At 42.3% G+C, this 72,089-nt stretch overlaps 2 protein-coding genes across 5 annotated transcripts in view; both read right to left on the bottom strand.

Annotated features, from left to right (window-relative positions):
• Positions 1-10,294: 10,294 nt before the first annotated feature.
• HHLA1 (HHLA1 neighbor of OC90) lies at positions 10,295-46,849 on the bottom strand. Its single transcript, XM_032758504.1, has 16 exons — positions 46,771-46,849; positions 45,692-45,751; positions 41,635-41,694; positions 40,196-40,276; positions 36,999-37,082; positions 36,815-36,898; positions 30,844-30,927; positions 29,167-29,223; positions 28,975-29,061; positions 26,684-26,932; positions 24,012-24,257; positions 22,755-22,823; positions 22,335-22,409; positions 17,630-17,783; positions 12,216-12,298; positions 10,295-10,338 (listed from the first exon to the last, which is right to left on the bottom strand). The coding sequence occupies exons 1-16, from the start codon at positions 46,847-46,849 to the stop codon at positions 10,295-10,297; spliced, it is 1,596 nt and encodes a 531-aa protein (XP_032614395.1).
• A 16,310-nt stretch (positions 46,850-63,159) lies between these two features.
• The window catches only part of KCNQ3 (potassium voltage-gated channel subfamily Q member 3), a 349,042-nt gene continuing 340,112 nt past the window's right edge, over positions 63,160-72,089 (bottom strand). For all 4 annotated transcript variants that reach the window (XM_032760454.1, XM_058444224.1, XM_058444223.1 and 1 more), the window contains one exon: positions 63,160-72,089. This exon is cut by the window's right edge and continues 231 nt beyond it. In XM_032760454.1, coding sequence (XP_032616345.1) covers positions 71,586-72,089 — 504 coding nt within the window. In that variant the 3' untranslated portion in view covers positions 63,160-71,585.

Raw genomic sequence — 72,089 nt, forward strand, 5'->3', positions numbered from 1 at the left:
GGAGAGACCTCACCATGCACAGAGACCCTCCCCATGGTCAACACTCACAAAGCATTGTCTTGTATCTGACTCAGATTGCCACTGGGGAAGCCATGAGAAGGGACCTTGCGGGGCTCCAACTACAGGAAGCATAACTGACCGAGGCCCTACGCCTATGCTTGGAAGTCCAAGGCAGGGTTTGCATAGAGGCCTCGTCCCCCTCATGCCTGCTCCCAGCCAATGTCCCAGGGCAGGTAGGTATACCACAGTGGGCAAGGCTCCTGGGGCACACGGGACTCCTCTGGCTCCTCTTGGATGACCTTGCCAGCTTACATCCAACTGAAGTCTAGGGCACATTCACTTCCCTTCTGCCCGTCTCCTTCACATGCAGAACTTTCTGAAGCTCTCTGCCTTTCACAGTTGCCACTCCATGTTTTTCCTCACAGGTGTTTCCTCTACTGAAATCTGCACACTTGATCTAGTTTGGGCTTCTGTTTCTCAGAAGACCCAGATTCAGACACCACTCCCACATCTTGGAGTCAGAAGCCTCAGTGACAGACCTTCCCTGCTACAGTGTCTGGGCCAAGAATTGGCGAATTTGTTGGGCAAGCAGTCTTATCTCAGTGGTGGTCACACACTAACTCCTGAAAAACTTGGGGCTGCAGGTCGAGCATGTTCAATTCACACATAAGTGGATACGATTGCATGTAAACTTTCTATGACTGCAATTTTTTGAAAGGTAGGTGTTAACATTTGAAAATAAAATCTCTTGGGAGGTACCAAAATGTTTGTAAACATTTATAATCGTAGAGCATATGATTGTCATTTTTGTCACCACGAGGTAGTTGCAAACTAATAAAAGAGGGAAGAAATAAAGCAAGACGACAGAGAGGAATATGTTTAACCATCTCAATTTTATAGAAAAATAAGGACATTTAAAAGACACGTAGGAAAGATGGTGGGGATGGGCATGTTGAAGGGACAGTATTCATATGAAGTAATTATATGCTAAGCTGGAACTATGGTGTAAAGTATCATTACTCACCGGCACAGGGGATCATCAGCACACTTGTGAGGAGAAACGCAATCATAGCAGGAGAACAAAGGATGGGGCTTAGGCAGCAACTGGAACAGACTCCTGGGAGAGAAGCCAGCAGAATAGGATGGATGCGTTTTCAGAATTCTCATGAAAGAACCCGTGGGACCCCCATGTCCTTTCTTGGTCCCACAAGGCATGTGGTAAAAGGAGAAAACCCTGAAAGGGTGTAGGTTCCAGTTTTGCCACTAACTGACAGTGTGCCTCTAAGAAGATTATGTCCCCTCCTTGAGACTCAGTTTACCCATCTGTAAATTGGAAATGTAGCCATGAGCTCTCTGAAGACACAGCCGTGGTCTTCTGTATTTACTGATTGATTCCATGGTCATTTATTCCAGGTCTGCCTCGTGTCAGGCATCAAAGGATTGAGGATCCAGGAGTGCAAAGTGAGGAAAACACACTCCTTACGTCCGAGTTGCTCATAGACTAATGCGGAAGGGAGGCAAGGTAACAAGTGCTGTAGTTTGACTTTTGCTGATTGAATTTTAAATAGCCTGTACTTTATGTTATACCCAGCATTCCCAATGCACACTTTGGCATGTAGGTTTTGAACCTTTCAACCACCACTTGACATATAAATAAATCCGAAAACCACATGGTGGCGCTGCATGCTAGGAAACAAAGCTTTTCCTGCCGCATCTCCCTCTTCCTTCCCTTCCTTGGCTTTTGAGAGTTTTGAATACTTTGTTGCGGTCCTGAGAGTTCCATAGATACGCCTCAGAGGATGCTTTGGGGGCAAAGGGGCCAAGTGGGCAGAGTCCAGCAACCCTATTTATTGCTTTTAACTTGTAGCTGCCGTCTGGTGAGATCAGCAAATATTTAACTTCAATAAGCCCTTAACGGACTCTAGCCAGTCCATTATATATTTAATAGTGTGGCAGGGTTGGAGGGGCAGGGAAAAGACCAGAGTGATTTTAAAATAATTTTTGCCCCCTTAGAATATAACTCCATAAATAATGTAAATACGATTGGTTGACTTGTGCATATTCTGCTTTTAGAACATGTTTTTGGGGCCGGGCGCGGTGGCTCAAGCCTGTAATCCCAGCACTTTGGGAGGCCGAGGTGGGCGGATCACGAGGTCAGGAGATCGAGACCACGGTGAAACCCCGTCTCTACTAAAAATACAAAAAAAAATAGCCGGGCGTGGTGGTGGCGGGCGCCTGTAGTCCCAGCTACTCGGAGAGGCTGAGGCAGGAGAATGGCGTGAACCCGGGAGGCGGAGCTTGCAGTGAGCCGAGATCGCGCCACTGCACTCCAGCCTGGGCGACAGAGCAAGACTCCGTCTCAAAAAAAAAAAAAAGAACATGCTTTTGGGACAAAGTATGAATGATAATACATCTTGATCCATACCACCCTAGTGGCACACACAGGGCTACTGGATAGGGTTGTACATGTTGTGCACTGCACAAAAGCGCTTGGTCAGGGGGATCAACTAGATGCTGAAAAAGCCAGTGCTTAACTCTGAAGCTTGTCCTCTGCAGTGTTGCATCAACCCGAAGGAAGGAGCACTTTGTAAAATTTGTTCTCCCAGAGACCACGCCTGCCCCGTATTCTGGTGGTCCTGCATATGTACCCAGGGCCGTAGCGGGTCACTCTGCCTGTGAGCAAGGCTTGGTATTAGGGAAGGTGTCCCAGAGGAGAAGACATTGTAGGTTGTACAATCACTACTCTATGGACCTATCCCAGGGTCTAGCACAAGCTCTGGTGGCTGCAAAATAAATGTTTGTTGAATGAATTTTTTAAAAAAGAGTAGAGTGTGAGTTCTTTGAGATTCTCACTCAGCTCAAGAATTCTCTAGTAATCTGGTTACCATCTCATTGGTACAACGCTCTGCTTAGAGCCTTTTTTAGCCACACAAATTCCTAAAGCTGGTTAATTTTCAAGGTTAGACAGTCTCCCTCACTGTTTGGTGGAAATTCAGTTCTGAATGATTCCTTCTCAGGCCATGAAACAAGACTGAAAATTAAGGGGGAGACAAGAGAGGTCTCCAAATGGAAAGTGGTATGCCCTGGAAACTCTTGTGGGTTAGCAGAAGGCACTTCAGAGGAGCCCAGAGACCTCACCGAAATGATACCCACACAAATGGGGCCAACATGAACTTGGACAATGTAGTCACTTTCTGCCACTCAGTATGTCAGGTATTTTATTGTGACCATCACACCGTGACAGGTTGCCAGCATGTCTGAACTTGGAGTGGCACTGGGATCTTCCAGTCCGAGCTCCTGTTTTACAGATGAGATCATTGAGGCTTAGAACCTGGCAAATCATGGCAAGAATGCCCGACTTCCCAGGTCTCCTGACTCCAAGTCCAGTGTCATCATAATAACAGTACCTATCTGTGAGGTTGTTGTGAAGACTGAAATGAGTTCATCTTTGTGAGGCACTTACAACAGTGCCTGACATAGAGAAGTTGCTCAAAAGCATTAAGAATTACAATGATGGCATCTGGCTTGAGGTTAAAGACTCAATAAGTAGCAGCTGTTACAGTGAAGGCCTTTGTGCTGTTCCCTAATCCCCTGTAAGAGTGGAAGGCCCTGTCTGCTGAATGAAGAAGAGTGATCAGTTTCACATAGTGGATCTCTGTTTTTATTTTGTGACATGTGTTTCAGGGGTGCATTCCCCTGGGTCATTCTGCAGCTCAGATGAGATGGCCTGAGGGTCATGTTCCATTACCTCCTTGAAATATGTTGCTTGAATGCAAATGAGCCAAAATGACTTTATTAGAGACATAATTTTGACTCTGCTCTAATTTATTTTTGCAATAAGTTATAAGGAGCTATGATTGGGTGTTCTTAGATAATGGGCAGAGTTTCAGTAGGGGAAGATGAAAAAGTCCTGGAAGTGGACAGTGGCATGTTTGCACATCAATGTGAATGCACTTAATGCCCTCAACTGTACACTTAAAAGTGGCTAACATGGTCAATATTATCTTATGTATATTTTATGACAACTTTTTAAAAAGTAAGTAATAAACTTCATGACCTTATTCCTTTAAACACAAAATTTCATGGATTGGGTCATTCTTTGTGTCAGGTGTTTCACTGAGTATGCCCCACTTGCTGTCTGGTGACAACCCTCCAAGACTTTGGCTATCAAGACGCCTCACTTTCTAGACCAGGAAACTGGGCTCAGAGGGTGAGTCACTTGCCAGGGTGGCCCTTGCCCAGAAGGGGGCGCTCTGGCAATGACCAGACCCAGGTGGGCCAGCTGACTTGTTCTGGCTCCAACACCCTAAACTGCTAGGCCGGTCCTTTGAGACCAACTAAGCATCCCAGTGATGATTCACTGCATAACTGTCACAATTATCGGTAGTACTTGCTTGGGAGGACCCTTAGGGTGGCCAGCTTCTTGCTAGGGTGTGGTGAAACACAGCAGGTGACAGCTCCCTCGCTGAGCGCCAAGAAGGAAAGTCAGTGCCAGCCAGAAGGTGCCAGTTAGAAGCACATGGTCAGCCCTGGGCAACAGTGAGGATGACCCGAATCCAGGGTACGTGCACATTAGGGTATGTGGGTGGGATGGCACAGGGCTGCCTCTGAAATCCAGTATCCTCCTGTTGGCCAAGTCAGGCGCCCTTGGCTGTGGGGCTGTGTTTACCTGGAGGAAAGACCTCCTTCTCCTAATTTGCCCAAGGAACCCCCTGGGGCTGTTGTGTCCTCATGGGTCAGCGCTGTCCTTGTGGGCCTGAGAAGGCTCCCGAAGCCTCGCATTGGTCTGCATGCCAGGTTTGGAGTCCCGGCTCCCCAAGCTGTCTCCCAATGGCTGGTCTCATGGCCGCATAGCCAGTGTCTGAGCCCAAGGCCTTGCTGGTCGGACAGATCTGGGCTGGGGTCAGGGAGTTCAGGCTCTGCCTTTTGCTTGTCGAGTGCCCTGAGCCAGGCACTGAAGATGCCTAGAACTCATTTTCCTGGGCAGCGAAATGCATATAATGGTGTTTTTTCATCAGGGAATCATGAGGGTTAAATGTGATGAATCTTATAAAGGTAGAAAGCCATCTCCGGCACTTGCTAAGTGCTCAGTGAGGACTTCCCATAATTAATGCTGATTGTGTTTCCACACCAGGTGCCCTGGTTGGGGTCATTGCCCCACACAGGCTTGGAGGATCCTCACTAATGTGAAGTGGTGGATTTTTCCCCCAGGTAAATTCGCCAGGTGCTGTCTGTCTGGCATTGCATCTTTTCACAGATAGACTCAGAGCAATTTGGGTTTTTAGCTATATCCTGGAGCAACATCCAGGTCTCAGACAGCCCTGAGAGCATCCCCTACCACCTTATCCTCATTAATTTATCTCCTCATTTCCCCACCATTCTTCTCTCCCTTCCTCCCTCTTTCCCTCTCTCCCTCCCTCCCTTCTACCCTCTCTTTGTCCTTCCTTTTCTTCCTTCATCAATTTCTCCCACTTTTCTTCCCTCCCCTCCTTCCTCCTACCCTTTCTGCCTCCTTCCATCTCCCACCCATTTTCCTCCCTCCCTCCCTCTTTTCCTCCATCCCTCCCTCTCCCCCTCCTTCTCTTTCCCCCTCCCTCCTTCTCTTCTCCCATTCATTTCCCTCCTTTACTTGCTGTCTTCCTCCCTCCCTCCCTCCCTCCCCTGCTCTCTGTCTCCCCAACAATCAGGAATAACAGGTGCCTACCGTGAAGGCTCCACTGGAGTGCAGCTGGATGAATGATGCTAGGGTTTGAACAGGTGCAGACTGAGTCCTTTATACCCCAAGGAAAGACCCTTAGCCATGTGACGCCTCTCTCCACTCCTCACATCAAGAAGGAAGCCTTTCATGAATGTTGGCAGGTGGGCTGCCTCTGAAGGGAGGAGGCATCATAATACTATAGCTTGGAACAGGTGAAAGCTCCATATTAAGAGGCCCCATCTTGAGCCTCAGAGGAGACCCAGGCTCTAATTAGAGAACAATGGGTTCCCTGTTCTACCCCACCTCACCTCAAAGGCTAGGAGGCCCATGGATTATGTCTCAGGGTCTTCATGGGAGCTCTCAGGGGATGAAAGACTGATGAAAGTCATGTGGGCTCTCCTGCAAGATAAAGGGCTGGCTTTGTCTGGTCTAGTTCATTCTTTAGCAAGAGGATTTCTAGCGTGATTCTTCTTATATGTTCTTGGCCTCAGACCTCGAAATTTGATGCCTCCTTCCTTTAGGGCTTTTCTGCCCAAGCTGTGGGGCAGGGTGAGGTGGGGCTTTATAATCAGACACCCCAGGTTCCTCTGCCAGCCCTGCTACTGAGTAGCAGTGTGACCTTGAGTTTGTCACTGCTCAGCTTTAGCTTCCACATCTGTTAAATGGGCTTAATCCTACTAGGATTGAGAGGCTGAAGAAAGCCATGTACAGTGTGTGATATAGGGGCTCATTAAGTCCTAGTTCTTTTTGTCACTTCTTCATATCCCCTTGTGAAGGGTTTTCTTTCCTGATTTTGAAAGGAGAACTGGCATTTATTGAGTATGTGTAATGTACCACAAGTGTTTTATAGGATTTCGCCCTCATCGTCCCTGCAGCAGCCCTTCCATTGCTGCTTTCATAATCCTAGGAGGAAGGATGAATTAGCTCCACTTTACAGATGAGAAAAAATGGTGTCATTGAGGTTGAGGCATTGTAGAAGCTCACGTGTGATGGAAGCATTCTGGAATGCAGGTTAGCCTGGCTGTGAACCCTCTGAGTTGCTCAGTCTATGGCCACCTCCTGCAGAAGCAGGACTCCTCAAACGATTAAATCAGAACACAATTGAGCCCCTATGGAAGAACCCATTGAAGGGCTTCTTCAAATAAGTAATTACTCTCATGCATTGAGGCTTGTGTTTATAGATCATTAACTACAGACAATGCATCTCATGTGATTTGAGGAATGAAGATGCATTGTCTGTAATATTTTCTCATTAGCGCCAAAGACCCACCATCTCTAAAATGACTAAGCCCATGGGCATCTATGGCTCAGTGTAGCAAAATCCATCTTTTCAGCATCTCAAGAGCATAGCTGAGATTGTTATTATGCCTGAGCAATACAAAGGCATAACAATCTGTATAGGTACCTTGTTCGAGACATTTCATGGGGTTTTGAGAAGGATCATTTTTTCCCCATAGCTTACAATAGAGTATCTTAATCTTAGCACTGTTGACATTTGGGCCAAATTATTCTTTTATTGTAGGAGTTGTCCCGAGCATTGCAATATCACAGGTCTCTACTCAACTGATGCCAGTAGCATTCCCTACCTTGTTGTGACAACCAAAAATGTCTCCAAACTGCCAAGTGTCCCCTGGGGGCCAAATCACCCCTGATTGAAAACCACTGGCCTTCAATATCCCTGGAACCTTGGCCTTTTACCATTATGTTGGTGGAATAAGGTGAGAGTGAAGTTTTCACAAGAACCCAGACATAAGAGGAAAAAGTGTGTTCTAAATGAGAGTTTCAACGTTTAGATTTCATTATGATAGCACCTAAATGTCTCGTTCACACAAACCCACAGCACTAGTGCACCTGTGCAGAAATAGGGAGCCACACACACACAAACATTTACAGCCATGCACTGGGGCCAAGAAACAAACACAGTCTTTCTCCTCTCTCTCCCTCCTCCTCCCGCGTTGCCTCTCCTCTTTCCCTTCCCCTCCTTCCTTTCCCTCTCCCTCATCTTCTCCCTCTCCCTTCCTCCTTCTCTCTGTCTCTCTCTTTCTTTCTCTTGACAACTTAGCTGGTCTTCTGGGCATGAATGAAATAGACAGAAATGCGCCTGCACCTTTGCTACCTGGAAGAATGCAGTTTAATGATGTTATGCATGTAACTGCACAGTCTCCTTCATCAGAGCAGATACAGTCACTGTCCCATCTCTTTCACCTTATCTGCTAACCACTGGTGGCCACATATGCACTAATTACTAGTAGTTCCAGATCAGTAGCACCCCCTGAGGCTTTGTTACTGCCCTAGCTATCCCCTAAATCAGGACACATTCAGCTCAGAAGGGGTCAAACCTCTTATGAACTCCAGGAGACCAGTTGGACTCCAGGCAGTCGTCAGCCACTCCTGGGCCCTGTTTTCCTTCTGCCATTGCTGCTGTTGTGGCTGATGGTGTGACTGTGGAAAACTGGCCCCAAGGAGTCCTCTGAGCCTTTGTCCTTGCTGCTAGGCCAGATCCCTGCATAAGCCTCAGAGGTATTCCGTATTTGAGCTTCGTAAAGATTATAGTCATGCTCAGTCATTATTCCCAAAGTATGGGGTAACTGGGTCCACATGGGTTTCCCCACAAGTGAATAGCCCCAGTCTTGGGCCCAAGCCATCCATCCATTCTTCACCTTCCTTGATGATAAGTTACTCTTTGGGGAACCTTGAGGACCCTTCCCTGTCAAAGGTCCTTAATTAATATCCATGCAAGGGTTGAATCAAATTAACCCATACTTAATGAGTTTGCTTGGTTCCTATCCAGGTAGAAGTCCCTTTGCCTCCCAGAAAATTTGTTGTATCTTCTTCCTCTTTGCAAAAGTCATGACAACATATATTTATGAGCTTGACATTTGCATACCTTGGAGAGTCTTTCAAGTGTTCTGGAGAATAAAAAGAAATATTTCTGCATATGATTAGAAAGAGAAATGTCTGGCCGCTCCTCTCTCCAAGGTCCAAGTTCTACCTCCCCAGGCACCTTGTGGTTCACAGGAGTGCCAGGGCACTCAGGGGTCTTCCAATTGGGGAAACTGTTTTCTACTTAGATGATGAACAGAAAGTGACTTTCCTCACCCAAGGGCAGCCATAGATCACAAAAGGGTAAAAAAAACTCATGGCCCAGCAGAGTCCTAAGGCAAGAGAGTGGAGAAGGAACACCAGGCACATCAGGAGAAAAGCTGTCCCTGGTAATGAGGAATAAGGGGTCCGTGCAGGGCCACTGGAGAGAGCACACATGCTCTACATGGAGACTCGGCATAGATAGGGATACTGGAGCAACTGCAAACCTGAATGTAGCGAAAAAGGAACCTGATACAATGAAGGTGGCACCTCAGTATGTGGGGATGCAGAAGAAAGTTGACTCCACAGATGTACTCCACAGATGAGCTCAAATCCTGCACCTTCCAGAGGAACGTCTGGTCCTTGACCAGCTCCTGGGGAATCCCCTGTAAATCCTTGGAATATCCTGCCTGATAAGTGTCTCTTGTACCTGGGGCTTTGTGCCATGACAGATAGTTTATGTTAACAATGTGATTTATGATGGGGCCTTAGGTCATGCAGTATCAGCTTGACCTCTAGAGGGACTGGAGACTGAATAACTAAGTTTAGCCATGCAGGCCATGAAGGCACTCCATACCTACTCCATACCCCCAAATATCCCCTGGACACCAAAACTTGGATGAGCTTTCCTGGCTGACAATACTCCACATGTTGTTAAACATTGTTGCTGGGAGGATTAGATGCTGACTGTGCAACCCCACTGGAAGCTTGTGCCTGGGCTCTCTTGGACTCTCTCTAGAGGTGCCTTTCACCTTTGCTGGTTTTCATCTGCATCCTTTTGTTGTAATAAATGCAAAATGTGAATATAACAGTTTTCCCGACCTCTGAGTTCTACTCATGAATCATGGAACCTGAGGGTGCTCATGGGGACCTCTGAATCCAGTGGGTCACACAGAAGAGGAATCAAGACAGATGTCAATGAAAACAACTCTATAAACCTCCTCCTAATGATAAAGTTGGAAGATTATATAGATCCCATACCATGGCAAGTCTGATTGGTTGTACACGTTTTACTTAACTGTATAGAAACAGTATATGTGAATCTCTCTAGAGTATGAATTCAATCTTAATTTATGCTTTTGTTGTCTTTCAAAAGTCTCAAGTTTAAGTCATCTCAGGTATTGTGTCAGAGTCTCCGTGGCTGAACTGGTTTGTGCAGGCTAGTGTGCCCATGCATCCCCAGTTTTTAAATTGTCAGGATTGCCTCAAGCATTGTAGGAGTTTCTTGAGCATGAACACTAGATTTCCATGACTTTGAAGCAGGCAAGGAGTCTGGCGTTGCTGTATTAGTTGTGAGGCCTCTAACAAGAAAACTTCTACCTTCAATGTTTTGCACAGATTCACAGGAGAGGGAAAAAAAATGCTACTTCCAAGAATAACCACTTTCAATTAATTGATGATCTAGCTGGAGCCTGGGTGAATTCTTCAAATGTAGCCCACTTGGGACAAGAGCCAGGGTGGATGGCATATCCCCTGAAGTCATTGTTATGCCCTAGTGTTATTTTCAAGGCCTCACACAGACTTGCAGATATTCTCAAGGCATTTTTGCTTTAAGGCTGAAAAAAAAAAGCAGAAGAAGAAGGAACTCAAGGTACTGAGACATAAACACTGTAGAGACATAAATTAAACCCTGATGGCGCCAACAAGGGTCTAGGCTCTTCCGGAGAGCAAGTGTGGGGCAGTGCACTGCACAGGAGTCACTAGGGGTGAGCCTCAGAAGGTGGAAAAGACTCGTCCAAGACCCCATTGCTAGTTAGCAGCAAAGTCTAGTGAGGAGCAGCCCCTGTTTCTCCACTCACTGCCCAATGCTCTTTTCCAATACCCAGCTGTAGCTAAAGCATCTCTACAGCTTGCACGAGGCTAATTTAAACTCATTAATAAGTTGTTCAGTAAACGTATTATGTTGTGTGCATAGAGATTGTAATGTGACAGGGACAAAAGAACTATTGAATTATGTGTTTGCAAGATTTCCTGTTTCCTCTCCTCATATCAGATAAAGGGATTTCTATCTTTGATTTCTGACCACCCCACCCCCACTCCTAATGCCTGTAATTTTTTGGTCATTTAATGCAGGATGAAGGTGATGATAGGAAGAGAAGACAGGAAAAGTGGGATGGTGGACTTGCATAAGAAGTAAGGACCCTGTGTTTGGGAAAGAAAAAAATAATGGAGGCAGAAGGAAAGCAAAGTAAGCAGAAGAGGTAAATGGAAACACAGAGAAGAGCCAGAGAGCTTGATTTTAGGAGAGCTACTGAGTGATAAGTTGAAAAATGAAATATAGAGAAGTTTTAAGATGATGGCTTGTGAGAAGTGAGAAACAGTGAAGGGCAGAAAGAATAAGAAGAGTCTCTAAGGACTGTCGACATGGATTCCAGGGATCGCAGCTGGTATCCTTCAGGATCCAAATGGAAAGATTGGTTTATTACACTGTTTTGTTTGTTCAAACGTAAAACATTGCCATGACTGAGCCCTATGTGATATTTGGGTTCTAGTAAGAAGGGGTTTCCTATACAGTTTAATGTAATTCCATGATATTTAGAAGACCAGAGTCCCTTGAGGTAGTTCAGGTAGATGGCATGATAAAATGGCCAAACTATTGGTTTTGGGACATTTTTTGCAGAAGTGAGAGATAAAACAAAGCTGATACCTGCAATATCTGGAAATAAATGAAGTTTTGAAGCTACCAGGACAAGGAGAGAGGTACCATAATGAAACATAAATTCTAGTACTTCACGGTGCCTTCTTTTGCATGAATTATTTGTATACATTTCTCCTTTGGTCAAGAATTTCAGTATTTGTGGGGGTTGTCCTTTGTTTTATTTTTATTTGTCTTTTTTTTTTTTTTTTTGAGAGACAGTCTTGCTCTGTGGCCCAGGCTGGAGTGCAGTGGCGCAATCTCGGCTTACTGCAAGCTCTGCCTCCTAGGTTCACGCCATTCTCCTGCCTCAGCCTCCCGAGTAGCTGGGACTACAGGCATCCGCCACCATGCCTGGCTAATTTTTTTCTATTTTTAGTAGAGACGGGTTTCACTGTGTTAGCCAGGATGGTCTCAATCTCCTGACTTCGTAATCCGCCCGCCTCGGCCTCCCAAAGTGCTGGGATTACAGGCGTGAGCCACTGTGCCCAGCCTTTTATTTGTCTTTTTAGCTTACATAGGAGCTCTGTGGCTAAGAGATTTGCCTGAGTTCACGCAGAGAGCAACAATGCTTGGTCAGGCTGACTCCTGCTGTGTTTTTCCCTTGACCTTATTGCAGACATCAAGCTGTTAGCTGAAAGGGAATAAGAAAAATCCTAGATGCTCTTTGTTCCAAATTAATGAGGACTAGATGACCTACAGCATTCCGAGGACGTCTGGGAATCACTCAGAGTTACAGGACCCTTTTGTGTAATGCATTCACTGCAAAGTTACAACATAGTCAAGCTGTGTACTTACTGTGCGAGTGGGACACCCTTTTCACCCTCTGACAGATATATGTTGCATTCTTCAGAAACCAGGAATAGTATTCAAGACAGTATCTAAAGATTTAAATCAGAGCAGGGAGCAATAACTATCCTGTGATGGCTATTAGAAGACAGCCAGAGTTTTAAAGGTAAGCACATAAACATGAACTATATGGCCAATTATTCACAGCAAGGAACCCTCTGCCCATCTTTAAAGGGTGTCAGAGAAGAGATAGGAAAGAAGGCTGAGTAGGAAGAAGTTCAGACTTTGGGGCCAGCAAGATTTATTCTTATCCCTAGCCCCACTATGTACTAGGATGCATGACTTCAGGGTGATAACTTAATTGTCTGGACTTTAGTTTTCTCATATATAAATGAAAGGCAATAATGGAACCTATACTCGCAGGTTATATAAGGATAAGATAACATATGTAAAGTTCCTGAACAGTACCCAGCATACAAGAGGTGCTCAATACAAATGGTGACATTTTTTTGTTTGTTTACTTATTTATTTTAGTGGGAGATGAAGAGAGAGAGAGTGGAGTGCTGCTATCATTACCAATGCAGCAAACGCTTTGCAAAATAACATTCTGTTCTTGGTCAGGGGTGGCAGGAGCTGTATCAAAGGGCTGTGGTGAAAAGATCACTCACCCAATTAATAGGAAGAAGAGTTTTCAGTGCAGGCTGTGTCACCTAGCTCATTGTATGACTCTGGGAATTCACTTCTCTTTCAATCTCTCACCTGATATTTGAGGAGGTTGGGCTAAACATTCTGTAATTTCTTTTCCACCTCTAACATTCTGTGATTCTAGCATACCCTAGACAGTGTGCAACTAATTGCTCAAGTCAAGCTGTGTTAGAGATTTTCCAAGGGCTATCACCCCCAATTTATAGGAAAGTGCAAAGCTGAGGAAACTGAGGCACAGAGATTAAATGACTTCCCCAAAGGATTTCTGGTGGTAGTATTGGATTTTAACCCAGGTAACCCACTTTATGCCAGAGCACACTGTCATTCTGGTAGGCAATAAGATCAGTATTTGAGTCAGGACCCTGCCAGGAAAACAGGACTTGGTGGTTCTATAGACGGACTTTAATATGTGAATCAGTGATAAGGGGCTGAAAGAACCAACAGGGGAAGGTGTGGTAACCCTGCATTAGCAGCCACAGGGAGTTGCTGGGCCTGGAGGGACAGACGGAGAAAGTATTGTGGCCAAAGCACAGAGGGCAGTGGCCTCGGTGGCAGCTGGGACCGCACAGCTGAAGCTGTTATGAGGATTCCTCGTGGAAACTGGAACCACAGAGGAAATAGAGACGCTCCTGGAAATAAATTGCCCAAGGCAGAAAGGGAGGGGGAGAAATTCCCTGGCTTCTCCCCTCTACTGCCCTCCAATCTCCTCTCAGTATCTTCTACGGGATGAACTCACAGGAATCTGGTTGGCAACGTGTTCTGGGAAAGGTAGTTTGCACAAGTCAGCCCCTTTCATTAAAGGGTCTACTAGAGTACGGGCAGGAAATGGAACCAAGTGTGAGGAAACAAGTGATGAACACATCCAGAATGCTTTTTGTGAGCCTACAAACCTGTACTCTTAGGGAGACCTTTCACAAGTTCCAGAGATAAGATGTCAAAGTTGGCCAACTCAACAGCTGACATGGCCACTAGATATCTGGTTAGCACAGCTACAATATGTCAAGTGTGCTAGCAATGGGATTCCTACTTGGCTGTGGGAGTGGACAAGAGAGCAGCCACAACAGTGTCTTAATCAGCAACCACAGAGCTCAGCGTTCCAGGTACCATGCAGGAACAATTAGATATATTATTTCATTTCATTTCATTCCATTTCATTTTGTTCTCACAACACTGTCAATATAAGAATGCTGCTACACTTTTATATGAATGGTGCTCCTGGAGTTGTACAACATGTGGCCTAGAGTGTAGACAGTACTATACCCATTTTGTAGATGAACAAACTGAGGTTCAGAGATTGAATGACTAGCTCAAGACCACATAGCTTGTAAGTGGTAGAGACTAAATTTAAACCCAGGCCTGCCTGGCTTCAGGCCCTGCCCTCTCTATAGCACACTAAGCTACCTACTAGCTTTGGGGGCCTTGGCTGTATAGTCTAATCCCATTTCTTCTTAGCCAGTGTAACAATCTGCAAGTCATACTTTCTAACAACAGCAACAAAACTTCTTAGAAAGCTTCTGTGATAGAGAATATCAAGCAACTTTGGGGCATGATCTGCTTTAGAAGTTCATATTGCTAGATGGACAACATCATCTAAACTAAGGTGCTCTGTGAAACTGCCAAGTGTGAGGCCAGGATTTAAGTTGCAGCAACCACAGAAACATGACCCACACCTTCATGAGCCAAAAAGCTGCCGTTCTGTGCCTGAATTCACTTTGAGAGGGTACACGGCTCTCAGGATGAATGGGAATCTTGCCCCTATGATCAGGAGAGAAACTATTTAAACACAACATGTCCCATCTCCAAGCTTTCTGGCAGAGGCATCCCCTACAAGTGATAAATGAACAATAGATAAATGCCCATGGTTATTACTTTGTAGGGAATGGAGTCAAAGTTCTGTTCATAACAAGAATATGTATTCCTTACATGGACTAGAGGAGGCATTTCCTTGTAGAAAAGGCTAGATGGTCTTAGAAGAAAATCAGTTGTTAAGGTGCCCTATTTTGTTTGTCTTCAGTTCTTCAGGGCAGACATAAGCTGCAATGCCATGGCTAGGATGAGCTGAAAGTAGTGTTGAAGCACCCATGATTACACCAGCCCCTTGTAGGTATGTCTATCTAAATTCCTAGCAGACCAGAGCTGCTGCACACACTGTGGAGTCAGCAGCAGCCTGAATAGACAAGGTGCCGTGGACACTTGACTGGGGCCTGAGGTAGCAAAATTTCTAAGTCACCAGGGACTGTGGCTTCGTTATCCTGCAAGGAGTGTGCCCCAAGAATGGTTCTGGGGCCCTAAATAAGAAAGATTTCGAGATGACCCTGGGAGGGAGATGATATGAAGAGAATTGGAGTTTAGAGTATCTCAGTTTAAAAATGGACAGGATTTAGAGGGCTGGACTTCAATAATTCTGTATGTTTTATTTATTCTGAACAAGGAGGGAGTAGAAAGCTTGGAGAAGGGATAGATGGAGCTCTAGAGTGAAAGTCAAAGAGAGTATATAATAAGTGACCCAGGTGCTTAAAAGGCAAGGTAGTCCTGAATAAGGACATGCCAGAGACTTGGTCTCCCATCTTTGCTGCAGCTACATTGAACATCTCAGTTGTCCTTAGATGCTCCAGGCTATCCGTCACTCCATCTTTGCAGATGCTATTTCTTTTGCCTGGAAAACTCCTACTCCTCCATAAAACCCTATTAGTTATTTCTCCTGGGATCCCATAGCGTGTTATTCAGGTCTGCTACAGCACTTGTCAGCTGCTTTGAAATTTGTCTTTTTACATTGCCAACTTTCCCACCAGTGTTTTTTTTTTTTCTTTTTTATCACAGAGGCTATGCTCAACAAACATACTGAGTAATGCCACCTCCCCTACTCTAGTATGTTTGGCCTATATTCAGTGTACAAGTTTATGGAAACATTTACTATTCAGTGAAAATACACAGAAAAGAAGGGACAAGCCCAAGCAAACAGGTGCTTCATTGATCTAAATTTAAACTCAAACTTCTCTCTGAAAATGTATGCCTTTTTCATTTATTCATTCAGCTATTATTTGCAATATGAATGTTTTCAAATGTGATATTTTCCAACAGGATATGATTAACAGGTTTTTGCCTGGTTATGTGACTTGGTTCTATTATCTATAATACTATATTTTGATTTGTGTTTATGACCATTTCTTCCTTCAACTATGAAACCCTCAGTTTCTGAGGCTATTTCTGATTCATCTCTAGATCCCCATGGCTTGGGACAGAGCATTACAGATATACAGCAGAGACTCAATACACGTTGTTGGTTAAGTTAATGAGTAAAGGATCTCCTAAAGTGGGCTTAGCCTAGACAATACAGAAAGTATTGTCGTGAAATTTTTCTTTAGAATAAACCTGTGCTTTGGGTCTATAGGTCTTGTGTATTGCCCTCTGTGAATGGAGGAAATGTTCGTACTGACTGGGGGGATCAAAGATTACAGCTGGAAAGAGGTGATGGAAGATGGCTGTCCACCTGGGCTTCAGACTCAGAGGCAGAAATTTTAAAAGCTAATGGATCTTGAGAGTAGTCTTTGAAAATAACATTAAATACAGGAGAGATTGGTATCCAGGCCACTGGAGCAGGAGTATTCATCTATGTAATTTAGTTCTGGGTTTACAGTGAAGAATAAATCTCAGAAGGAATAACAGTATGTCAGCATTGTAGGACAGAAAACGTCCATGCCTAGACCTTCTTAATATAAAACAGGGTCTGCTTTTTAATTTAAGTTTTCCAGCTTATTTTGCTGGTGGATGATTGGTAGGGATTTATGAAAGAACTGGAATTTAGATAGACATATCTTCTAATTATTCTCTCCTAGCAAATCTCTCCAGGCTGAGGGCATTTGGATTAAAGAACCACTCAATATCCTCTGCCATGATCCTCTGCCATAATTCCACTTAACATGACACAAGTTAACTTAACTCAACACAACATAACTCAATATAGCTTAATTAATCTAAACTCAACACAACTTAGCTCAGCTAAACTCATCTCAACTCAACACAGCTCAACTCACCTCAACTCATTACAACTCAACTCAACTCATCTCATCACAGCTAAACTCATCCCAACTCAACTCAACTCATCTCAACTCAACACAACTCACCTCATCTCAACTGAACACATCTCAACTCAACACAACTCAACTCATCTCAACTCATTACAACTCAACTCATCTCATCACAGCTCAACTCATCACAACTCAAGTCAGCTCAACTTAATACAACTCAAGACATCCCAACTCAACACAACTCAACTCATTACAACTCAACTCAATTCATATCAACACAATTCATCTCATCACAGCTCAATTCATCTCAACTCATCACAACTCCAGTCATCTCAACTCATCACAGCTTAAGTCATCTCAACTCAACACAACTCAACTCATCTCAACTCAACACAACTCCAATTCAACTCAACTCAACTCAACTTCAATTCAACTCAACTCAATTATACTTATTGTGTCAGGCACTGCACTTGGTTCTGGGGACCAGCTATGAATGAGATTCCATCATTAATCTCAATGATATGACTGTCTAGTAAAGGACTCAATGGAGAGTCCCTTATCTTGAGGTACCCCCTGCCACCTGTCTGTGGATTGCTTATTGCCTGACTGCCTTGTGGCCTGAAGAAAAGCCACACAGAATAAAAAAACTGTAAATATTCGATGTGAAAAGAAGCCACTGGGCCAAGTTACCTTATGTCCTCTGTCCTGGGACTCCTCTGGCTCATGCAGAGGCATTGCTGGAAGAATTGGCACAGCTCCATCAGGCATGGGTTGAGCCTCTGAATAGCCAGGGTGAGAGGAGCAGCTGCCATAGCTCCCACCTTGAAGAGTGGCTGAGGACACCCTAGAAGATGCAATCCCAGACCAATCAAATCAGTAAGAGTTTAGCAAGAATCTTCTCTTTGCTAAGCCCTGCATCAGGTGAATATAGTCTTGTCCTGATCTCAGGTAGCTCTGAGACAGACAGGTAAACATAGCATTCTTCACCATAACCCAATAAAGCTACTGTGATAGTTTTAAGAGACAGGTGGAAAGAAGGTGGTGATCAAGTTCATGGAGGAAAACAGAGATAGTTTCACTGAAAAGCAAATATTAAACAGAGATCTAAGATGTTGAACAGGAATGCATCAGGTGGAGGGCATTTCTGGTGAAAGGGACAGAGCATACAATGACTCTGCATGATGTAAGGGGGTGACTTGCTGAGAGGGATTTAAGAAAAATTTGAGTATGGGGGTATGAGGTATGTATATGCATGTGTGTGTGCAGGGTACATGTGTGTGCATGTGTATGTATATGTATGTGCATGCATGTGAGAGCATATGGATATGTGTTTGCCTGTGTGTGAGTATGTATATGCACATGCATGTGTATGTGAGTGCAAAAAGGAGAGAAAGAAGGGCAGGTTGAAAGATGAGACTGGCATGCTGGGTCACTGGAGAGTCAGGCTCTGAGTTTGTGAGTTCTGTGTTTCCATCAAGTGAAAGTTAACTATGTTTCCGTGAACCACATTTTCAGTGTTGTTTAATTTTTAGTTTTTAGGAGGAGGAAGGCCAAAGATAAAAGAAGGAGAGAACAAATTATTTTTAATAAAAATTCCAACTCGTTGGGATCTGCTGAGACTCAGAAAGCTTCCTATGGCTACACCTACATTTCCTCATATGGAAAATAGGGAGACCCATCCCTATCATATAGGATGACTGGAATTGTCTCATTGTCATAAATGAGACAATTTATATAAAGTATATTGCGTATTGCAAAGTTGTTCACATGAAACAAACAATAAATAATAGCAATTATTATTATTATTTATTTATTAAAAATTTATTCAGCTCCACTACATGCTAGGCACTGGTGACAGCCACTAGAGCTACAAAATGAATAAGAATAAAAAGGGCCTTCCTCTCATAGAGCTTACTTTATAGGGATCGGAAGGTTATATTACAATATTATTAATAATCTTCCAACAAAGGTTCACTAATCACTATCGGGAAAAATTATCTAAAACCTGGAAATAAACAAAAAGGATTACTGAATACCCTTTTAATGCAGTTTTGGTTATTGTCTAGCAGACTCTCTGGGGCCTGTCTGGGTAAAAATAATTGTGCACCATTAGCTGACTTTCTATTGAATGGGTGATTTTACAACTATCAAGGGGTAGATGTTAACTGATAGCAATATAAATAATTCTTGTCTAAGAGCAATGCTAATTATTTCTGTCCATAGCAATGTGAATGAATTTTGTCTGGCAGAGGTGCAATTGATTTTTGTCTAGTAAAAAAAAGAGTTTATTGTTGTGGGATATCAATTCATTTGAGAATTCCTTTGACTGACTACATTAATCTTTTTCCCTCAAATTCCCCCATTAAAGTAATCTTCACATCTTTCTGGTTTCCTCATTACTTAATGAGTTCAATAATATCTTTGATATGTTGACATGTGTTCATTTAATATTATTCTGTCATGTTTGAACATTTTTCACAATTATAATTTAGCAGTAATTACTTATTTTTATTTTTTATTTCTTGTAGAGATGGGGACTTGCTATGTTGCCCAGGCTGGTCTGAAACTCCTGGGCCCAAGTAATTCTCCCACCTCAGCCTCCCAAAGTGCTGGAATTACAGGTGTAAGCCACCACATCTGGACAGTAATATATTTATTTAAGTGGAGAAGGGGCTCATAATGTTAGCAGAAGACTTTTTAAGAAGGTAGAAAGAAAATACTTTATTCTGAGTTAACTGGAACATTGACCAATTTCCATCAATGTGCCACGACTTTTTCTCTATCAGTTATTGAGCAGTTGCTATGTATCAGGCACTCTCCTAAGATCTTTGCATACATTATTTTATCTAATTCTCATAAATCTTGTGAAGTAGACATCAGAAGTATACAAAAGAGGACACAGAGGGTCTGAGTAATTCTGCAGTTGTATCAGTTATGCAACAGGGAGTAACTCCAGCAAGATCTGACTCTGAAGCCCGTGCTCATAACCATCACACTTCACTACTTGAACATAATTAACATTCCCAAGGCTTGATTTCCATGTCCCTTGCCCCAAACCACCCCATCCATCCTTCTCTAACTCAGGAAATGACATTTGGGATATTCACTTAGTTGCTCAAACTTGGGCATGATTTTTGGTTCCCTCCTGTGCTCACTCCACCATCACCACATCCTCTTGGTTCTATCTCTTAAATATCACCCAAGTCTCCCTATCCACACAGTCACCTCCACTTTCCAGTCACCATCACCACTGGCCATCATTAGCACAACAGTCACCTCGCAAGTTTCCCTGCTTCCAGCTTCTCCCATTCCTCCCCATTCTGCAGTCAGAGAAAACTTTCTACAACATAAATCTGATCACATTACTCCCACTTGTCTCAGAAGTCTACACTCCTTGACATGGTGACAAAGTCCTGTTAATCTCACTCTTGGCTACCTCTCTAGCCTCATTCCACACTACTCTCACCTTCAGCACCTTCAACATCAGTCCTTTTAAGGTATAGTGCCTTTGCTTAAGCTATGCCTTTGCTTAGAATGCACCTTGTTCAGATGCCATATTTTCAATCAATAAACTCTTGAACCATCCCCTCACCTAAGGGTAATCTCTTCCTCTCTGGATATACATAGCAGTTTCTGCTTCTCTTAAGAATCTAGCCACTTTTTTTTTCAATTGCAGCTTTTTTTTTTTTTTCACATATGGCATATCTTGGGAAAGGTGACACAGAAGTGTGGAATAAGCACAAGTTTGAAATTAGATCTGGGGTCAAAATGCAGTCTCCTTTTATATGTAGAACTCACCATAATTCATTAATGAGATATTACCTCTCCTGCAGAATTATTGTGAAGAGAAAGTAAAAATAGGCCTAGCATGGTACCTGGCCTGGCAGTACAGTAGGAGCTCAATAAATATTTATTAAATAGATGAATGAGTGGATGCCAAATACTTTGTGGCATGACTTTTTTTGGATGAGCAGAATAAGTTACTGAGAATTGCCAGAACCCCTCTAATTTACAATTATATTTTTCATTACATAGGTAGATAGGTAGATGACAGATGGATAGGCAAATATCTACGATATGGAAGTTAAGAAATAAAGATAACCAGATAGAAAGATAAATAAGTATGGATGGATAGGTGGGTTAATTAAAGGATGGATGGATAGATGGCTTGGATAAATATCTGTTAGATAGATGACAGATGAGTGGGTAGATTAATAGATAGATAGATGTGGTAAATACCTATTAGATAAGTAGATAGAGCTAACAAGAGAGACAGATAGATATAGCTATACAGATAGCTATAGATACATGGATATAGATACAGATACAGATATAGATATGGATACAGACACCAATATAGACATAGATGTAGATATAGTCAACCTGTTTTCTAAAACTCGATCTCACAACAGCCTCCATCTGCACCACTGTGTTTCTTTAGAACTCCTGGGAGAAAAGGGGTATAATTTCCTTAGTAGCATAATCACATCTTTGTGTCTGAAAGGTTCATTCACTATTCATTGCAGGCTGAGAGTAAGGCTGGGGCAGATCTCAGGTGACATGAAAAAGGGGACGGGGCAGGGTCCAGCAGTTTAATAATGCCCTGTTGACATATGACTGGATGGTCCAGGAGCTGGTGTACAAAGGTATTCAGGAGTAGGAGGAGCCTGAGGATTCAAGCAGCTTTGAAGCACTCACTTTGTATCCATTTCTTTCTTATGGAATCTGGCTCAACAGAAAAGAGGAGAGTGAGTGTCCAAATGCTGGAAAAATGCAGCAAGAACCACAACAACTCAAGTCCTCAGCCTCTGTCAGGAGTTCTGAAAACAGAATTAGAGACTCAGGAAATGGTCTTTTTCTAGATCCATGAGAATTAACTACAGGGATGGAAAGGGTAGGGTATCCCTTAACACAGAACAACAGGACATCACACCCAGCAAATGAGGTTACATTTTGGAGTCATCTTTTTTATTCCTTCCTCCTTCACTGCTATCAACTCTGCTCATTGCAAGAGCAGCTTCTGTTTGCAAAGTGCCCAGCATGCTACCCAATAGACATTCACTCGATAAAAGTTGATTGAATTAAGTTCTACAGAGCTCTATACTTCCAAACCACTTCCACAAACGTTATCTTACTTAATACAAAACCTTGTGGGAAAGAAAAAAAAAGGCATTTTTAGTGCCCACAAAAATTGCAATTATTCTTGCTTTACAGTTGAGGGAACTGAATCCTGGAAGTTGAGTACTGGAGGCCACCTCACCAGTAAATGGCTGAGCTAAGATTTGAATCCCGGGAGTCTGACTCTAAATTTACCAAACAAACCTCTTTTATTCTACTACACAACCTTGTTCAAAATAAACACAAGCAATAGTAATGACTGGGCACTGGTGCTTACTTGAAACTTGATGGGGTCTTGGGACCAGGACTGGCTGTTCCCCAGGGGTGAATGGCCACTCTGCAGAGAGATCACCTGCAAAGGGCAAGAATGACCTTCCAGAAGTCAGAATGGAATTACCTTGGGTGATACACACAGCAAGAAATTTATAACATCTTAAAGATAAATCATTCTTGAAATCTATAGGGAAATGATAGCCAAAAAAGGGGAAGTGATTTATGCAAGACCACACGACAATTTAGCAGCATGGCAAGGCTTATAAACCAGTTTTCCTGACTCTTTTCCTGCAGGAAACAATAAAGCAGAGTAACCTGCTTAGATTGCTTACTGGTACCCCATCCCACCACGCCCTTGTCCCCAAGCTTGCCACCCCTCCCATCCCCCACCCCCAAACCCCCACTTCTGTACTGAGTTTCTCACCTGTTTGTGGATCTCTGGGGGCTGTTGCCTTGGTTGGAATCGGAGTCTGTGTGCCATGGGTGAATGCTCCTGGGAGGAGATGAGAGAGAGAGATGAGCCTGCATCTCTTCTAGGGGGCCCTGAGGGAGAAGAGGACCAGGGCCACCAATCCTGCCCTATCCAACCAATGTTGGTTAAGCCAGGTACCAGGCAGGGCTTTAAGAAGTAGAGACAAGTAAGAAATAAAACCCACAATGGAGTGTGAAAAAGGAAATGGGAAAATCCCATCATGACTGTGATACAGCGTGATGGGTGCCATTGGAAACCAGCTAACATAGGTAAGTTATGGTGACCCTGCACAGGAGAGCAATGGTGTTGTACAGGAAGTGTCCAATGTGGGTGCTCCTGGGCAAAGAAAAAATGAGTTGCTTCTCATTCATCTGAGTCTTAGTGTACACCTTGATCCATCCCACCCCCGATAAATTGCCTGTCATATTCATGAGAGAGTATGGGCTCAGTTCAACAATTTTTGTATCATGTTCATGAAGCCTTAGTTTAAGGGTCACTTCAGGGCTTGATCCTTGCCGTTAAGATTCTGGCCTCTGGCAAAACCAGCAATACAGTCTCCTTGTAGGAGATGAGTCACAGAGAAGCTCAAGCAGGCGAGTTCCCTCATATGGATAAGTGGAAGGAAAGAGGTGAGGCTGAGAAACAGCCAAGGCACAGGAGATGGACACCCAGTTCAGCTGGGTCAGGTGACACCTACTCTAAGTCAAGCAGCACAGCAGTTCTGGAGGACAGTGGGCTTTGCAGGCACAGCAAAGTGCATATATAAAGATCAGGAGATGTGAGCAGTAAGCAGTGTGCTGTGGCTGGAGTCTAGAGGAGGAAGGTAGAGGGGCGAGGTGAGGCTGAGCAGCAGGCAGGGCTCATGCCTGGAATTTCAGGCCGGGGTCCATCCATCGCAGTTGTCATACTGCTTGTTAATGGACAATGAAACAGGGAAAAAGAGAAGAAATTGAGGAGCGGGATTACATAAAAGAGAGAGAAACTGGGGAATGAAAGAAGGAGCTTTCATTCATCCACAGATGGGAAGAAAGAGGTAGGGCAAAGGAAAGGAGAAGGAAGAGTTGGCTTCATGATCATTAATTATATTGCTTATGTTCTCTTAGTTTTCTCTGTATGTGTTATATTCCAAAAATTTAGAAAGATTATCAAAACAGACAATGCTAAGTTTAATTTAAAACAGGAGAGGTAGAAGTGAGCACCCTGTCTTACCCGATGTAGGGCTGGCCTGGGATGGGCTGCCAGGTGTGGCCATTATCCCAGCAGCAGGCGCCAAAAGGCTTGTAGTGTTCATGGCTTCCTCGGCCCCTGCAGTAGTCGGTGGGGAAGAACGAGTTTCCCAGGAAGACCCTCCGGGTTTTTTCTCACCGATGGTCTGAGCCCAGGGCATGGATGATATGGAAGCCCATGTCTGTCTGTTAGCTGCCACCCACTGAGTTCTGGCCACCCTCCTGGTAGCTGCACATTCAAAGTGATAGTAACAGGGTACTGACATGCTTGACCACTTCGATTCAGATATGAAATTGCCGAGACATTGAAACATTATCAAAGGGCAAATGTAATGTGCACATGTAATATAGATAATCCAGGGGCTTAAACTTTACTCTGAACTGAAATAAATGGACCAAAGTAAGCATTGTTTCCCTAAGCACCAATAAACACACACACACACAAACACACACACACACACCCCTCTAAATCTCTAGGACCCCCAGCCATGTGTGTTTGGGGGTCAGTTAGCTGTCTCTCAAATTTATTTAATACATTTCTAATCATGTGACATAGTGAAAAGATTGCAGGGTCTAAGGTGAGGACATCCAAACAGATTAGTCATGCCTCTGTCTCCTGTATGGTGTGAACTTTGGGGCAAATTGCTTAACTCCTTTTAGTTTCCTCATGAAAATGAGGATACCAGTATTAATAATAATACCTGCCCTCCAACATCACAGGATTGATATTAGTTGAGACAAATCCTTGGCTCATGCCTGGAATTTCAGCAGTTTGGGAGGCGGAAGCAGGCAGATCACTTGAGGTTAGGAGTTCGAGACCAACTTGGCAAACATGGTGAAACCCCAGCTCTGCTAAAAATACAAAAAAATTAACTGGGCATGGTGGCAGGTGCCTGTAATCCCAGCTACTTGGGAGGCTGAGGCAGCAGAATCTCTTGAACCTGGATAGCGGAGGTTGCAGTGAGCAGAGATCGAGCTACTGCACTCCAGCCTGGGCAACAGAGCAAGACTCTATCTCAAAAGATAGAAAGAAGGAAGGAAGGAAGGAAGGAAGGAAGGAAGGAAGGAAGGAAGGAAGGAAGGAAGGAAGGAAGGAGAAAGAAGGAAGGAAGGAAGGAAGGAGAAAGAAGGAAGGAAGGAAGGAAGGAGAAAAGGAAGGAAGGAAGGAAGGAAGGAAGGAAGGAAGGGAGGGAGGAAGGAAGGAAGGATCTTCCCTCATTGGTCTTTTAAAAAATTGTTGGATGTTCTCACCTGTTTATTACCATAGTAGAAATTAAAGTCAGTTTTTTCAAGTTTTACAAAAATAAATTCTATTGAAGGATTTTACGTTTTTAACTTAAGTTGAGGACAGTTGCTCTGTTTAAAATACTCAGATTTCTCAACCAGAACATGGTGTGTTTCTTCATTTATTTAAATATTCCTTTATCACTCTCACTAAAATTCTGTAGTTTTCTTGGTATAAAACCAGCACTTCTCCTTGTAGGATTACAGGTAGGCATTTTATGATTTTTTTCTTGTGATTAGAAATCACAACTTTTTGTCATATTACCCTGGAAAGGTTTCTGATTTTGTATAATTGCCATGATGCCAGCTATTGTGCTAATTTTCTGCAGTAAATGTGTTTTTCTGTTTAATGGAGTTGATTTCTTTTCCTCTCCACCACCCAGTCACCCTTGTTTCCTTGCCTGCTGACACCTATCAATTATTATCTCTTGGGGAAGCCTGTGTCTCCTCTATGCTGGGGTAGGAGCCCTCTCTCTGCTCTCTGTGTGCAATAGTTCTTTGTAGGCTGGATCATGACTTTTGGTTTACTTGCCTGGGCTCTCTCCTAGGTCTGAGAGCTCAGGAAGGAGAGGGAACATTTATAGAGCTGTGTTTTTAACAGCTAGCCTAGTGTCTGGAAGGAAATATGTTTTGATGAGTAAATAAATGAATGAATTCTGATGACAATTTTGTCTCAGTGGGTCCATTGTAAGAACCCACTGAGAAAACATCGACTCTTAATGAGCTACCTCTATTTTATATTATTTCCAAATAGGAAAAATAAGGTAAGCATGCCTTTTGTGTCTTCAGTGATGACACTGCTGATCATGTATACAAGATGCTTGGGAGGCAGGAGCCTCCTGCAGGCCATTGGTGGCAGCTTTCCCACTGGTGTCAAGTCATTAACATATTCTTGGCATCATTATCAAACCAACTACAGACTGACCTAACCATGCCGTAAAATATTGACTTCATTTCACCACTTCATGTGAATTTCGGGAGCGATGTCGCTAAATGCTTTGCTGAAATATAAATACTTTTGCCACAAAATACTGTGATTATATAAGACATTAGCATTGAAGGAGGCTGGGTGAAGGGTACCGGGAACTCTCTATATTATTTTTGCAACTTTTTGTGAGTCTTAAACTATTTCAGAATAAAAAGTCATCAAAATACATATTAGAAATACATTATGTCAATGGCATTTTCTGCCTTTGCTTGATCTTGTAGAACCCATACTGGCTCATATAGGTCTATTATTTAAGTAAGCCGACGCGTAACTTCAGTTGGTGGAGAAGGGATTAAGGTAAGGATTTTGCTTATATATGTGAGCCTAGAGGTAACAGGAGTGAGGCACAGTAAAGGGGAGGAAAGGGTGAGAATGCATCTTACCCAAGGCTGGGAGAGTGTGGGAGGCACTGACCCATGTGGCCGTGGCCCTGACAGGAAGCTCAGGAGGCCTGCCTGTGTTCAGGGTTTCCTCTGTTTCTGAAGGAGCAGCTGTCTCTGTCCAGGGAGAGGTTCTCAGAGCAGATGCCCAGGGTGTGCTCTGGGTCCAGCTTTGGCGGCTTGTACTTGGTAGTGTTTTCTGGCTTTTGATGGTGGGCTTTGAAGTCCCGGCAGTTCCCCTCGTAGCTGCACCTTCAGGGAGGCAGTCAATGGTAACTTTAACATGCTTGACACTTTGGGCATAAAAAAACTGAAAGGTCACTGGACAGCAAATGTACTGAATGTGGAGATTCAAACCTTTCTCTAAACAGCATCAAATAAAACCAAAAAGAAGTATTTCTCCTTGAATTCAAATTAAGATAAAATAACAGTTTGCAAAAAAGTCTGTGATGAATCACACTGAACAGTATGTAAAGCTCTCAGGCTTAAAAGTATCAGGCATTTGCTACATGTCCTGAACAGATCCGGACCCCTGTCAGAGCCTTTCTTCCACCTCCAGCCCTCAGCCACTCCAGTACTCTGGTACATGTCCTTGGAAGACGAATTAGTCTCCTCCTCATGCCTTATGGATACAACTAAAAAACAAAAGTGAAATTTGGGGGAATCAGAAGCTTCCAGACAGAAACAGCTTGAAAAATAGGCTCCCATAGAGTTAGCCGGAGGGCTTAATTCAGAGGGAAATCTACCCAGCATCCTTGGTTGCTCCCTGAAGAAAAGAAAGAAGAGGGCTCAGGTATTAATTTCACCTATATCTTCCCTAGGGAAGGCTCAAGTGATGGCAGCAGTGGATATGATGATGACAGGCTCCTATTAGCCCATAGAGTCCCTTCCTCTGGGAAGACAAAGACTGGCCTATATTCTGGTGGGCAGAGCCTGTGTTGGATTTTGGCCCCCACCTCCCCTGAATGCATGTAGAATGCGAACTGTCTAATTGCAGGAGTGGCCTTGCAGCCTCATTTCCTCTCTCTGCCCTATTTCTGGGCTCAATAACATCCTGTGTGCAACACCAGCCTGAGCCTTGCTCCCAGATCAACCAGACATGGGGCTAAGTACAACCAGCCAAACTATCACTCAGTCAGGGTACTTGCTTTCAGGCACATCAACTTTAGCATCAGCTTGTAAATATGTCCTCTCTTCCTAAGCATTTTTTCTTGTTGAAGGAGCACAAAGTGGGAGAATTAATTGAGACCAGTGTGTGTGTTGGGGTCGGGGGGAGGTGGGGTGGGAATGTCATGGAAAGACTCTCCAAATAAATGAGATTGACTCAACCCTAAGATCTGTCCTGAGAATTGGGCAGGTGAAGGCAATCTACAACTGCCCATTTCATCTTCTTATCAAGTAGCCTTGTCCCACACAGATTGAGATTCCTTCTACAGCATAATCAAAAGATGCCCTACAATAAATATAAAGCAAAGTAACCCCTGAAGTGGAGTTGCAGATTTATTGTATCCTTCATTGCACTTCAAGAGAAAGTGATGAAGAGCCTACTATGTGCAAGGCACCAAGGGGAAGGCAGGCTGTGAGGCTGAAGGAAACTACTTATTCTACCTTCCAGTTCCTTTCATTGAGGAGACACACATAGAAATGTCAACTATGTTGCAACCTGGAGTAACATAAAGTCCAAATGACATACAAGTGCTGTGTTATAGGACCATAGAAGACAAAGACTGACTTAGATTGGAGGATATTTAAAAAAGAGGAGGTAGTGTCTAAGGTGGCAATTGACAGGCAAATAGCGTTCTGAAATATGGAAAAGTAGGGAAAGAGTTCCAGATGGAGACAACAGCATGACCCATTTGGCACAGAGGGGCATGAAGGTGGGGCATGGTTAGGTAGGGACTGGGTATTACAGAGTGGCCAGGTCTCCAACATAGGGTCACAAATTCAAATATCTACAAAACCCAAGTAGTTAATATGAGAAAAAAAGTGGAAGGCAATAGGAGGCGGAGAGGACTATGGAAAAGAGGGAAAAGGTGCTCTTCCTAGCGGGGGAATGAGAGTGGCACCTACTCAGCTCCAGTTGTTTATTGCCATGTGTTGGGGGGAAGATCTAGAATTGCCAGACCTTTTGCAAGATAATCCAGAAATTCATTTCTTTAAAATGGCAAAGTTCTCTGATTTTTAACACAGTATAGCTAAACACAACACCTTACGGCAGCTTTCAGTCGTTAGTGTGCCAGGTGGGACCCTGGTCTGGGGAGTCTATGGGAGGAGTTTGGGAGGTTGGTACTCACCCAGAACACCAGACATGCCGCTGGTAAATGTGTAATTGATAACGGGATGTTTTTCCTCCATCTCCCAGATGTCAGAAAGATTCCTTCCTGCAAAAGTCACACCAACAGTATCAGATCTTGGATTTCGTCTGCTGGACAGTTGTGTCTATTTCTCAGCCCAGAGAGCTTGTCAAAGAATGTCTAGTGGTTTACCTGACTTTCCTGTCATTACACAGATGAAGATGCAATCTGATTCATTGCTTTGACTCACTGTAAGACAAACCAGTACACAATAAGACTTAGCCATGGGTCTGAAGCTGTAAGTCTTTGATTGAAATGAAAATTAAGTTGAAAGTACCTAACTTAGGATAACATAGAAAAATAAGCCTGACTCTTTACTCTTAAGGCAGTCCTCATTTTCCACCTTCTTTATTTTATTTGGCTGGGTTTGGGGGATGGTGTAGTGGCTAAGGCAGAGTCTGGGAGGTCAGCTTCCATGGTTACAACATCAGCTCTGCCACTTACTAGCTATGCAAACATGAATGAACTGCTTGTCCTCTTCAGGACTCAGTTTGCCCCTTTATAAAATAGTGAAAATTCAAATCCCACAATCCCTTATTTGTAATTCCCAAATCCCCAAATATCTGTAAGACAACATGTTTTGTGTGAGCTTGGTACCCAAATTTGAAAAATGTGAGGCTATGATAGTCTTTATCTATCCTACTTAGTGTAAAGAGCTGAACGTTTTGCCAAATTACTATTAACGTGTTTGATTACACTGGGCTTCTCTGGATGCTGTTGGAGAAGTTACATCAGGTATGATGTGCACACGCTATTAGATCTTCAAAGCCTGAAAACTTCTGAATTCCTAAACATACTTTTCCCTGACGATGCTGCCTAAAGAACTGTGGACATGGGGTTGCATGTCTCTCATAGGATTACAGGAAAATCCAAGGAGATAATGGGAGTGATGTGCTAGGTATGGTGCCCAGCAGATAGAAGAGCACAGTAGCTAGAGTAATCATTATTGTTATTATTAATGTATTACTATTATTATATATATTAGGATAGTGACATAAGAGCACAAGCTAAGAGCCAGATCACCTGGTTTAGAATTCTGCTTCTGCAGAGTGATTTTGAGCAATTTACTTAACCCCTCTGTGACAGTTTCCTCACCTGTCAAGTAGGGATAAATATAGTAGCTGCCCCAAAAGGTTGTAGTGAGGATCCAATGAGAGAATACATGGAAAGCCCTTACAAGATTATCTGACGCCTAATGATAGCTGTTACTATTTCTCTTTCTCCTTCCCTCCTGCTTTTAAAACAGTAGCTGCTCCACAGTGCATCACACCATCTTTCTGCTGAGACCAATTGTTGGACTGTCGAATAGATCCTTGCTTTTCAAAGTGGGTCCCTAAGGAAATGTGATTTTCCTGGGGGTTACATGAAACCACCTTATAAATGAGGTGCATCATTCTTAATTGTACTCCAAACATGGGCTTAGGCTCCATATAGATTTAAACCTGAATTCTGGTACCAAACTTAAGCAAAATATTCAACCTCTATGGATCTCAGTTTTGTCCTCCTTAAAATGGGGGTATATCTACCCACCAGAAGATGTTTTCTTGAGTCTGCCTACGTTCCTTTAACTTTTGAGCTTTGGATTCTTCCTCCAACTTTCTGGATCCCAGAAATATGAAGACTTAAATATTGGTGTATTTACTGGTGTGGAAACTGGACCACACTGATTATCTAAATAAAGATTATATGAAGGTTTCTGGCAGCCTGGCCTATGGCAGGGGTTGGGGTGAGGAACATAATATGCTTGATTATCTACCACAACAGATGCTAAACCTCAAAGTTGCCAAAGCGTTTTCAAGATGAACACACCTGAGAGGATGGAGGTTGACTTAAAAATCTCTGTGAGGTAGCTGGTAGAATTGCCAATGATATCTACCAGTAGAGCTGTAAAATCTGCAAGACAAATTTAGGAGGTTTAAATTTCTGCTTCAGAGACAAAAGGAGAAAAGTATACTGTATTTGGATTTTTCAGAGTAGATTTTACAAGTTTGATTTAGTTTAGTGTATTGAGGAATATCAACAATGATACAGAGAAATACTACTAATTCTAAAAAACAAAAAGTCTTGATTTCAGGCCAGAAGGAAACTTTGGATCCACTGTTAAAATCCTCTGTCTTCTTCTATCATCTTCTCTCCCAACCCCTTCTCTGCTAACATCTAAGAGCTTTGAAAGGCCACATTGTTGAATAATGGTCTTTCTGGTGGATTTTCCCCATTGTTTCATGTAATTGTTTTTAGAATACCAACTCCATCTGATAGGAAGCAGCGCCACAGACATGTAATGTAAATTTACAGACTTGGGGGTTGGAAAATGAAAATGCAATGTGGAATTTAGTGGTGAGTTATAAACTATGAAGAATAGAGACAAGACAAGACACTTTATAAAATTATCACCAGGAACCTTTCCTTCTGCTCCCTTTTTAAGGGAACTGATGGTGGTGGCGGTGAGGAGTGGTGTCTGAGATAACTTTTTCAGCATTTCACGTTGTAGAATCATTGTGAACTTTCTTTCTCAGCTGGGTTTAAACAGGGCCATTGCCTGATATAATGGGCACCATTGACTGTGAAAATTCCTAATATTCTTCTAGTCAAACAGCTGTCATCTCCTTCTTTGTTCATTTATGGCTTTCCATGATCCAGCAAATTCTTGACTTGTAAACAAGGCGAATGTGTTTGAGGAGCCCCAGTCATTTTCTAGAGAGGAAGCTTCGTGGGTCCAGTGGATGATTTCCCATCATGCTGTGTAAATGCTCCTTTCACTCGTTAATGGCATCAGGAGTTTGGGCAGGAGCAAGCTAACTTGAAAATACAGAACCAAGAGAGGTAGGAAAATGTTATGTGACAATTAGTGGAAGGTGTAGCCAAGACCAACAGATGATGGGCACTACTATGTAAGAACCAAAGCCACGCGGTGCTCTTACTACATCTGCACAGGCACATTTTAACCTCCTGGAGGGAGAACACCTATGCAGTATGTAGTATACCTATGCAGGTATAGACACCTGTATATGCAGTAGGTAGGCAAACATGGGCACCCTTTTTCTCTCTTTTTTTTTTTTTTTGAGACGGAGTCTCACTCTGTCGCCCAGGCTGGAGTGCAGTGGCGCAATCTCAGCTCACTGCAAGTTCCGCCTCCCGGGTTCACGCCATTCTCCTGCCTCAGCCTCCCAAGTAGCTGGGACTAAGGCACCTGCCAACACACCCAGCTAATTTTTTTGTATTTTTAGTAGAGACAGGGTTTCACCGTGTTAGCCAGGATAGTCTCAATCTACTGACCTTGTGCACCACCGCCTTGGCCTCCTTCTCTGTGTCTTTAGACCAGTCTGTTCTTAGTCATTTGTGGAAACTGAGGAAGGGTATTATCTCTTAGTTATTCCATATATTTTCTTTCTGCTTCTAAAAATTCTTGTTTGTTTATTAATCCATTTATCTAATAAATATCCATTAAGCATTTGCAGTGTGCCATACGCTTACTAGGTACTGGAGAGTTGTGTAAGACATACAGAAGAAGCTGAGGTTAGTGGGGAAGCAAGATTCATAAACAGACCAATAAAATGCGATTTGGAAGTTGTTATTAATCTTGCATAGAAGCTATGAGCATGGCTTTGAAGCCACACACAAAACATGGAGTCCAGGTTTTTCCCAAGGCTCAGAACGATGATGTAACTTGTCCAAAGTTCCAGAGTACGCAGCAGAGCCTGGATTTCAGCTGAGGTCTGCCTTGGGCTGAAGCTTCCACCATTCCCAGTATTCTTACCACCACTCAGGAAACCTGTTGCTCAATGCATTTTGTCAATTCTCCCTTTAGAACTGTTTTCACAATCTGCTTTTTAGGCTTGGAAGAAAGCCAGTTATTATTAACTCAAAGGTATTCTTTGCATTTATGAAAGTTTGAATTATCTAATTTACTAGCGATGATCAAAATGAATGATGCATGACTACCTTCATACATAAATAGAAGGTAGAATTACAAAATCCCTTTTACCTATCCATTTGGTAATGATTTAAGACTGTCTCTTAACACTCAGTGTTGGCAAATGTGAGTGGAAAAACATAGACATTCAAACATTGTTGGTAAGACTGTAAACGTATGCAAGACTTTTAGAAGACATTTTAGCAATTCAAATCATTATAATATTGTTTCCCTGTCAGCCAACAATTCTATTTTGAGGGCTTTATTCTGCAGAGGTAATTGGGCAAGTACTCTAAGTGATTTTACACAGGTGTTCATCACAGCATTGTTTATAATTGCAAAAATACGAGGAATTAGCCAAGTTTCCAACAAGAGGAGACAAATTAAATAAATCATGGTACATTCTTTCAATGAATACTAAGAATTCATGTGAAGGATGAGGCATACTTGCATTCACTGGAATGAAATGGTTTTTTTTAAGACATATGGGTTAGTTTGAGAGTGGATTATAAAATTGCGTGAAAAAAATGAAAGATACTGATGGTTGTCTTTCAATATCGATTCTCCCACCTTCCTTTAGGAAGACAGTATCAAATTTTAGTTGGGAACATGGTGGTTTAAAGCAACGACTATAATTTCAAGCTTGCTTTGTGGGTGAGTGTAGCCATGAGGTTAAATTCTCGGAAATAGGATGTAAGAGGGAGACATGTGAATGGTTTCCAGGCTGTGAGTTCATAGTGAATGTGCATGCCTTCTGGGATGGTTTGGATCTGTGTCCTTGCCCAAATCTCATGTCAAATTGTAATCCACAATGTTGGAGGTGAGGCGTGGTAAGAGGTGATTGGATCATGGGGGCAGACTTCTCATGAATGGGTTAGCACCATGTCTTTGGTGCTGTTCTCATGATAGTGAGTGAGTTATTGTGAGATCTGGTTGTTTAAAACACCTTTCCCCTTGTTCTCCCTTGCTCCTGCTCTAGTCATGTAAGATCTCCCTGCTTCTACTTCCCCTCTGCCATGATTGTAAGTTTCCTGAGGCCTCCCTAGAAGCTGAGCAGAAGCAGTCATGCTTCCTGTACAGCCTGCAGAACCATGAGCTGATTAGACCTCTTCTCTTTGTAAATTACCCAGTTTCAGGTATTTCTTTATAGCAATGTGAGAATGGACTAATACACCTTCCAAATCCTTTCTCCCCTTCGTTGTAGCTGGAGTGTGAATGTGCTGGCAACCTACCTTAGGCTATGAGAACACAGATCCTTATGAAAGGCAAAGCAACAAGCTAAAAGGAGCCTGGGCCCCCAAACCATCAAACCATTAGAGAAGCCCTGGCATGTCTACATGCCCAGATTATCACACATGAAAGCAATTAACTTCTACCTTCTTTAAACTAGACTATTTTGGAGTCATTTGTTATAGTAGCCCACCCTGTATTCTAAATAATACAGAGAATGGGTTCCTATATGTAGAGCAGGATGTCTACACTGATGGGTAGATATTAGCTGGGGTACATAAGTAGACAGGCAGGTTAGATAAGTAGCTTAGATGACAGGTTGGATAGATAAGTGGGTTATATAGATAGTATAGACAGCCTTGGATAGCATTTATCAGCATATTAATAGTGACTACCAGTGGATGGTGGGATATCAGCTATTTCTGGTTTCTTAGTTTTCCTGTCCATGTCGCATAGCATCTTGACATCATAGTACATTATTTTTAAAATCAAGAAAATTTAAGTCAGTTTCATTTAGGAAGAAAAAAAGGAAAATATGCAAATATACCCTCAAAGGAGGGCTATAGGTCAGAGTTGAAAACATTAAAAAGAAAATGATCCAGATCTAAAGATCATCCACAAAGACACCTTCCCCAAAGGCCTGCGTGTACAGCCTGTCATGGTGGTGCTGTGACTTCTTGTCAAAGCTGGTGAAAGTTGCTATGACCTACCAGAGGAACAGCATGCAATTTTATCAGTAGATAATGATCCATGGATCATTCTTTTCATATAATTGTTGCAAGTGTGTGGAAATATGATTTGACTCATGAAATAAAATTATAAACTTTCTCCAGGCAGATATAACTTTTTAAATCTTATTTTTATCTTTCACACAATCAGGATAGGGACTCACCCAGCACAGACTTCTATCCTCAACAGGGGTTAATGAAATGGTGAGAAAGGCAGGTTTATGAAGAATTTTTTCTTCGCAAATGTATTTGTTGATAAGATTCACAGGGTAAATTACATAAGATAATAGACATTAAGTACTCATTGTAACATCTGGCATATAGTACTCATTAAATATTAGTAATTCTTTCCTTTAATATTTTCACAATATTTGTTTTAGAAATTCTACTCTGTGGGGGAAATAATCTGAAACAGGGAAGAGTTTATGCACAAAGATGTCCAAGGCAAAATTATTTATATTAAGAAAAACCTAGATCCACTCAAAAGTCTAAGAACAGCACAGTGGCTAAGAGAATGCTTGCATTCACTGGTTACATAGCCATTACAAATGTTTATGAAGAGTTTGTAATATGGTGAAAAGTATTAATATCAGACTAAATGGTGAAAAGTACAAGAGGCTTTGGTTGCCTTTAGTGCTTGCTTCCCTTACAATCTCGTATTTAACAAGCAGCCAGAAGGATCCTTTTAAAATGTCAGATCATGTCCCTTCCCTGTGCAGACAATCACAATGGCTTCCTTCTTATTCTGGGTGGAAATTAGAATCCTCGCAGTAGACCTTAAACTTCTATATGATCTGCAACACCCTCCCCACTTTGCCCTCACCAATCAGAGCTAATTTCCTACAATTCTGTCCTGGCTAACCTGCTCCAGCTATGCTGGCTTCTCTGGTCCTCATGCTGCTGCTTAGGCCTTTGTCTGGACCACTGTCCCCGGGAACAACCACAGGGCTGGCCCCTCACATCCTGAAGGTCACCCCTCAACCCTCACGTTATTTGGAGAAGACTTTCCTGACCACCCTACACACAGCAATATCCCCCACCGTGACTTTTCCCTCCAGCTTTCCCATGCTTCATGGTTCCCATGGTCAGGCTGTCAGTCCACACACCATGTACTTGCAGTACATTTATTTACTCTCTGCTCCCCGCTAGGAATCTATGTCCCACGGGAGCAGGAGGTGTGTTCACTTTGCTCTGTGTGCTTTCCCCACACCTAGAAGAGTGCATGGGTCATAGTGCATGCTCAAACAGAATTACTGAATGGGTGAATTAGAGGTGCAAAAATTGCCACTTTTATTTTTCAGTATTCTGTAAAATAAGGAACACGTAATACTTTAAAGTTTTATTTATAAAACTAGCATATGAACATACTCTCTTTGGGAAAAAAAAGGTTCAGATAATCTAAGGTTCTTTTAACCAACATTCTTCCATTCCAAAACACATACTCTAATCTTCTTTTCAAAGGGAATCACCTATCTGGTGCCCACATATGTGTTCTTATCAATAACATTGTTCTGTTTGTATTTTTGTGTAACTTTCTTTTTCTAGTTAAAAATCTCTTGGAAGTTTTTCCATGTACAGGCCAAATTTGAGCAAACTCACTCATTTATGTATTATCTGTGGCTGTTTTTGAAAGTTTAATTATATGGGAGACTACTTAACCATTTTCCCTCACGATGGATATTTAGGTTGTTCCTCAATTTTGCAATTAAAACAATGCTTCATGAGCATTTTCCTCCTGTTGCTTTTGCACACACAACTGTTTTTCACTGGGGTAATGAATGAGCACATGGTTAAAGGTAGTGGATAGGACCATATTTTCCTATCTTACATTGAGGAAAAGCAAAAACTTATCTGAAAGGACACAAGCAAAATTGGAAAAGCTGCAAGCCTCATGGTTAGCTGTACCCACCTGATAAGTCATTGGTCCGATTGTTTAAACAGTAGCAATACCTTGTGGGGAATTTGGCGGGGTCCACCATCTTCAGGTTAGAAACTGTGAAGAGAAAGGATTCAACAGAGATCCTGACACACAGACCGACCCTGCAACACATCCCTACCACCACCACCATCAAGAAGAGCCAGCCAGCACTCACTGTTGTAAACAGCTACAGAAAACTTGTGGAAGGCGAAGGAACTGTAGGAAGTGACACTCAGCAAGGAGAAGAACTTCTTGCTATCTGCCAAAACATACCAGATAAAGAGACAGACAGATGCCTACTAACGTAACAATAATACAAATAAGTAAACAGTCCCTAGAAATTAACAATGCAAATAAAGAAACCAAAGATGAAAATAAACAAACAAAAAAGTAATACAAATAAAAAATAATAAACAAAGTAAAACTAAACAAAAAAAAACTGAAGAGTATGTATCATTTGTCTATATTTCCTGATCCATCCTTAAGCTGTGGCAACTCTCTAAGAAAGATCCCAAGGCGTATTAGACTCCTGAGGCTGCTGTAACAACTTATCACAAACTTGGTGGCCCAAAACAGCAGAAATTTGTTCTCTCACAGTTTTGGGGGCTAGAAGTCTGAAACTCAGTAGGACACCCTCCCTTCAAGGGCTCTAAAGGAGAATCTGTTCTTGCCTCTCTCAGCTCTGGTGGCTGCCTGTGTCCCTTGGCTTGTGGCCACATCTCTCTCTGTTCTATCGTCACATGGTCTTTTCTTCTGTGTGTGTCTCCTTTGCCTCTTTCTTGTAAGGACCCTTGTGGTGGCATCTGGCACAACACAGATAATCCTGGACAATGGCCTCATCTCAAAATCTTTAACTCAATCAATCTGTTATCATATCAGGTGATATTCACTCTTTTGACATATAAAGTAGTATTCACAGATTGCGGTAATTACAAAGTGGATATCTTTGGCCATTTTCAGTCTACTACACAAAGAAAGGGAATTTTTTTTTTTAACCAGGAATACTAACATAGACAATCAGGTTTAGGAATACATGCATGAGCATCTTATCTACTCTCCATCAGTGCCTGTTCTTGGTTTATATCTGGAAGACAGTTCAGTAGAGGGAGGTCTTTCCAGACTATGGTCTGAGAATCACCCACCTGCATCAACTCACCTGGTGCACCTCTTAAAACAGCACATTCCTGGATGTGACCCCAGGTCTACTAAATCAGATGGTGAAGAAAGGGGAAAGGTGGGTATGCCCAGGGTTCTGAATTTTAACAAAGTTCTCAGGTGAATTTTTTTTTTTTAGACAGGGTCTTGCTCTGTCACTCAGGCTGGAATGCAATCATGCAATCACAGCTCACTGCAGCCTTGACCTCTCAGGCTCCAGTGATCCTTCCACCTCAGCCTCCCAAAGTGCTGGGATTATGGGCATGAGCCACTGTGCCTGGCCTCAGGTGATTTTTATTCATATAAATTTGTGACCCACTGTGATGGTAGATGGAATGGCAGAATCATTAAACTTGGGCGCACACAAATCACCAGTGGCACCCATTCCCCCTCGGCTCTCTGGCTATTGCCCTCTGAAGACCCTAATGCAGTACACTGGGTGGGAACCAGACTCTGTATTTAATAAGCTCCTTAGAAGAATAGGGTATACGCCAAAATGTGAATACTCCAGTACTCAGTTTTTTTGATGATAAGAATCACAAGTAGCACTTGTTAAAAATGTAGCACTTTGGGCCCCTTCCAAAATCAACTGGATCAGAATCTCTGGAGCAGGAACCTGGGGAGATGAATATTTAAGAAGTATGTCAGGTCCTTCTTATTGTGCAACAAGTCTGGGAAACTTTGGGCTAGATCACAAACTTGGATTAAACAGTTCTGAATTCCAATTCTATATGGCAATGGGCATGCCTCAAAGTCTGCATCTAGAAAATGGGAGTGAGAGTACCACTGCATGGAGGTTATACAAGGATTAAATTAGTCATTGGAGGAGTTTTGAGTTCCTCGAAGGTATGAGTTATGACATTTGAGTCTTTGCAAAATTTCACAGAGCCCAGTGCAGGGCCTTGCAGAGGAGAGGACAGGAGTAACAGTTCAGGGCTGGAAGGGCTAAATGTTTTGAAGCCCATCCCTCCATCTGATGATTCAGTCTGTCCACAGCACCATCTACACGCAGATCACTGCCTTCTTATCCTGCACCTCCCAAGGCAGCCCTATCCACGGCAACTCTCATGAGAGCAAATTGGAGGCAGGAACTGTATGTCTGTGATTTACAGCAACAGGCATTGGGACAGGGATGGATAATAATGTTGATGGGTAAATGTCTAAGTGAACAAGTGTAGAGCCACCAAGCACAGATGTGCAGAGTGTGTATTGCATAATCCTAGGGAATGCCATTTGCATAGACCTCAGTGCTGAATTGGCATTCTCCATCCCCCTTATTCTAAATAACATGTATCTTTACCTATTTATTATGTTTATTGTTTGTTTTTGGTTACCCCTTCACCCACTAGAATGGAAGCTCCCCCAGGCCAGAGATTTTTGGTTTTTGTTTACTGCCTTATCCTCCAATACTTAGAATAGTGCCTGGCCTGTGATAGGTGTTCCATGAATATTGATTGAAGAAAGTGAGAAAAAAATAGTGAAGGCAGTGAGGAATGTACACTAGGGATCGTTCAGGCTTTGCTCTCATTCACTAAGTATGTGTTACATCAAATCATTTTGCTAGATGCTAAAGAACACAGGAAGAAGATTACAATAATATTGTAATCATAATATTGTCTTAAAAAAGAAATCCAGAATCATATTAACTTAATCAATGAGTAATTATTGTTAGTTTATGGCAACAGAGTTAAAATTACAAACATACCGTGTCTGGAATGCAGTTTGCTCTCAAAATTCTTGTAAACCTTCTTCTACGTCATTTTGAGTTAGTTAGGACAATGAATTCTGCATTCTGTTTTTGTTTTTGTTTTTTGAGACAAAGTCTCACTCTTTCTCTCAGGCTGGAATGCAGTGGCGTGATCACAGCTCACTGCAGCCTCGACCTTCTGGGCTCCAGCAATCCTTCCACCTCAGCCTCCCTGGTAGCTGGGACCACAGGCATGCACAACTGCATGCAACTAATTTTTCTATTTTTTGTACAGGCGGGGTTTTGCCGTGTTGCCTAGGCTGGTCTCAAACTCCTGAGCGCAAGCAGCTTCCCAAAGTGCTGGGATTATAGGTGTGGGCCACTGAGCTCAGCCTATTCTCCACTCTGAACACCAAGAAACTGAGACACAGAAGTGAAGTGTCTTGTTGAGGCAACAGAAAGGTTCAGAAAAGACACTGGTACAAGAAAAAAAAAAATGGACCTGGATTGTGCTTTTAAAAAATGATTACCTTTTAACACTCTACTCAGCATCCCGTTCACAAGCTCTGTCAGGTTAAGTGCGGACAGATCGATCGACCTTGCAGGCAGCTCTGAAAGAGATTCAGAGATAATGTCACTGGCAGGCTTTTCTCGGCAAGAGAAAAAGTTCCTCATTTCCAAACTTCAGGCAGATATTCAACTTGTTTGCACATGTGCAGAACACGAACCAAGTGCCAGGCACAAGGGATTCCAAGTCAAGACGAGGGTCCTGACCTCAGGAGGTGACAGTCAACAGAGTGACAAATATAGATAAGAGAAATCCCAATGAAGCACAGAAAACATAAACTTTTAGTGACAATTGCATCTCTGCATTTGGAGAGACTCGGGCAGAGGCGGGCAGATCACGAGGTCGGGAGATCGAGACCATCCTGGCTAACATGGTGTAACCCCATCTCTACTAAAAATACAAAAAAATTAGCCAGGCATGGTGGCAGGCACCTGTAGTCCCAGCTACTGGGGAGACTGAGGCAGGAGAATGGCGTGAACCTGGGAAGCAGAGCCTGCAGTGAGCCGAGATAGCGCCACTGGACCCCAGCCTGTGCCACAAAGTGAGACTCCATCTCGAAAAAAAAAAAAAAAGGTGTCTCAAGCATAATGGGAAGCCCAAGGGCATTCATTGCAGGAGTTCTTAGCAGCTCTGTGTTTGAAAATAAGTACCCCGTGTAAAAGTGGGGTCCACACACCCTGGCTGAGCGTTGACATCACCTGGAAATATATATATATTTTTAATTACACGATTCCAGTACCTGGGCTTCATCCTCAGAAATTCAGAGTTAATAGGTCCAGGATGTGACCCAGGATGGAGGGAGAAATCTCCCAGGTGTAGCAGGAGTGGCAGCGTGCAGTGAGTGGAGTTAAAATTCCCGTTTCCTCCGGCTATTCCTTAATGATTTGGAAATTGACAAGGCGCGGTGGCTCACACCTGTAATCCCAGCACTTTGGGAGGCCAAGGTGGGTGGATCACGTGGGATCAGGAGTTTGGGACCAGCCTGGCCAACATGATGAAACCCTGTATCTACTAAAAATATAAAAATTAGCTGGGTGTGGTGGCCGGTGCCTGTAATCCCAGCTACTTGGAAGGCTGAGGCAGGAGAATCGCTCGAGCCTGGGAGGCGGAGGTTGCAGTGAGCCAAGATTGTGCTATTGCACTCCAGCCTGGGCAACAAGGACTCCATCTAAAAAAAAAAAAAAAAAAAAATTTGGAAACAACAGATGACAAGATGGAAATAGTTCTTAATGCTCCTCTTTATTCAAATGTTGTCTTCTTCAACTTTTACTTAATGATCAGATAATGATTAGAGAGATGACGTTCTCTCCACTGTGGGAAAGAACAGAGGTCCAGAGAAGTGGAGGAATTGCTCTGCAGCCCAGACAGACAACCCAAGGGATTTGGGGGAGTGGCACTCACCCGTCGTAGCAAGAAATGCCACCCCCTTCTCCTTCCTCTCTTCTCCTCTAAGGCCAGACACTGGGAAGGAAACAGTTTTCATGAGAAAAATGCAAGAGATCCAGTTCCTACCCCCAGGAATGGAAGAAGCCTTGGAAGCCTCTTTGGCATCTGCTCTCCGTGTGAGAGTCACTGGCGGACACTGAGGAAAGGCAGATCCCAGACTCTTCTGCATGGCACTGATACAGATTCTAATCTCTGTGGGGTGGGTGTGGCCTAGAAATACATATTTTAATAAATAAGCCTGGTGATTCTGATACAGGGGGTCTAATTTACCCCACTCCTTAACCGAGTAGGGAAACTGAGGCCCAGAGAGGAGAAAAACCTTGCTTAAATTTGCACAACTGAGCAGTGGTGATAAAGGGCTAGAACTCTAGAACTGTAGAGCATGGCCAAAATATTAGGCCTCTTGCCTACTTAGCAAATTTCATGTGACAAAAGGAGAAAATGTCAGAGAAAAATTTGAAATTTCAAAGGCATTCATTCATTCATTCTTCATTGGTTCATTCAACAAATATTCACTAAGGGCCAAGCAATATGCTAGGCAATATGAAGTGGTAAAGGGGAATGAACCCGGTCTCCAGCTCCATGGGGCTTCCTGTGTGTGATTTGGTCAGGGAGGAGAAGACTCACAGGTTGTGACCAGAGAGGAGTGTCAACACGGTGTGGGAGCACCAGCGCACTAGCCTGGTGTCAGGGGATGGAGAAGGCCTTCTTGTGGAAGTGACGTTAAGCAGAGACAAGAAGGATCAGTTATTTTGGATCACGTGCTATAGAATCACCCTGCACTTGTCACTACAACTGTTGGAGTGGTCATTTTTCATGTTATACCTGGATGGAGAAGGTGCATTATTTTACATTTTACTTTATTAAATTAAATGAGACAGAAGCGACGTATCTTGTCGGGGTCACAGAGAGGTTCAGGAAAGAAGCTGGTACAAAAAAAGCTAGTATCACATGTAACATGAAAAATGACCACTGCAACAATAAGTACCAGTAGGATGGAGAAGGTGCTGTATTTTACGTTTTCATTTTGCAAATGGAAAACAACAAGCCACAGAGTCTGAAAAATGTGCCCTGCATTACAGAATAAGTCAGGATTTAGGGCTGCCTAGGAATGTCCCATCTTTTTCCTTCTTAACATCTTTATTTCCAGACACTGAAATAAAAGTTCTCATGAATAAAATAGTAACCTGAAAGTACAGCCTCAAGCAATTCATAACATCCTTAGAAATCAGCTTGTCCAACACTTTGAAGAATGGATAAACTGAAATCCCCAAACTTGATTTGATGTACCTAAATCCCATATTGGGCTAGTGTCTAAGATAAAATCAGAAAAGAGCAATCTCAACTCTTTGTCCATGTTCTTCTCCCTCACTTCTTTTTATTTTACTTTCAAATTTAATTTAAATTAATTTTATTGAAAAACACTTAACATGAAATCTACCCTATTAATTAATTTTTTTTTTTTTTGGAGATGGAGTCTTGCTCTGTCGCCCAGGCTGGAGTGCAGTAGTGCGATCTCACTGCAACTTCTGCCTCCTGGGGTCAAGCGATTCTCCTGCCTCAGCCTCCTGAGTAGCTGGGATTACAGGTACATGCCACCACGCCTGGCTAATATTTGTATTTTTAGTAGAGCTGAGGCTTCACCATGTTGGTCAGGCAGGTCTCAAACTCCTGACCTCATGATCCACCCACCTCAGCCTCCCAAAGTGCTGGGATTACAGGCGTGAGCCACCACGCCCAGCCCAATTAACAGATTTTTAAGTGCACAATATAGTATTGTTACTGATCGTTACTAGGCTGTGCAGATCTTTAGAACTTACTCATCTTGCGTAACTGAAATTTCATTCTCATTGAACAACAAACTTCCCATTTCCGTCTCCTAAGCCCCTGATGACCACCTTTCTACTCTTGGCTTCTGTGAGTTTGACTATTTTAGAAACCTCATGAAAGTGGTATCATGCAGTATGACTTCTGCGACTGATTCATTTCACTTAGCTTACTATCCTCCAGGTTCACTCATGTTATCTCATATGGCAGCGTTTTCTTATTTAAGACCGAATAATATTGCATTGTATGTATATACTGCATTTCCTTTTTCTGTTTATCCATCAATGGACATTTAGGTTGCTATCTTCTGCTTTTCGGATACCACGTTGAAACTGAGTCAAGTCAGCTGTTGCCTGCTTAAACCAATTTGGCGTTTTACCAATTGCCAAGCTTTTTGGTTAAATATCAGAGCTTCTGGTGTTAGAGGTAGGTGGGGACTCTAACTTCCCTTCGCCATATTTTAACAGGGCTACTGGAGGCAAGGGGCTTATGTCACAACAAAAGGAAGTCTGAGACAGATGTAATTAAGCAGGGCAAATGCTGCCAACTAGCCAGCTCTCTAGCTTGGGTGAGGCCACTCCAGCCCCTCAGGCACCCGCATGGCACTTTACCTGCACAGTCTACTCTGCACCAGCTGCTATAAGATCTGCCGGAGGCACCAATCAACCTTGCTTGTGACCTGCCAAGGCAACAGAGTCCTCCATGCAGGTGAGAGACCAGGGTTATGTCAGTTCGGGGTCTCCAGGCAGCAGGGATGCCCCAGACTACCAGGCTGGCAGGATTCCTATACCTTTCCAGCCAGAATGGTGGGCCCTGTGTCGTCTTCTTCACTAAGCACCATTTTTTTTTTTTGCACCATTCCTTTCACCAAGGAAAGAGTATTTCTAGCACTCCTTTTTTTAAATTACAAATCCTTGGGTTGATTTTGATAACAATATTTGAAGTCTGAAGTAAACACCAGTGGAGCACAGATTTTTGAACAGGATGTAATACAGAGCATTTTTCAAATAAGTTCCCTGACAGATTACAAAAAGATATCTTTCTATTTTTGGATGAAAAGACCACCATAATAATATCTTTAAAATAGAAGTTTCCTGGCATTTTTTGTACTTCTTAATGCTTAGTATTTTATCACTTTTTATCCTTCATGATTACCTGTGGGGCAGGAATAGTTGTTCCCATTTAAGGAGAAGAAAATTGGAAGCTCTACTAAGAAAAATATTTATGGAAGGTTATCCTACTTACACACAATAAATTGGCACAATTGGTGCTTTCAGGAAAGGGAAGCTGTTGGCTGGGGGAGCATTTTAACTTTATACACTTTTGTACCTTTTGCTATCTGAACTATGTGAATGTACTAATTTAAAATAAATAGGAATATAAAAATGGTCCAGGTCTGGTGGCTCACGCCTGTAACGCTAGCAGTTTGGAAGGCTGAAGCGCGTGGATCCCTTGAGCTCAGGGGTTCAAGACCTGCCTGGGCAACATGGTGAAACCCTGTTTCTAACAAAAGTACAAAATATTATCCAGGTGTGGTGGTACATGCCTGTGGTCCTAGCTATCAGGGGGCTGAGGTGGGAGAATCTCCTGAGCCTGGGGGGTGGAGGTTGCAGTGAGTTGAGATTGTGCCACCTGACTCCCATCTGGGTGACAGAGTAAGACCCCATCTCAAATAAATAAATAAATAAATAAATAAATAAATAAATAAATGAATAAAAATAAAAAGTAACACAATTTCCATCAAAACTAAAACCAAAACCAAACCAAAAAATTGTCCTGCTTGTTTACTAAAATTTAGAAACAGAAACCTGTTCCCTGGCTCCTCTTGTCCTTTCTATGGCAATGTATTTACCATTGTACTGCAAAATCAGTTTCATAGCATCAAAAACGAAAGGCAAAGAAAGATGAAATTATTACAAACGTGATGATGGCAAGTAACAGTACCTCCCATTATAAAATCTTCTATCATCAATGGAATATCACAGTCTTTGTGGATTTATTAAGATCACAAGGATTCAATGAACCATAAAGAAACGAGCAGCTCACAGGAACCATTGTTGTGACTATTAGAGTGTTAGATGTGGATATAATCGCTGTCTTATCAGTAGAGAAAGTAAGTCTTGGGGAAATCAAGGAATTTGCCCAAGAACAGTCAGCTGAAAAGGAGCCCTTATCACCCACTTACTTGTTGTAGGTAAAAAGGTCATTCCCTTCTCTTTCTTGGCTTCTCCTTTGATGCCAGATACTAAAGTAAAAAAGGTTTAATCAGAGAAATTATAACCAAGACATAATATCAGAGATAATTTGATTCAACATACCCATTTTACAGATGAGAGAATTATGATCTGGGGTTGTGAAGTGACATTTAGTCCCACATCTAGTTTGTTCATTCATTTAATCATTTAGTCATCAAATATTTGTTGACCAACTACTAATGATGGATGGTGCTATTGAGTGCCGAGTGTTTGCTAGGCATTGTGTGTGCTGGAAAGGCAGACACATAGGAAAACAACATTGAATACCTTGAAGGGAACGGTAAGGGTGTGTAACAGGGGGCTGATCTAGTCTCAGGAATCTGGAAGCCTTCCCTGAGAGGGGACGTTGAGCTGAGCTCTGAAGAATGAATAGCATTTGAGAAGGATTTAACTAATTGGGGGAATATTTGATGTATAGAGAACAGCACAAGCCCAGTGTCTGAGGTAGGCATGAGTATTACTTTAAAGAATTGAAAGAAGGCCAACAGTGATAGGGGCATAAAGAATGAAGGAGGTGGAGGTGGTAGGAAGCAAGGATGGTGAGGGAGGCAGGGTCACGCAGAGCCTGAAAAGGACCTGGTGCACTACACAGAGAGAAGTAGGAAGTCCGCAAATAATTTGGGGCAGAGGGAGAGAAAAGAGGGAGGAACTTGGAAGATGACATAACAAGATTTATGAAAAGATCACTCAGGCTGATTGGTGGTGAATGGGTCATGGAGAGACAAGAGGAGAAGCTGGTTTGGAAAGCAGTCTCATGGTCCAGGAAAGGGAAAATAATGTTTTGGACAAAGGTGGTAACAGTGGAGGTGAAGAGAATTCTTTTGCATAGATGGGACTTAAATGCAAAAAGTCAAGGGAACAACAGAAGTGGGGAAGTTAATCTTGTCATTTTGAACAAATTCATTTGGATTCTGGGCAGAAATGTTGGCTACTGAGGTTCTCTAAAGCACAGTGAATACTCCAATTTATTATACGGAACAGATACTTCCAGAACTCCAACCAGACCCACCTGTGTTCCAAAGGGACAAGACACACGCCAGGCCCATGCACAGCCTCACTGGAGGACCACGTGACAGGAAGCCCAGCATGCTTGTGATACTCTGGCCCACCTGGAATGAAGCAAGCAAACACTTAGGAAACTAAGCACATTGATGCAGACCTTTGAAAACAGTGCATAAGGAATCATTAAAATTACAATCTGAAAAAGGCGTTGTACTAGGTTAGAAGAGGTTAGGAAGCTATGGTAACATTAACTCCACAATTTAATTGGCTTAACAACAAAAGTTGATTTCTTGTTTGCAGTATGTATTCACTGCATTTTGGTGGGGAACTCTGTTCCACACAGTCTCTCAGGGACTCCAGTTAATGGGGCTCCACTATCCTGTAGTTCTCCGTGTGGCAACTGTAGCCTCCTTAGACTTTGATTCACTGGGACACTGGAAGGGAGAGAGCTGTGGGATTATGCACCAACTCTTAAGTGCTTTGGCGGGAAGCAACACATTTGCTTTTGCTTGCAGCCCATACCAAAATTACTTACATGACCCTGCATGACTGCAGGAAATCTGGGAATGTAGAGGGGGACACATACATATTCAGGGAGCATTTATGTTTCTTCCATGGGTTTCCTGGCTGTTGAGATGGGAAATATCCCTCAAATACAGCATCACTTACTCTGATAAACAGGAAAACATATTATCATAGGAGTATATGTGTTCACAGTCTCCTTCCTTCTCTGCAGCACTCTGTGCCTGCCATTCTCATTTTGCATTTGCCATGCAAAATCACCATGATATTTACAGTTGCAAAACTGAGACTAAATTGAATAATGGCTAACATTTATTGAGCACTTTCTGTGTGCCAGATGCCACACAGAACACTGTCTGATGCATACTTGATAACTGCACAGTCTTTCTGTGTAGGTATAAATGTAATGACAATTTAAATACAGGCTGCACAGATACGATTTGAAAAGAGGAGAAATTTACAATTGGTAGAGAATTGGATTTATCTGGAAGGTGAATTGGGCGGGAAGAAAACTCAAGAGAATGTGTGCTTGAATTGGAGAAAAATGTTGCAGGAAGGGAGCATCCTCAGGGCAATTGCATTTTGAGAAGTGCTGCTGTCCTTTAGGAATGGGAAGCCCCTGTGGAATTTTCTTAAAAGATCCCAGAAACATTTAAATAGCTTTTTAATTATTGATAGATATGTGACTGGCATTTGTTCTAGATGCCACCCCACACAGAGACAGGTCTTACAAGGAAGCAAGAAGCTGGGGCTTTCTTGGAATTCGCCTATTCTCATAAGTCTGGTTACTCTCTGAATATCGATTTTCCTCATCTGCAAAACAGTTAAGAGAACTCTCACAGGGTCTTTGTGAGGATTTAAAATAATGAATCCAGAGCATTTAACCCAGTGCCTGGCACATCGTTATGCTCACAGTACATACCAGGCATCAAGCTCAGGCTGGAGACACACGCACAGAGTAGACACTGCCACTTCCCTTGAGCTGTTTAGTAACTTAGAAGATGTAGACACATGCCCAACTAATTCACACTCAAGGCCGGCTGTGCTAAATTCTCCACTGAGAGAGAGAGAGACAGGGAGAGAGAGAGCGAGCACCTGGTGAAGCCAGGACTTAGCGTTCTCTCCAGCAAAGGGTGACAGGGGGTGGAAGTGGGCAGGCAATTCCTGCTGAGTGAGGATTCTTTCCTTTGGCACCTCAACCGCTGTGCAAACATTATCTCCCCTTTCTGAGCCTCGTATGTAGAATGGACAGAGTCATAGCTACTTTGAAGTTATTTTCGTGAAGATTAAATGAGACAATGAAATATAGTGCTTAGTACAATCTCCAGAATATTGTAGATATTAGGAATCTTAATTTCTTTCTCATTCTCTTATCTTTCTCTCTTTTCTCTTCTTTCCCCCTTCTTCTTCTGTATCTATTTCAGAACTCAGCATCATACCAGAGAAATATGGAATGAAAAGATAAAAACTTATAGTAGAAAAACAATTATTTACATTTATATAATAGCTACAAATTTCTCTCTTTTTGACTCTTGCTTCATTATGTTAACCATCCTCTTCCATTTATTAAGAGTAAACATTCTAAGATTTATTTATTTTTATTTTTATTTTTTTGAGACAGAGTTTCGCTGTTGTTGCCCAGGCTGGAGTGCGATGGTGCGACGTCGGCTCACTGCAACCTCCGCCTCCCAGGTTCAAACGGTTCTCGTGCCTTAGCCTCCTGAGCAGCTGGGATTACAGGCATGCACCATCATGCCCAGTTAATTTTTGTATTATTAGTAGAGACAGGGTTTCTCCATGTTGGTCAGGCTGGTCTCGAACTCCCAACCTCAGATGACCTGCCCACCTCAGCCTCCCAAATTGCTGGGATTACAGGCACGAGACACCACGCCCGGCCAACCTGCTAAGATTTATTACTCGAAGACTACAATTCCTACTGATACTCTTCTTGGAGAAAAATGCATTTTTACTTCTCCCTGGTTTTTTAATTCTTTGTCATTGGCCAAGTCAACTGTATGTGTGGATTAAGGTTGTCAGATTTAACAAGTAAAAAACACAGGACACCCAGTTAAATTTGAATTTGAGATAACAGTGAATAATATCTTAGCGTATCTCGTGCAATATTTGGAACATCCATAGTTTGGAGAGTTGGAGTGTTTTATAAAGCAACACTTCAGACTGGCTAGACTTCACCTGACAGTGAAACTGAGACTATCTGGCCTTACACTCCCCTTTGCAAGTCTGGCCCACTCTGGGACAGTCTAGGACAGGAGACAGCCTGGGTTTAAGGTCAGACAGATGTTACTTGAATCTTGAGTTGGCCATTGTGATCTGGGCTAACTTACTCAACCTTCACTCAGTCAAAAAGCATTTGTGGAGTAATGGCATAGTTGTTATAAGCACAGACCCTGGAGGTGGAGGACTGCCTAGGTTTACTTCCCGGCTCTGCTGTGCAACTTACTAAACCTCTCTGTGCCTCACCCAAGACTGTCCTGAAGATTAAAATATGATACATTTGTAGACTGTAGTGGACAGTGTCTGGCACGGAGCAAGTGCTATATAAATGTATAACAAATACATGATAGAATTAAAGTAATGGCAAAAACCTCAATTACTTCTGCACCAACAATATAGTGATAATAATAAAAATAAGAAAAGATGTTGGTACTCCAATAGTAAGCAAGACAGACAATGTTCTTCCTATGATAGAGTGAGTCCTCAAAATTATATCTTTAAAAGACTGAATTAGATATCCAAAACTTTACTGTAAAATTAAGCTGTCATTATTTCACTACATTTCTCATGACTATTATTGGATAATTATTTATAAATCTTTATTTCTTCCATGACACTTGCAGAAGAGCAAGTCATGTGATGACAGGACAACAATAATTATATATTGAAGGGGATCAAAATATGCCAGCCAAAATATACTATCCCCTAATAAGCGACTTTGGGTGCATGGATTATTTCGAGTGGAAGGCCATTGAGAATCAACAGATGCAGGAAGGAGCCTTCTTGGAGCTTCTCCTACCTGACTATGTGCAGACACTTCTGAGAAATTCTCTCTCCCTGGGAGAGTTTTATGGCCATGAAGAAGATGGAAAGTGGGTGCTGAGTGGGCACACAAACCTCACAAGAATAAGCCTTAGCGTCCATTGGTTTCCCCATGTATTTCCTTCCCACATTATACCACCTCTAGAAGCTCAAAACTCTTTTCCTTTGTCTTGTCACTTCTCCACAAATTTCTCACCTTTTTGTTAAAGTGATATATAAGTCCCCAAGTCTGATGACTCTTTTAGTTTATTTTTGTTTGTTTTTGTTTGTTTGTTTTGAGACGAAGTCTCGCGCTCTGTCGCCCAGGCTGGAGTGCAGTGGCACGATCTCGGCACACTGCAACCTCCGCCTCCTGGGTTCAAGCAACTCTCTGCCTCAGCCTTCCAAGTAGCTGGGATTACAGGTGCCCACCACCATGCCAGGCTAATTTTTGTATTTTTAGTAGAGGCGAGGTTTCACCATCTTGGCCAGGCTGGCCTTGAACTCCTGACCTCGTGATCTACCAGCCTCGGTCTCCCAAAGTGCTTGGTTTGCAGGCGTGAGCCACTGTGCCCGGCTCCCTTTAGGGTTTTTATTTCATTTTTGTGAGGACTCCTATAAGCATATGAAAAAAACATTTTTCTCCTGTAATCTATCTTTTGTTAGTTTAATTTGCAGGAACTCAGAAACTGAACCTAAGAGAGTAGAGGAAACAGGGGTTTCGTCCCCTAGAGTACAATGTATTGATCCTCCCATTTTGAGCACAGTCTGTTATTTCAACTTCTCAAGCATCCCATGGAACAGACATTGAGCTTTGAGTTACAGAAGATAAAGGCCCAGGGTTCTGACGTGCAGCCCCCGGCTCCCAGTCACATGATTTCTAAGCAGGAGAACTGGAATTTGAACCATGGTCTCTCAGATACTAAAGTCCCTTTTCCACAGTGTTCTGTTTTACTCACCTGCTTTCAAAATACCATCTTGGAGTGCCAGTAAAAAGCCTGATATTGAACACAAACAGAATGGCCATTTCAAAGCATTTTGGGAGGTGGGAGGGTTAGAAATCCCATCACACCCCCGGGAGAAGGGCTGAGAAGTGTTGCTATGAGTGATGGGCCAAGAATTCACCCAAGAGTCTTGTGAAATTAATTTGCAATATGTCTGTGTGTTTTATCATAGCAGCCCTGGAGCCGGGAGTGTGGATGGTGAAGGCAAATGCTCCAGAGTCTTAATTAAACAGTGTGTTACCTCCAATCAACAAGGGTCCCAAATCAACCAAGATTAGTTCAGTTCGATGAGCAAACCTGCCTTTCTCACTGAACTCTGCAGCCAAAGGTGCCGGATCAGATATAGCGTAATTATGGTGTGCTGTGGAGAGGTGGAAATACACACTGGAGTGTCAGCGGGTGTGGGCTAGCCATAGTGAGTGACACGTGTTCTGAGGCATTACGACGGTCCATTCAGCCAGTAACCTTCCATGTAGATATCAGCTCCCCCTCCTTGAAGAGAAACCAGAAGCCTGGGGATTCTAGACAGTTTGCCCAAGGTCATTAAGCTGACAGGGGCAGTCCTGGACTTCAAACTTAAGTAGTTTGGTTCCATGGGCTGTGAGAGAACAGCAAAAGGTGAGGGGCTAGCTTTTAAAAAGCACCTAATGACAGAAAAGAATTTAAGATTCTAATATTTGTTGACCATCTGATGTGCTAGGAGTTTTACATATAGTAACCCATTGGTCCTTCAAGCAACCCTACTAAAGACTTGTTGTAATTCTTATTTTATACCTTCAGGAAACCAAGCCTCAGACAAACATAAGGCCCAGGGGAATGCATCTGGGAGAACCAGGATTGGAAGTCCAGTCTGTTTGCTGCCAAAATCCATTGCTGGTTGAACACTGAGTAAGGAAATATAACTTTTTAGCTGTTGCCTCACTGCCAGCCATTTTTTAGAGCACTCTTTTATCCTCATTCCGATGCCTTGGATTAAAGATTATGTTTCTTTTATCATAGATGTGAGGACAAACCATCCTCCCAGCTGCTGACTGCCTTAAGATTCTAATCAATAGCTTAAAATGAACAACGACAAGAAATAGACTGTGATCAAGTGATCAAGGGATGGAGTCTTAGCTAAATGCAATGTAGATATTGGATGATAGAAACTGCTCTCATATCTTTCAGTATCCGGGAGCCCAGAGCTCAGGATTATAGCAGATGAATTCTTTAGCTGGCTTCATGCTTTGAAGAGGAGGAGGAACAAAAAAGAGTTTTAAAATACCTACCATATACTACTTACCTATCTTCTGAGCAGGATAAATTGACTTCAAAGGACTTAAACAGCTAGAAAGATTAACAGCTAGGTCAGAGCCATGGGGTTTATATGAGTTCTTAGTGAAAGATACAGTGGGTGGGGGTGGGGAAAGTCTTGATAATGTTGCTTTAAATCCCCTTGGGAAAAAAATGGAATAATAATCCTACCAAAAACTCAGGGTGGTGAAAGAAGATCAACTCCAAGGCAGAAAAATGCCTGTGCAATGAGCTGAATAGCATCCGTGAGCAGAATGACAATGCACTGATTCAGCATGGGATGGGAAAACCTTTCTGACAGTAATTACGTGTATTGAAGGAGCAGAACAGGAGTCCCTAGGTGATGAGTTCTCTCTTCCTGTTGCAAAGGTTTGTGGGCCAAGCATCACCTGGCATGCAGGCCCGCGGGAGTCTTCTGAAGAAAGGGCTGGGGGCTGTAGTTGATTTCAGCAGGTGCCTACAGTGGGGTACTTGTTTTTATACAGCCTGCAACCTCAGAATGGTTATATATTTTTTAAATGATTGAAAAACATTAAAGAAGAATGATATTTCATGACATATAAAAATTGTATGAAATTCAAATTTCAGTGTCCGCAAATAAAACGTTATTGGAACATTGCCACACTCATTTATTTATGTATTGTCTGTGGCTGTATTTGGGCTACAATGGCAGAACTGAGTAGTTGTGACAGAGACCATGTGGCCCACAAAGCTAGAATATTTATTACTATCTGGCCCTTTATAGAAAATGTTTGCCAACTCCCGGCCTAGAAGAACTTGGCTCCTTCTGCTCCTAGGGCCCACGTTCAACACTGATGGTTTCTATCTAGATAACGAGTTGCAATTCGCTTGTCACCTTGCTACTACTCTTGCTTCCCTAAATAAGTCTCCATTATGTTAGCCATAGTAATCTTTAAAAAAACTTATTAAGGTATAATTCACCATTTTTAAGTGTAAAATTCAATGTCAATTTAGTGCAACCATCACTGCATTCTAATTTGAAAACATTTCTATTACCCCGGAAAGATTCTTCCTGCCCATGTACAGTTAATCCCCATTCCCTCTACCCACACCAGGCCAAGGAAACCACTAATCTACTTTCAATCTCTATATGCTTTTATTTTCTGAACATTTCCTGTCACTGAAATCATGCAATATATAGTCAGAGAAATATTTTTAGAACATGAATCAAGATCATTTCACTACATTGCCTAAAATCCTTCCATAGCTTTCGTCAGCACCTAGAATAATATCCCAATTCTTTACCCTGGCCACAAAGACTCTTGCAGTTGCCCACTTCCTAAGTCTCTAGCCATATCACGTGCAGACTTTTCCCTTATTCACAGCCACAGTGACTTTGCACTGGCTGCTCCTCATTGGAAGGCTCTTCCCCAGGCTTCTCAATGACTGGCTCCTTCCTATTCTTCAGTTATTCTTTCTATTTAAACAAAATCAAAGTCCTCTTGACCTTACATCCCCTACAGCTCCTCCTTCATTTCTCTCTTTCCTTTCATGGCAAAACTCAATGAGTTGTCTCTACTTGATGCCCCAGAGCATCTCCATCTCCTCTCTCTCAAGCCCACTCCCATCAGGCATGACACCTCCAGTGCAGCATCCCTCCAGTGCAGCTCTTGTCAAGGCCATGCTGATTCCTACATGGCTAACTCCACTTCTCACTGGGCACAGCAGCACTTGATGCCGTTAGCCAATCACTCCCTCCTTGAGACCCTCTCAGCATGTGGCTTCCCCACACCACGGTCTCCTATTTTCCCTCCTATTTCATTGGCTGCTCCTGCTCAGCCTCCTTTGCTCATTCCTTCTCATTTCCTTGGCCTCTTGATGTTGTAGGGCTTATTCTTTGATTGTCTTCTCTTTTCTCTCTATACTTGTTCACTTGGGGATCTCATTCTGTCTCATGGTTTTAAATGTTACCTACAAGTTGTTGAATAGATAGATACAGAGTCAATCATTGCTTAATGGTGGAGATACTTTCTGAGAAATGTGTCATTAGGCAATTTTGTCATGCAAACATCAATAGAGTATGCTTACACAAACCTAGATGGTATAGCCTACTACACGCCTAGGCTATACGGTGTAGCTGATTGCTGCTAGGCTACAAACCTGTACAGACATTACTATACTCAATACTGTACGCAACTGTAATGCAATGGTAAGCATTTGTGTATCTAAACATAGAAAAGGTACAATAAAAATACAGTATAAAAGACTAAAAAATGGTACACCTATGCAGAAGAACACTTCATCATGAAAGGAACTTACAGGACCAGAAGTTGCTCTGTGTGTCAGTGAGTGAGTGGTGAGTGAATGTGAAGGCCTCGAAATTACTGCACAGGACTGAAGACTTTATAAACACTGTACACTTAGGCTATGCTAAATTTATTGAAAATATTAACCTTACTATAAGTAGTAACCTTAGCTTACGGTAGGTTTTTTTCCTTTATAAACAAATTTTTTTTAAACCTTTTGACTCTTTTGTAATAACTTAACTTAAAACACAAACATATTGTACGGCTGTACAAAAATTTTCTTTATATCCTTATTTTAAAAACTTTTTCCTGTTTTTAATTTTTCTTTTTTACTTTTTATTTTTCTTTTCTTCTTTTAAACTTTTTCTGTTAAAAACTAGGACACAAACAAACACATTAGCCTAGGTTTATGCAAGTTCAGTATCATCCCTATCACTGTCTTTCACCTCCCCACCTTGTCTTGCTGAAAGTTCTTCAGGGACAATCACACACGGAGCCGTTGTCTCCTAGGAAAACAATGCCTTTGTCTAGAATACCTCCTGAAAGACCGATCTGAGACTTTATAGTAATTTTTTTTTTTTTTTTGAGACAGAGTCTCGCTCCATCACCCAGGCTTTTTTTTTTGAGACAGAGTCTCGCTCCATCACCCAGGCTGGAGTGCGGTGGCGTGATCTTGGCTCACTGCAACTTCTGCGCCCCAGGTTCAAGCAATTCTCCTGTCTCAGCCTCCCAAGTAGCTGGGACTACAGGCACCTGCCGCCATGCCTGCTTATTTTTTTGTATTTTTAGTAGAGACAGGGTTTCACCTTGTTGATCAGGCTGGTCTCGAACTCCTGACCTCAGGTGATCCAACTGCCTTGTCTTCCCCAAGTGCTGGGATTACAGGCATGAGCCACCGTACCCGGCCAGTAAATTTTTTTTATAAGTAGAAGGAGTACACTCTAAAATAAGTATTGTATAATAAATACATAAACCAGTAGCATAGTCATTTATTATCATTATCAATTATTATGTACTGTACATAATTGTATGTGCTATATTTGTATCCAACTGGTAGTGCAGTAGGTTTGTTTATGCCGGAATCACCATAAATAGATGAGTAATGCATTGTACTGTGACACTGGGATGGCTACAATATCACTAGGTGATAGGAATTTTTCAGCTCCAGTATAATCTTAGGGGGCCATTGTCCTATATGCGGTCCCTTGTTGACTGATACATCATTATGTGGTGCATGACTGCATAAATTTGGGTATGGATATAGATATAGACAGAGATATCTTCAGCCCTGAACTGTCTCCTTAAATGCATACTTAAATACCTGCTGGATATTTCCACCAATTATTTCATATGCATTTGAAATTTAACACATAAAAAACCAAACTCGTGTTCTGCTTGCAAAACCTGACTCTTCCCCAATCTACCCTATCTCCAGGATACCCTCCCTCATTATGGTACTCAAAACACTTTGCAATAATCCTATTCTTCTTCTCCTCTCATATCTCACATTTACTCCATCAGTAAATTTTGTCATCTCTGCTCTTAAAATGTATCCAGATTTCTAACATTTCTCACTTCCTCCGCTGCTCTCACTTGGGTCCAAGCCTCTCTTGACTCTCATTGAACCAATTACTGCAAATTCAGTATTGCTCCTAACTAATCTCTTGTTCTCTGCTCTTGCCTCCTTCAGTGTATTCTCAATACAGCAGCCAGAGAAACTCTTTTTAACATAAATCAGATCTTGCTCTCTCTACTCAAAGCCTTGCAATGACTTCCCTCTTGATTCAAAGTAAAAACAAATAATCTCATAATGGCCCATGAGGGCCTTCGTGGCCTGACCCCTGATACTTCTCAAATCTCCTCTGTCATTGCTCTTCCTTCTGCTAACTCCCTTGCCCTGCACTGGCCTGAGGCAGACCTGCCCAGAACCAGAAGATAAACTGCTGGGAATATTTTCGTATCTGATGTGGGGACAGGACATGGGACAATTGGACTTTTCTCAAGGGAAACACCTTACATGTCTTCAGTGAGGAGAAGTCACTGGGACCTTGGTCAACTGGATGCCCATGCTCATTGTTGGAAGCTGAAATTATCAGAAACAAGAACAAGTTCCCAGAGTATCTGGGATGTAAGGCTATGAATGGGCTTTTGCTGCATTTGTGCAGATGAAAGAAATTTTTAGGCTTTTTCTCTGTCATACAGTCACCTGAGGCTTGAAGTGGGTAAGTTTTATTTGGATAGAAATATGCGGTTGCAGAGTGAGTTCACTTACCATAACCACAAAGTTGTCCATAGGCTTTTGTGATGCTAGACATGGATTTTGCAGCCAGATGGTTATGTTCTAGAAGAGCAGTCTACCCTGGTTCTCAGAGGCTATAGGCCATGTTTCCACAATGAATTGTGTCCGTGAGTACCATTTCCAGCTTGCCCAGGGTTAGCCATCTTTGTCCTTTGATTTACAGAGTAAATTGTGGCAACCAGGACGGGTTTTTGTTTATTTTTGTGTATGTCTGGTTTTCAAGTAGGCTTATTTGCCAGATGCTGATGGTATCCTTCCCTGTGTCCTTCCTCCCTACTTCTAAGTTCACCTGCAGTTCATAGATAATTCTCAGCATGCTGGCAGCTCTCCACCTTCATTGGCAGTGCTTCTGTTTCTCTATCTGAGACTTTTCTCCCCCTGTTTCATCTCTCCACTCTCTAAGTTGTGTTTTCTGGGAATGCTTTCTGAATAAACCACCTACACTCAACATCTCATCTCTATTTTTGTGGACGCCCAAATTAAGACAACTTGGTGTGTGGGCATGGGATGGAGTCAAAAGGTATCACTCACTGAACATTTTCTGTGTCCTAGATCCTTTGCTAAGTACTCTACTGACATCATTCCAGATAATGACCTTTCAAGATGGGTATAATTCTCCCCATTTTACGGATGCTTACCGTAAAAGGGTTAAGTAACCCTCTCAAGGTTCTTCTCTCTCACATGAAAAAACATTCCTTCCCACTGTACTGACAGTAGAGAGAGGCAAATTTATATAAGCTTTACTAATTTCCTCTCCCATCAACTCACAGTGTTTTTGATTCACCTATTCTTTCTTCAGCCCACATGGTCTGGGAAGTGAAGTTTCTCCAAAGGAAGTAACTTGAGACTCAGAGGTAGGTGGTCCTAGTTAAGTTCAAATTGTGACTCTTTCCCTTATTAGTGTCTGACCTTGAGCAGATTTACTTATGTTTCAGAGCCTCAATTTCCCCATGTATAAAATGGGAATTACAATGACTTAAAATTGTAGTGATTGAATAACACTTTAATTAGGCTGGGCATGGTGGCTCATGCCTGTAATCCCAGCACTTTGGGATGCCGAGGCAGGTGAGTCACTTTGAGACCAGCCTGGCCAACATGGTGAGACCCCGTCTCTACTAAAAATACAAAAACTAGCCTGGTGTGGTGATGTGCACCTGTAATCCCAGATACTTGGGAGGCTGAGGCAGGAGAATTGCTTGAACCTGGGAGGTGGAGGTTGCAGTGAGCCAAGATTGCACCACTGCACTCCAGCCTGGTTGACAGAGTGAGACTCTGTCTTAAAAATAAAATAAAATAAATAAAATAAAATAAAATAAGATAACATTTTAAAACACTTAAACCTGTGTAGTGGCTGGTACCAAGGAGGTGTTCAATTCCCATTGTGTTGTCTTTGTGGCTATGGGTTTTATTTTCTATTAGATTATTTTCTTCCCCTGGGTCTTTATGCCATCGATTACCTATTTTCTTTCTTTTGTCTTTATTCTTTCCCTCTCAACACTTCTTTTCTCACATTTTATAAATATATTCAAGCCTCCCCTATAATTCCCTCCTGTAACCGATAACAAACTCTCTTTACGTGTCATTGATTTCATCAACACTTGGACCTTCATTTTTCCTGCAGCTCTTTGCCTTTCTTTTAAAAGAGTTCCTCAACTTTACCTATATTACACAAATTCAGTGGGCTCTTTCCCATCCATATCCTGCGTTACCTCAACATCTTGGTATTACTCTATATGATGGCCACCCCCTCTCATTTCTCCCCCTTTTAATTCCATGACCCTCTCTTCATTTCTAGCTACATTGATCATGTTTCTTGAACGCTTCTTACATTTTCCTCTTCCTCTGCATACCTTTCAAGGCAGATCTTCCCCAAAGTTCATGCTTTTCCAAGCTTTCTTTTTTTATCACAGAGCCCCTTGGGTGGTGAGCTCACTCGTGCCATGATTTCATCCTAGTTACTTTTCTGTTTCCTAAAGCTATGTAGCAGTCTTTCTTCCTCCTTGGCTTTCTGTTGGGTTCAGACAACAGTAGGTACCAGTAGAGGATCAGAAGAGGGAAAGAGAGTGAGGTTGCAGTCTTCATTCCCTTAGCTCCCTCCCTGCTGGTTCACTACCAGATTGCTGTGTCCAATGCCCAAGGTCATAGTCCCTATCAAATGGCCCTCTCCATAAAGCTCCATCTGGGTTCTGGCCCTTGCAGGGCTGTTGCTAGCTTTGCAGGACTGTACCTTGCCAACTTGATTTAACTAAACTATGACCAAATCTTTGTAAGCAAACCCTTTATTAAAATCTCCTCCACTTACCTAGTATGTGTATGACTTTCTTATTTTTCCATCTGGATCTTAACTGAGACAACCACACATTATATAACCCCTGGAGAAGCATGCAGGAAAGGAACTTGGGTGAGAAAACTTAGGTAAATTAAATGAATATAAACATATTTATCCCCTGCTTAGCTAGCAAGGACTTTTATTCAAAATAAAATATTCTAATGGATTAGTAGCTAAGAATAAATGCTCTGGAATCAGACTTCCTGCTCTGAATCCTGGCTGTGCCATTTACTACCTATGCGACCCTGGACAAGTGACTAAATTCTCTATAGTTCAGTGTTCCTATCTATAAAGTAGAGATGATAATAGTTCTGAGTGCCAAGATTTATTGTGAAGAGTAAATGAGATGATTCACAGAGAATACTAAGTAAAATGTCTGACACATGTAAGTGCTCAGTAAATATTAGCTATTATTCTTATGTCTCACAGAATTGAGCTTGGGAGAGGCTGATAAAGGCTAGGTCCAGAGATTAAGCAATCACCCTTATTAGCTGGAGGGAGGTTTCTGAGCTCTAATATTTGCTTCATTAGTCCCTAAAGACAATACCAAGTTCATGCTAACTTTCAGAATGCCCTAGTTACCTAGTGTGGCAGACAGGTTTTAAGATGGTCTCAATTATATCTTGTGTAGTAATACCCTCCCCTTGAGCATAGGCAAAATCTGTGAATTGCTGTTAATCAATAAAATATGGCAAAGGTAATGGATTGTCAGTTTTATGATATGTTACACAAGATTGCAACTTTCATCTTGCCAGCAGACTCTCCCTTGCTCATTTTGATGAAGCAAGCTGCTATGTTGTGAGCTGACCTATGGAGAAGGCTACGTGACAAGGAACTGAGAGCAATCTCTGCCCAACAGCCAGCAAAAAACTGATGTCCTCAGTCTAACATCCCTCAAAGAACTGAATTGTTCCTAACGTGAGACTAGAAGTGGATTCTTCCCCAGTTGAGCCTCAGATGAGACCACAGCTCCAGCCAACACCTTGATTGAATCTTGTAAGACCCTAAAGCAGAGGACCTAGTTAAGCTGTTCTTGGATTCCTGGTCAGCAGAAACTATGAGATAATAAACTTGTATTGTTTTTAACCACTAAGTTTGTGGCAATATTTGTGTAGCAATAGATAACACACCTAAAATGTAGCACATCTACTCATTGTTTCATTCTTTAGCACTTACAGTCACCATGATAGTTTCTGAGGACAAAAATTAGTAAGACTCAGTGTCTATCCTCAGACAACTCACAGAATAGTGGTGGTAGTCACGGAAGTGATGAAGATAGACACTGAAACCACTGAGAAAATCATGAAAATACAAATACTATAGTAGATGTCTGTTTAGGATACATCAAGGAAAAAGGGAAGAATGGTTTGTTCTACCTGGAGGATGAAAGATTCAGGAAAGACTTTGGTGAGGAAATGATGTCTTATCTAGTCTTGTGAGTGAGTGTTTCATTGGCAAAAGAAACGACATGACCGAGATATAGCATTATTATAAAACTGGGTGTGTCTGGGGAGTTGCAGGCCTTCGTTTATGGAGTAGAACACAGAGCATATGTATCGTGGAGGGCGCACTGGTGAGGAGGTGAAGAATATGACACTGAGCTGGACAGGTAAGAGTGAGCGTGGCAAGTGGCTGATTGTTGAGGACTGTGTGTACTAAAGAAAAAATTTTTTTAAGTTAAATGTTAGGTGATGTTGAAGAGCCCTGAAATGTATAAACAGTAAAAGGACATGATTGGATTTCTGTTTCTTCAAGACCACTGTGTCACAAACACTGTAGAGGATGAAGTGGAAGGAAAGAGACCAGAGTCAAACAGACCATTATAGACCAGGAAGGGAGCAAGTGTGGCAAAAAGAGGACCCTCCTTGGAGAGAGTCACAAGGTAGAAACCATGGGATGTGCAGGTGAAGAAGGTGGGGAGTCAAGGTTGATGCTGAAGCCAGTGGCTTAGATGGCTATGTTGGCCGGTGCTGCAAGTCCCTGAAATGGGACCATGGGAGGGAGTGGAATTGTAGGGAGTGGAAGCAGGAGGGTAGGACATGAGTCCTTGTGGCGATGGCATTAGTTACCAATAAAAAAGACAGTATCATTCTTTCTCCTAATGAGAGGAACTGAGACCAGGCAGCTTGGAGAATCTTGTCAGTTTCTGGATATGAGAGAAATAGTTTCTTTGACAGGAAAACTTCAAAATTGAATTCTGAGAACTGTGATCAGGATGGGAGGCAGAAGTCAGAAGGGAGGGTGCAGTTTCAGACTGTGGATCTGGGAAGAGATTTCCTCACTGCAGAGTGATCTCCTTAACTTAAGGACAGAAAGTTCCAAAGAGCCCTAATATATTCAAGGCCTCATCTTCCTGGATCAGTCTCCTTCTCGCTTTCTGCATTCCAAGCACACTGCCTTCTTACTACACCTGGAATGCTCCCTGTTTACCCAGGGCATAAATCCCACTGAGTTGCTTGCCAGAGGCAATGGAGACCATAAGAACAAGAATGTAAAAATACAACTTTACTTTGAACAGAACTTCTAAACTAAGCCTGTTTCATGCCTCTTTGCACATCCTCTTCCCAGTGTCTGGCAGGCCTGTCTTCTCTACTTTCTTCTTCATTTTTGGCTTTGTGAAGTCATCCTTAAATATTCCATTCATACCTCATGCTCTGCATGAAGCGTTTTCTATACCTCTAATATGAGCCAGTACCATGCTTTGTGTTTCCACGGAACCCTTGATTATTTCATTCATCATGGTTCTCACAGAACTGAAACGATCTTAAGGCCAATACCACAGTAAATTGTAAAATACTGCATCTCCGATGCTTGGTATATGGTAGATATCCAATTAATATTTCTTAAATACATGTTTCTTGAAGTGAACTGAATAGAAGAAAAAAAAACAAGAATTCTAATCAATACCCAAATATTTAAGGAGACAGAGTTGGCAAACTGGCCTATGAAGGGATTATATTCACCAATGGTCCAATTGATAATAGAGAAATATTTAGGACATGTTCTTGTTTGCTGCATTTGAAATGTGTACCACTAGTAGATAACTCTTGCCAACACTTTATGCTATTAAACTGCTGCCACATATGTATTTGTAACTCCAATGACTCCCAGGGAACTTTCTGGTTCCCTTATTTTATTCCCTGTGCAACAACTACACTTGGGTTAGACGTAGTCATCACTCAGTACTAACAAGGAAATCTATAGGATCAATCATAGCATTCTTGTGGTGAGCAAAGTTATATATTCAACACATTTCTTCATGCTGGGCATTCATGAAGACTACATTTCCCAGCCTCCCTTGCAGATTGCCCCATACCATGTGACTGAGTTTAAGCAATGAGTTTGTGAGTGGGAATGATGAGTCACTTTGAGTCCAAGGCAGGAAGAGGTGGGTATGGCTTTTCTAGATCCTCTCCTCCTGGCAATGTGGCTAGAAGTGAAGGACTCCAGCTCTTCAGTAGCCCAAATCTTTGCATCACTCTTTGAAACTCAGACCATCTCCACTGGACTGTGATTTGAGCAAGAAATAAATCTTTGTTGCATTAGGCCATTGATATTTAGAGCTTTTCCGTTAGCAACAGTGTTATTTATGATAAATAATACAATCTCATAAAAGTTGTTTTGAAGCAAATAACATTCCTCCACATAATCACTGAAATGTCTATTTATTAATAAGTGGTGCAGTATTTATTTAAGATAGAACATAAAAAATCAGGTAAGAATTATTTGCATAATATATATGGAAATCAACCTATTAAAGTTGTTCAAATATTGGACAGAGCCAGAATATAAATTACACATACAGTTTAAAAATTACAGGAAATCATATTATAAAGAGCACTAAAGGCCACTTGTGGAATAGTTGTGTTCCCCTGTAAGCCAGAATGTGAAGAAAGCCTACTCGTAGCACAGAGACAAACCCAGGGAGCAAGGCACCAGAATTCTATGCCATGAAAAGGGGTTAAAAAATACAATCCAAAATCAAATATAATGGATTCATAATGGATTCATGTCGCTGGGAACCTCCATTTGTTATTCAAAGACTGGTGTTTTCCATCACTGCTACATTAGAAAAAGCAGGAAAAAAAATAGCCATATCCTATCTGAAGCAAGGCAGAGATCATTTTTCTCTTTAAAACAAGGAAGGACTGACAAATCTGATGAAGTCCACCTGTCTTTCTAAGTTAATTTTTCAGGATGGGACACAGCTGACTTCACCTCTCCAACAGCGAATCTCAGATTCTTGGCAAAATGGCTGCCCCGAATCTTGCAACTTGGCCACCACCTGGACTCTTAAACCTCAGGGGAACTACGGGGGTGGGAACTGCCCCCTCCTTGGAAAAGTATTCAGAGGGGTATAGAAGGGCCCAATTACCAGATCAGGTTGGCTTCCATGGGAAACCTTGATCTTTTAATACTGAGAAAGAGAGACACAACTGTTCTGAGCTTTTGGCCTCCCACAGAATGTTTTTATAGACTCACCTGTTGCTGCAGAATTTCAGAGCTCAGAAATAAAGGTACAGTCTAGAGACAAAAGACCAGAGTCAGCAGAGACGTGGAGATATTTGAACTTGTTTGGTTAAAAACAATGACAGGAGCTCCTTCGGGGCAGATAACAAGGGGCACTTGTGGATGATCTGCAGCCACACCAAGCCCCGAGAGCTAATGGATTCCAAGGTGAACCAGGTGAATAATTTATGAGGCATTATTTTCTGCCACTGACAGCTGGATTGTGAAGCCACTCAAAGGGCCTGCTGAACAGACAAGAGGAACAGCTGAGCCAGGCATCACTCTACTCTCCAGGGAACTCATGGGTCTGTGATCATTTTACTGTAAAGCTGAGTGAACGTAGAAGGCCGAAGCATTGTGGAGGAGCTAGGGCCTGATTTGAGAGGAAGAAGGTGGAGGGAGAATGAGCTTTCCAGGTACACGGGCTTTGGTTAAATATGCAGCTCTACTTCTTACAATGTGTGACCTTTGACAAGGTCTTGTCTTCAGTTTCCTCATCTATAAGATGGAGACAATAACATCTCCCTCATGGGGTTGTGATGAGGATTGCATGAACTTTAGAGAGAGCTATCATGTCACAGGCAACTCATAAGGAGCGCTTAGGATAAGTTTCTCTCCCCTTCCCTGACCTCGCTTTTGTGGGCAGAGGAAGAGAAGGGAACGTTAAAATAAAATATGCTCTCATTTTGTATTACTCTTAGATATCAAATTGCAGTCCATTCGACAAGTCTAAGAGGAATTACAAATACATTCCTGAGCACTGAGCTGGGCTTTTGACTACCTAATTGTAAGCCATTCTCAAGTTATTCTTATATGCAGCCCATTTTTGGCTGTGTCAAGGAAATTCATTATTTCCGTTGAAGCTTATTTTAAGCCCATAACAGTGCTATCTGGAGGATGAAGGCTTAGGTAGAATGACAATCTTTAAAATTACTGGGCCAACTATTGTTGTTCTAGAACTTGACCATCCTTCTTTCTGAATATCTCTTAGGAGCTTTCACTTCAGCCTGACTCAGGAGAACTGAAACATCCTACCACAGGGATTCACAAGGACTGCTGGGGAGCCCTACCAAATTCTGGCAGATTTATCCCGAGAACAATGTAAGTGGAAACTAACAATGAAGATGTCCTTTTGAGCCAACAGAGGCCTGTTTACTTCCTAAAATAATCTCCTAGTTACATAACCATAAGATGTCCTAAGTTGAGTCCTGTTTGCTTCTTTGTAGCTTTTGGTGAAGGCCCTAGAGTATCTGCTTATGGCCTGACAACATGGGGATTCTCTGGGACAAGGCAAGAGGACCCAAGCTGTGCTCAAATAAGACCCAGAGATCCCAGTGCAAAGGGACACCTTTGGTAAAACTGGCCACTTTGGGTCTTATAGATCCCAAAAGAAATCATGCCTGACTTCCTAAAATCAAAACCATAGAGATTTATCAAGGAGAAACCCTGTTTAATTGGCCTGTAGATGAGGATGCAGCCTAAGGCATGACTCTGGAGCTGAACGAGTCCAAGTGATGGGCCAAAAATGTGAATCAGTCCAAACATGGCAGGACCAAGAAGGTACAAGGTAGGAGAGGGCAAAGCGGGGGAGGGCAGAGAGGTGGAGGGGAGGAGTCCCTGCATGGCCATGGGATTGTTCTTCTTCATTCCCTTTCTCAACTGCACCCAGCAGCAGTGGTTTTTACTAGGCCTTTTGGAGACAGCAGGAATCTGGGAGAGAGAGCATCATCATCTTTCACAGCATGGAAACATCAATCTTATTCCAGAGAAGGGAAGAAGTCCCTAAAGGTATGTCTGGTTTAACAGTTTCTCAAGTGGGCCAGGAAGTTCTTATTAATGTTCTGGGCTCAACAGTGATGCTTAGATTTCACTTGCTATATTACTTTTAGTTTTGTCTCTAACATCTGAAGCAAGGATCAGAAGACCTGAGTTCCATATGTGACTCAATCACTTCTTCAATCACTGAGGGATGTGGTGTGATGTTCTTTGCTCTGAGCTTCTGCTTGTTGATCTAAAAAGACAGGTGATTGTTCTGGGTGATCAAAATCTCTTCTTGCTCTGTGTATCTTAGAATCCATGAAATTATGTCTCCTTGCATCTATGATAACAAATCAAAATACGAATCACAATTTTCTTACAGGGTCGCTGAGGTTAAAGCCATGAAAGCCTGGGAACAAATCTCCCCAGGGAAGGTTTAAGCAAGCATTAACTCTTTCTTCTGCAAGTTCCCCCATTCATTGCTAGGGTGTTTTCTGATAGCCACCATGCACAGTTGACTTCCCTTGGGAAATCCTGAGTCCTTTATTCTTGCTATTTGGCTTTATCTCCTACACCTCATCCAGATGGCACAACATCTGGTACTATACGTCCAATGGAATTGCCACAACTCAGCCACTGAGATCCAACATTCCTGCCTCTCTTCATTCCAATATTCCTTCTCTTCTTTATTATAGACAACAGTAAGCATTTTTATTTACAGAGATGTACTTATTTAAAAAGCAATTGTGAAAGTATTTGATTTAATAATTAGGATTATATCTCCACCATTCTTTTTTCTGAAAAAAAAATTTTGGTGTAAATTTAGAGTTCATAAGCAACATCAAAGATTGAGACAATGAAGTCCATGCATACCATAAAAATAACATAAATAACAGTCCCTAGTATGCATCAGTCATTGTACTAGGGGCTTTGTGTGTACATTGATTGTCTCACTTGAAAATCAAAACATGGCAGAAGAGTCAAATGCTTTTGAATGTGCTGAAACTCAAATTTTCTTCCAGGTCAACTCTATATGCTTCCTGTCTCTTTTACACTGCCATTACTGGCTTCTAAAACCACTAAAGCTATGCAGATAGCCTGGTCCTAACATGTTCTAAACTGGGCATTAGTGAGGGGCTGCCTGCTGGCTTGTTTAGGGGCCAGTTGGCTCAGTTTGGAATGGTATAATATCAGCAACAATAGCGTTGGGTTGATTTGAATATAAACAACTTAGACTTAAAAAGTTCATCCTGAAAAACAAGCCTTCGAGGACAAGTGAGGACATGAAGCAAATTCCTAAGGATGCCTGGGGTTCAGGAAGCAAAGAAGAATCTTTGGTTATTCATGAAAACCAAATACCAGCTATGTGGCATCTTCTGGGGAAGGACAGGGGTGGGAGAATCCTGGGGTGTGTTTGGCAGCACTGTCCAAAGTACAGTTGACTTCTTAGGCTGCTGAACAAATTTCTTCTCTTGCCCCAGGAGAATTTGATCTGCAGGTTCCCATAAGTAGAGTAACATCTTTCTCTTGAAATAGGTGCTGTGTCATAGTCTGTATCATAAGCTTCTCTTGGTCAACATGATGAAATGAAAGCAGCTCAGCTCCTTGACCGGTATCAATCTTAGTAGGGATTAGGAGACAAGAAGAAAGCTGGTTTCTCCAACAATCTTCCTCAGATTCCCTAGAATCCCCTTTTTTTGCACAGCTTCTCTGGAGCTATGAAGTTCAGAGCATTGAATCCAAACTCGAAGTCCCCATTCAACCCACTCAAACTTGACTGGGCTGATTGGATCATTGCCATTTTGATGTAGAATCTTTGCTCTCATTTTCATGTTCAATTTTCTATAGTTTCCAAGCTAGGAAGCATTTCTGTCTGTATGGAGTTGTTTGCAGGGATGAAATCAGGTATTTTATTTTACTGGTAGACATAGTTTGAAGGGACCTCTGATATTTGAGACCTCTAGATTCCCAGCATTTTGATGGCAGAAACTGGTTTTCTTATCTTTGAATTTCCAGTGCACTGCACAGTTCTGGGCATATATTGGTGCTTAGTAAACCTTGTTAAATGAATAAACAAATGACTTTTTCTTTATTACACCCCCATTTCAGTAGCATGGAATTATGAGAATGATTTTGCCAAATTATGAGTAGGTCCTTTTATATTAGGTTTTTCTACAGGAAATTATTCTTTTAAACTGCAGTGTCTAGGAATTACCTTGCACGAAATAGACACAGGATGCATAATTGTTGATTAATTAGTTCATTTTTAACCCATACACCTTGGGGTTATCTAGTTATGTTTTCATGAAAACTAGGGCTTTGTAATATCAATGCCATGTCTAATAAGCCTAAATTCCCAGTTCTAAAAACAAAGTTATTCAATAGCACTTTCTCGATTTGATGTGTTTTTCTTTTCCTGAAATAATTTTTCTCTTAAGCTTTTGATATTTGCTTTTGTGCTGACATTTGATAGTCAAAACTCAAACTTGATCTCAAGTACTTCTTTCTCAGCTCAATAGGATCATGTTTCACCTAACATTTGTGAAGTTGATTTATCTCATTCATTTTGATCTTGCTAAAATATGACCTTTAAAATTTTTCATGTCACATTGTGACCCAGAAAGACCAAATACATACATGAGATCATAGTTTTACCTGATAATATCATTCCTAGTTTGATGATGGAATTAATTTGTCGATATTTCATGGAGTCCTGCTGAAACAACTGCAATTTCTTGGGCAAGTTTCAGAACGACTAGTATATCTGTGGTCATATCATCTTGGGTCACGCTGTTAACCATTTCCATTGGATTATCATGCTGTTCCTTTGTCTGACAAAAGGATCTTTGTGAAAGCACACACTGTTTCTTCTCATAACTCACATTCAATTCCAGACCCTAAATTTCTGCTTGCTCACTGTGAGCCATGTTGTTGAGATTGTCTATGCGTAGGCAACTTGAGCAGGTTTGGTTTGCCTTTCTGGAATATAGTTTTTGGGGAACAAAAGGAGAATATCAAAGCAGAGTTATTCCAGAAGATCATTTTTCTCTTTTCCTTTCTGTTTTCTTAAATGGGAAAAAAACAGCTCTTAAGGTTCTTATTATTTATTCATTCATAAAACATTCATTTTGTCTATGTCTATACTGATAAAGACAACTTACTAGATGTTAGATGATCAATACTTCCCTACTACTATCAATACAAACCCAATCTCTGCTGTCCTGGTCTTATGATCCAGCAGGGAAGCTAGACTGCCTGCCTATGGTTTAGGAAATAATACAAGCCCCAATCCTTTCTAGGTTATTAAAAGAACCTAAGGTAGTTCCTCCAATTTTGGATCAATGGTAAATACTTTAAGCTAGAACTCCATTGAGTTGCTGGAAAATGCATCTATTTGTAAAATACTTAAGATAGTAAGCTCTTCAAGAATATTAATAAGTTAAAAAAATTAATTGGTGCATATGTGGAGAGTATGACTCACTCTCCTTTATTGTTGGTTTCCAGTAACTCGTGTACATAAAGAAGAGCATAGTAACATGTTGGATGTTAAGCAGGCGATCATCTCAAGTGAAAGATTCCAGGAAGATCAGGATTCAATAATCAAGCCCTCAGGAAGGGGCATAGGGTTTCTTAGGTTGTAATCCCCAGTGGCACTTTCAGCCATACTGAAGGAGTGGGGAAGAGGCCCAAATAACCCATGCCCTTTATCCTTCAGATTGCCAGCACGTCAAATGGAAACCCATAGGGGACGGGCTTCATGTCTGATGCATTGAGCATTCTGGTGTATTTCCTATCTCAGACTTCAAGGTCTACACCCATCCATTTGTAGGGCTCTCCATAAAAAACACCCTTCTGCCACTCACAATGTCTGCCCTTGGCCTGGGACTTCGGGCTTTGGTTCTAAGTTCCTAAAGTCAGGGGTCAAGCTCTAATCATTACTGTATTCTGAGCTTTTCGTACAGTAACCGTTGACATGTGAGTTGAAAGGAACCTATCTCTGAGGAAGTGATTCCTGTCTCCAACATAGTGCCAAACTCTTGTATTAGGAAATGATGAAGCCATCAACCAAACGTCTGCCATAGCTACTGTGGCTCTTGACAAGACTGTGAGGGAGAATAGCGGTGTCAGCTGCATACAGACATTTGTTTAGGTCATCTGGATTATCTTGATTGTCACTATGGCAACTATCCACAATCAGTGCCTAGGTGTGTGAGAAGAGTGATACAATAATACTGTGGTGTGGTCATTTAGCTAATTCAGTCTAAGCCTAACAGAAACCTTTTCCATCAAAGTTTTTCAGAGCATAACACCATCTCATAAGAGGCCAGAGGATGGCTTGTGCTTAATATCACACCTGTACAGTAGGGCAGTGCTTCCCAGGCTCTCTGCTTACATTTTAGCTTGTCCTACGGTTACATATGGTTTTAGTATTTTCATTTTAAAAATCTGGGTTGGCTCCACAAATTTGGAAAAGTAAAATTGGATGGTTCTGGAAATTTTGCCTGTTTACACATCCGTAAATGTAGTTTGCTTGTATTATTTTTTTCCAGATCTAAAATGCATTGCATCAAGCAAGCATGTTTTGCAATAAAAGTGGAAATCCCTCTCTTGCTGGATAAATTGAGTGCTTTCCACGTGACACAAAGTCATATATCTTGACACAATCTCTAGGATGCATTATATAAATGGAAGAGTGGTGTGGTGAGGGGAAACAAGGGCAGGGAGAGTGAGCAGACCTGACTTTTGAGTCCTGGTTCTCCATGGGACAACTGAGTGACTCTGGGTGTGTCACATTACCTAAGCCTAAGATTCTTCATTTATAAAAGGAAGTCCTTGGACTAGATAATTTCTGTGTGCCTTCTTGACTTTAATTTCTATTTTAGATGGATATTTTGTCCTTCAGTATCATGGGAAGAAATGGGAGTTGGAACTTCATTTTAAAGGCACTGAACTTAGCTCCTGCCCAGAGGGGCACTTCACTTCTGATAAATTCCACTGTCCTTGGCTACATAAATTGGAAACTATTTTAACTTTGTGTGTGTGTGTGTGTGTGTGTGTGTGTGTGTGTGTGTGTGTGTGTGTGTGCATGTTTTCTCCCTGCCAATTCATAACTCATCAGAAATGCTACACTTGGGATTACCACCACTTTTTACAGATAAGGAAACTGAGGCATGATACTAAATAACATCAGGCCAAGTGAGGTCTTTTGGAGAGCTTTTAAAAGGTTTTGCCTTAAATATTTGTTTAAATTCTTTGTTTTAGAGACACAATGACTATCTCATTCCTTTCCTAATGTTAGCTCAGTAGGCAGCCCCACTGATACACAATGTGGTTTTGTTGAGAAAATTATTTCTTTGCTTTCAAAAACAGTTAATCGCTGGAGTGTTTTACACAAGAGGGCAGTGATCCTAGAAATAACTTAAACTACTTTCTCTGCTTACCAAACCAAAACCCAAACCAGCCAACCAAACCGACAAATAGCATGGCTCATCAGTAATTTCTCCCTGTACTGGTCCAATCATGATTAAAAGTAAGAACAGCAGATAAATGTGTATCCTAGAAGAGATTAGCGGAACCATTTATATAGTGTAAAGTCATGCAAACCATGCTGAAAAGGAAGCACTTTGTTGTGGTGACATGGGGAGGAAGAGGCTGTGGGAAGCCTCTGCCTGGGTGGGGCCACCACGCACACGCATGCATTTGATGCAGCCATTGGTGTCCCCGCTGGTAAGCGTTGGGTGTGAGAGTAAGTGAACTATACAAAGTCTGTCTACATTACAAGGAGGGGTCAGCCAGTGACCTCTTTTAAATGGGCTTGTTGGAAGGGGTCCATACTGAATCAGAAATCCCATCCCCTGTGGACGACAGAGGCATGGAGCCGCTGGGCGTGAAGGGGTCCGTGTCTGTGTCCGTCTCACCCTCGGCGAGGTACCGCTTCTCCCTCATCCAGCTCGACCCCCCATTGGGGCCAAACACATAATCATCTCTGTCCTGGGAGATGCTGAAGCCACTTGGAGACCTCTCCAGCTCCTCGTGGTTGACCGACATCAGGGACAGAGGTGTGTCGCTGTCTCGCGTGATGCTACGTCTCTGCCGGGGGGAGATTCGGTCCGAGTAGGGGCCCTGCAGGTCAGCCTGGGAGTGGCAGCTCACTCGGGAGTCGAGAAGAGTCAAGATAGGCAGGACCGTGGGCCTCTCCACATACGTTGTTGCCGAGGAAGGAGGAGTTGCCTGAACCTTTCCAGAACTGGGTCCCCCTCGGGGCAGGTTCACAGGGTCATGTGCAAAAAACCCATAGGGGCTGACTTT

The sequence above is a fragment of the Hylobates moloch genome, unplaced genomic scaffold, assembly GCF_009828535.3.
Source record: "Hylobates moloch isolate HMO894 unplaced genomic scaffold, HMol_V3 SCAFFOLD_9, whole genome shotgun sequence".
NCBI lineage: Eukaryota > Metazoa > Chordata > Mammalia > Primates > Hylobatidae > Hylobates > Hylobates moloch.

Bases quoted from the DNA above. Each gene is read 5' to 3' on its own strand.
- HHLA1 (XM_032758504.1), bottom strand. From the start codon at position 46,849: ATGCTGGGCTTCCTGTCACGTGGTCCTCCAGTGAGGCTGTGCATGGGC. The intron at 41,695-45,691 runs GTAAGTGGGTGA...TTTCCTTCCCAG, and splicing joins GACCTTTTTACCTACAACAA to TGTCTGGCCTTAGAGGAGAA. The intron at 37,083-40,195 runs GTAATCATTTTT...ATGTTTTGGCAG, and splicing joins GCTGAGTAGAGTGTTAAAAG to ATAGCAAGAAGTTCTTCTCC.